The 65,379-nt window shown below is 35.2% G+C and overlaps 4 protein-coding genes and 1 pseudogene across 6 annotated transcripts; 4 read left to right on the top strand and 1 right to left on the bottom strand.

Annotated features, from left to right (window-relative positions):
• Positions 1 to 8,556: 8,556 nt before the first annotated feature.
• On the top strand, positions 8,557 to 10,720 carry LOC112710152 (small ribosomal subunit protein uS14z/uS14y/uS14x). The gene is made up of 4 exons (XM_025762269.3): positions 8,557 to 8,711; positions 9,222 to 9,325; positions 10,314 to 10,413; positions 10,510 to 10,720. The coding sequence occupies exons 2-4, from the start codon at positions 9,264 to 9,266 to the stop codon at positions 10,516 to 10,518; spliced, it is 171 nt and encodes a 56-aa protein (XP_025618054.1). The 5' UTR covers positions 8,557 to 8,711; positions 9,222 to 9,263; the 3' UTR covers positions 10,519 to 10,720.
• An 8,046-nt stretch (positions 10,721 to 18,766) lies between these two features.
• Positions 18,767 to 23,250, top strand: LOC112710151 (putative F-box/FBD/LRR-repeat protein At1g78840). 2 transcript variants are annotated; one of them, XM_025762267.3, is made up of 4 exons: positions 18,767 to 18,865; positions 19,511 to 20,770; positions 20,881 to 21,060; positions 22,414 to 23,250. In XM_025762267.3, exons 2-3 carry the CDS (start codon positions 19,613 to 19,615, stop codon positions 21,055 to 21,057), a joined length of 1,335 nt encoding a protein of 444 aa, XP_025618052.1. In that variant the 5' UTR covers positions 18,767 to 18,865; positions 19,511 to 19,612; the 3' UTR covers positions 21,058 to 21,060; positions 22,414 to 23,250. The 2 variants fall into 2 exon arrangements, with proteins under 2 accessions (XP_025618052.1, XP_025618053.1); XM_025762268.3 differs by having other exon boundaries at positions 18,853 to 19,249.
• Positions 23,251 to 34,320: 11,070 nt separating this feature from the next.
• On the top strand, positions 34,321 to 35,926 carry LOC112710150 (B3 domain-containing protein At5g42700). 2 transcript variants are annotated; one of them, XM_025762264.2, is made up of 5 exons: positions 34,321 to 34,550; positions 34,625 to 34,720; positions 34,799 to 35,017; positions 35,242 to 35,448; positions 35,686 to 35,926. In XM_025762264.2, exons 1-5 carry the CDS (start codon positions 34,401 to 34,403, stop codon positions 35,731 to 35,733), a joined length of 720 nt encoding a protein of 239 aa, XP_025618049.1. In that variant the 5' UTR covers positions 34,321 to 34,400; the 3' UTR covers positions 35,734 to 35,926. The 2 variants fall into 2 exon arrangements, with proteins under 2 accessions (XP_025618049.1, XP_025618050.1); XM_025762265.2 differs by having other exon boundaries at positions 35,637 to 35,926.
• An 8,949-nt stretch (positions 35,927 to 44,875) lies between these two features.
• LOC112710148 (uncharacterized protein At3g49140) lies at positions 44,876 to 49,815 on the top strand. Its single transcript, XM_025762263.3, has 11 exons — positions 44,876 to 45,071; positions 45,269 to 45,344; positions 46,110 to 46,332; positions 46,823 to 46,925; positions 47,011 to 47,078; positions 47,661 to 47,840; positions 47,952 to 48,080; positions 48,251 to 48,580; positions 48,673 to 48,825; positions 49,142 to 49,237; positions 49,535 to 49,815. Exons 1-11 carry the CDS (start codon positions 45,026 to 45,028, stop codon positions 49,637 to 49,639), a joined length of 1,509 nt encoding a protein of 502 aa, XP_025618048.1. The 5' UTR covers positions 44,876 to 45,025; the 3' UTR covers positions 49,640 to 49,815.
• A 331-nt stretch (positions 49,816 to 50,146) lies between these two features.
• Positions 50,147 to 51,362, bottom strand: LOC112710149 (protein SAR DEFICIENT 4-like; annotated as a pseudogene).
• Between the last annotated feature and the right edge of the window lie 14,017 nt (positions 51,363 to 65,379).

Here is a 65,379-nt window from a genome sequence, read left to right as displayed (position 1 = left end):
TCTATGCTAGCGTCCCACAACAAGATAACGGGTCAGTTAAATATACACCTAACAATATTCTTAATAGCACTTCACATGATAATGATTTCATGGTTGGAAGTAATATTCTATGTTTGTACATGTAGTTGTGATTGTGGTGTATTCGTAATCAAATTCATGCAGTTTTGGGGTTTGGATAAACCATTGCAGCATTGGGACCAGGTGAATTTGTTATAACAATTAGGTTGAAATCATTTGTGGTCAATTTCTTTCTTGTCTTTAAAATTATCCTCCAACACGTAATTGTTATGCAGGACGTTGTATAGGAGTTTAGGAAGGAGATCGTTCTAGACATAGTGATGGGTCCTCACAATTCAGAAATTGGCAAGGCGCTGCAGGTATTGGAAAGCAATCATGTGCGCCGAAACTAGCCTAAGAAAAAGTCTAAGGCTGTGAAATCACCTTTTACAGCACCGAGCACGAAGAGCATGCTGCAGCATGCCGGGTTACCCACAAGAAAGCCGAGAAAGGGGGGAGGACAACGGAAGTAGAATTTTTTACTAGGTAGGAAAACTTTACTATAGACACCTCTGTTACTACATCTATGTTTTGCTTATGGTAGAGTTATGTAGCTTAATATGGCATTTTTCGTCTTAACTTAGTTTCTTGTGAGCCTGATAATTCCTGTTTCGTCGCAGATTTATCATTTCATGGTGTTGATTTCTCAAGTTGATGGTGACAATGAATCGTAAACCTCTGGGTGGATGGTGCTTGAGCTAGGAATTAGGATGTTTCTTTTACTTTATAAATTGGATGGTTCTGGATTTGTTTTATGTTTTGTCATGTTTAAAGCATTTGAAATTGTTAGTACTTCGTTGATGAGTGAGTGGTTCATGTTTAGTTAGAAACTAGTCAGCAAATTTCATATATTAGTTATTTCAGGAGTCAGAGGCAATGTTTTTCCAAGTTAGAGATGTCACTAGTTCATTAAGCAAGTCATTGCATACTGATGATATTGAGTGAACTCTGATCGGTGTATAAAACCCTTTTGGTCATGTCTATGCTTAAGTGGCACTGCTGTCCATTGACTCTCGTGGTGTTCTTTATTTTTTTTATCATTTTTTATCTAATGCTGCAATTCTGAAGTTGCTAGAAATTAACGCATTGCACGGCCTTCGGTCGTGATCAGGCCACAGTAGGTGCGATCTTAGGTGGATGGTGTCTTTGGTAGGGACTCAGATGTTTCTTCTCATTGTAAATTGGATGGTTCTGGATTTGTTTTATGTTTTGTCATGTTTAAAGCATTTGAACTTGTTAGTATTTCGTTGATGAGTGAGTGGCTCATGTTTTGTTAGATACTCGTCAACAGGTTTCATATATCAGTTATTTTAGGATTGTCAAGCAATGTTTTTTCAAGTTAGTGATGTCACTAGTTCTTTAAGCAAGTCATTGCACATTGATAATGTTGAGTGAACTCTGATTGGTGTATATAACCCTTTTGGTCATGTCTATTGTGAAGTTGCTGGTAATTAACGCCTTGCACGGACTTCGGTCGTGATCAGGATACAATAGGTAGGATTTTAGGTGGATGGTGTCTTTGGTAGGGACTCGGATGTTTCTTCTGTTAACTAAATTGGATGGTTTTGTATAAGATTTCTTTATTACGTGTGTTACGCATTAGCGACGGCGTGCACTGCATTGAGATATCAATGCATTTTGTGCTTTTTTTTCTTGTTTTAAATTCTCTTGGTCCAATTTCACGGTAGATTTAAACCATTTATCAATCGTGATTTTTATTGTCTTCTATTTTGTTTCGTTGAAAAGATTACAATAAAACATGATAACCATTAGTGACAAAACAGAAAAGGGAATAGTTTATTAAGTTGTATGTATAGAATGACACCAAACTCGCACCAAGAAACCTATCTATATATGCCTAAAAGAGTTCAACAGGTGCATGAATCCTCCACCTTCCGATGAGTTCCACATAATAGAATCCTCAAATCTTTTACTAAGGGACCCATGATGATCATTATCTGATGGAAGGTCAACCTCATCCTACAAGATGCACAACACAAACAGAAAAACATACATTAATGAAGAACACCATTGCGTGATAAAAATTTAAAATATAAGCCGCTACTAACACATACCAGGTGTGATTTCCTATTCCTTTTTTGCATTGATTTCTTAATTGACTTGTCCAACTCTGCTCCAAGTCTCTTACCTTTAGGCCGTCCTTTGGTTTTGACTCTTGAGGGTCCTTGAATGTCATGTACAATCGCACCGCCTGTGCTCTGTGTGGGCACGGTATTCTGAGACGCAACAGCATTAGTGGAACGCATGCTACCACGGTAATCAATCAGCTTGGACTTTACATCCCAAAGGGCAGCTCGCAAGATGGCTGCTTCCTCATCACAAGCAACAAACTCTTGCACAACGTTATAGAACTCTGAACACAGATGCCTGATCAAGTTGTTGCTTTCATCACTCCGAGCCACGTCATGGCTACTTTTGACGTAAGTGTGCTTGCGGATGACATTCTTACTCCATCGAGGAAGAACATAGCAACCCGGTACTATGTCAACTCTGTAGTATGATCAGACCGCAATGGTGTGGCAACACAATATACCAGTGGATTCAAACTTGTTGCACTCGCACTGACCCTTTCGACTCAAAGGGTCAAAGTCGACCCTAAAAGTATGGTAGACCGGCTTTCCCCAAAATACCTTCTGCTCGTCCACTGTAATAGAAATTGTGTCTCCCTTTTGTTCAATTGATCGAACCACGCAATCAGTTTTTTTTTTACCTCCAGTTGAAGAATCCTGAACACACTACTGGTGTATTCCGGTTGAAACTGTCTCTCAATGCCGTGCTCCCTATACATGGGATGACACCTTTCGAGTATGCAGCATCATCTTCCAGCTCCTTTTGCTCCTTGGTTCCGATGAAATTATCGTATTCATGGACGAACTGAACCAACCCACTCTTGCAATGCAGGTATTCACCATAAAATGCGTGCATACTTTCACTACGCTGTGTACTCTTCATGCCTGCCCAAAATTCACTCTTGAAAAATATTGGAACCCACTTCCATTGATTCGCGTAAAGGTCTGCCCAAATAAAAAAATAAATGGTTACGAACATCCAAACACACTGATAGAAAAAACATCTCTTTATATACTGAAAGGAACATCCACTGTCGCTAGAGGTGGAAAACTCAGCTACATTTCTTATAAAAACAATAGGAACGGAATCAAGGTGGCACAAATCACATGATGTGAATAAATAGGCGACTAGAAACCAACAGAAGGGATTATTTTAACAATCACCTACCTGCTAACCATCTGTTTTGGCCAAACTTGAACTGTTTGATGAAACCAGCCCAATCAAACTTGAATGATTCAATCGAAGGAGAATTCTACACAATGTGATTCATCATTGCATGCAGTTCTCCGTACCTAGCGTATCCACCAAGCTTGAATTGTGATTTCTTTATTATGTGCCAGATGCACCATCGGTGGACAGTGTCAGGTAGGACATTCCTAATAGCTCCAGTCATCGCCTTATACTGGTCAGTGATAATCCCCCTTGGTGCAGATCCGATGCATCTCACCCGCTGCGTGAACACCCACTCAAAACTAGGAATTTCCTCGCTCCCAAGTAAAGCACAGCATAGAAGAGTAGACTTTCCATGGTGGTTTACACCTACAAAGGATGTAAATGGCAGACCATGCTTGTGAAAAGAGCAAAGACAACTGTGAGGCAACAATAGAAAATTAAGAAATAACTGCTCTTGCTATTTACAAATACATATACAGACCTGTTTCTTCTGTATGTGGTGTCAAACGACACCACATCTCCGTAATATTCTTACGAAGCCCTGCACCTTGCATCTATCCAAAGTGCGCTCCTAAACTTATTAGCATCGTCAACATCTATTGCATAGAAGAAGTTGGGATTGATCTCCTTCATTCGAACAAAATAATTCATCATCCCCTGGAAGTCCTCATTGTCATCGGAGCATCGGAGATTGCGTGTGATGTAATTTCTGACATCTTTTTCTGAAAAACCCAGGTTTGCGGACCCACCAACCTCGTTTGCCAGTGCTAGATATGTCTTGTTGGGTCTTATTCCAGCCTCGTCGTTATCCGTAATGACGCACTTAGCATGCATGGTCAGCTCCCGGTACTCATGATAGTGGACAGCTTTCTCAGCCGAACAAGGGTGAGAATGCCTCAGTTCTAATCTAGACATAACCCAACATTCATTCTCATTGTCCAGCACGACATACATCCTTGCTCTGCATCTCGTGGCTGTAATTTTATTTGCTCGAGTTGCTGCGTTCACCCTAGATTCTCGATAACCTTCGCGCGTGCAGTAAATAGATTGATTAACCGGTATCTTTAATTCCTTCCGCGTCTTGTCGAAATTTGTGTTCCTGATTTTAGTAACGAACCCAACTTTCTTTGCATAGTTTGCATAAAATTTCTGTGCGAGAGGCAACGAACCAAAACTCATTCCTACGACTGGAATTTCCTCTTCACCTATGCCACTATGATCCGACAACTGTAACGTCAATACACAAAATTAGATACGAATTAAACTAGCCCTAACACAGTAAGTGTTTAATAGAAATTCTTAGTATACTATAATAATATCTCAAGTAAATGAGGTTTTTGAAATTAAAAAAAACCATAAAAGAATTGATAGGTTTACAAATCACAAAATACCTTTATATAGTAACATGGGAATAATTTCAGTAAAATACTATCATGATAAATCTAGAAATGACATTTAAACTTTAGGGAAGTGTACAATTATCAATCTACTTTTTTTCTCTTATGTCATTATATGGTCTAATACTAGTTGAGGATTCATAAAGCACTCACTAATAGAGTTATACCATATTGAAGGCATGTGCCGAGTAGGTATATCCTACCCTAACGAAGTAAGTGAAGTGTGAAATCAAAGCATATTCTCATCTCATAAAAACCTTGCCAAGGCATAAATACCTCCAAAAAGAGCACATGTTCTTTCTTAATCAATAATACAAAATTAACATAGTGAAAAGTCCAATGTCGCTTAAGAAACATCTTATTAGCATGAACTAGAAACATCGAGATAGCACATTTAAACTTGGTGTCCGTCGTCCAGCTCATCCTTTCTAGTCACAACGAAATCGGTAATTTTGTCGAACTTCAATTAAAGAAACCGGAAAAAGGCATTGTCAAGTTAAGAGCATTCCTTAGTATATATTTAATGAGTCATATAAAATCCATCAAAGAAAATTGCATCACAAATCTGAGAGTCAAGCATACTTTAATGATGGCAATTCTAATGATTCACACATGATGAGTAAGTGTTTAGTAGCAATTTTGTGCTCAGCTCAATATATAACTGTGCCAGAATTCTCCATAACGATATAGTTTTTAAAGTAAAAAAAATTCAAATTAGCATGAATAAGAATGCTTCAAATACCACGTTGTTACGAAATTTAAAACAACCAATGAGAAGCTTATGAAACATACCTTGCACCCTACTTGTTCTTGAATGTCTAATTCATCCACATTGAATTGTTCATCGCCTTGTGTTGGATTGGTGAATGTAGTAATCGATCCTCTTTCAGTGGGTGAAAATGCCATGAAAGATGCTCTCTTCTGGAAGTAATCCAATCGTAGTTATCTTTGACTGTTTGACTTGATGAGGTTGGCGCCGTTGATGACACCCTCACGAAACCATGCACCGTAGCCGCCGCGATAGGAAGTTCTAATCGGCGCCGTCAATGATATCTAGAGTAACGATGAATTGCGCCACCAAATGAAAAAGAAAGTTGATTTGGGTTTGACCAAAGGGAAGCTGAATTTTGAAATGGGCTTGATGAGGTGTTCCGTGATCCCAGGAGTAATTTTTGGGTTTTTGAAACATATTAGTCAAGGAGTGATTTCATTGAACACGGCAATTAATAACAAAAATTGAAAATTAAATAAAATTAAATTAATTAAGATTAATGTGATTTTGTTTATTTTTTGACTGATCTCCTTTTGGTTTCACATACTTTTTCTTTTTAATAATGTGAGATTATATCTAATAATATAAAATTATTCACTTTTATTTTACTGATTAAATACTGGTCAAATTTCAATAAAAATACTAATTTTTTAGACTTTCTCTTTTAAAAATAATAACACTCAAATTAATCCCACCAATAAATTTTTATTATTTTAAATATAAGTCTTTGAGAACTACTTCTACTTTTAATCAAAATTTAATGTGTTAGACAAATAAGTCTTTAATAAATTTTATTATAAAACAATTAAATTTCAAAAAAATATTATAAGACATTTAGTCTCCCTTTTTAAATGACGAAGAAACTAATTTGTCTTACGGGATAATTTCTGAAAATTTTTAAGAAATAAAAATTTATATAAAGAATTAATTATCTAATTTAAAATTTTTTGGATGTTAACTTAGGTATTTATTCTTGAAGAAAATATATGGAGAAATTAAAACAACATATTTTTTACCTTTCATTTTAATTGATACAATACCATTAAAGACATATTTTGTCTATTTTTAGCAAATCGATGGTGGTTCGATATCTAATGGTCTGGGAGCGAAACCTACTCCTCTATGCGAGTATTAGTTTTCTAGAAGTGCATCAATGCGTCTCCGATTAGACAAATATTAAAAATAAAAGAAACAAAATAAATTTGTAAACTGATAAATGAGACTTAAAAATTAAAGTTTTGAAAATTAGATAAATGGCAATGAGAAAATTTTGCATGAAAATTAAAAGAGAACAATAAAAATACCTTGAAATAAATCAAAGAACTTTAACAGAAAGAACGAAATGCAGGAAGATAAATTAGGCAAATAAAGTGAATAATACTTGATAAATATAATTAATTGAAATGTTAAAATTACATCAAAGATAAATTAAGAAAATGAAGAAGATGGAAGGAACCCTACAGAAAAATGTAACTCGATTGCAAACTCAGGAATTCGGTGGGATGTGAGAGTGCCAGAGTATTTTTTCTGAGTAAAAGTTTTAATCCTTATTTCCTAACACTTCACAGTATTTATAGGCTATCTTACATAACGGTTAATTAAATTACAATTAATTACAATTAAATAAAAAATTATGAATTTGAAATACAATCACTCTTGGTAACTGTTCCCGCTACGTGATTGTAGATATTTCCTATGTTTTCCTTACGTGATGAAAGCCACTAACATTTCCGCTTCCACTTCTATTCGACCAGCTCTTCGAAGGCTTTACTCGATTTCCTAAATCGAATCTCTTATTCTAGCTTCATTCGATCAACAAAATGATCGAAACCCAAATCGACGCGAGCTACTCTCACTCATACTTATACACGTGTCTTTTCGAGAAACTGTACTTGATTTACATTGATCCGACAAATTTCTTTGATCGAAAATATTTTCGATCAACAAGACAAAAATTGAGAGAATAATTTTTTTTATATACCTTATCTTCTAATCTAATAAATCAAAAACTAATTTTCTGCACATCTAACCTCCATATTTCGGACAAAAATTGGGAGGATTTATTTTTATTGATCAAATCCAATAGAATAGGTTATCATATTTGAATATTTGACTGGCCCAGGTTTATTATTATTATTTTTTTTTTGTTTGAGGTTGTTCGATACTTAAACCCAACCCACCGTTCGGCCTACAGGTTTCCTTCTTTTTGGTGGGAGCATGGGCCAATAAGTTAAAATCACAAAAATAGTTAAAAACATAAAACTCAATTCCCCCATGACAATGATATATTCATGATGGACAAAAACAATACCAAGAAAAATGTAATGAATCATGTGTACAAAAATAATTGTTTATGTAACCAGAAAAAAATACATTTGTTTATTCATCGAAAATTGTCATAAAACATTTGTTGAAAAACATAAATATTTTCGAACTAGAGCAGTAACTTGAGTAGTAGTAAATTTTTAAATAAAATTCAGATTTATAGAGAATTAATCGTTAATTTAAAAGATACTATAAATAAAAAATATTTTTTAAATTAATTTTTAAGATGATTATCAATATAAAATAATTGTTAAAATAATTGAATTAATTAATTGATATAATTGATTTATTATAATTGATTAGATTTAAAATATTAAAAAAATAGTTAGAAAAACAATTTTTAAAAGAGAATGATTTTTTTAACTAAATTAATCTATATTTATCATATTCAGTTAGAATAAGTAATAAATAATTTATTTTATTGTGTATTGTATAAATTAATGAATCAAAATAATTGATATAATAAATGATTGATATAAGTTATAATAAATTATGTTATATTTAAATATATAATTAAATTAATTAGTTGATATAATTAATTCATTATAATAAATTATATTTAACAAGTGTAAATTTTTTTGTTTTTAAATTAAAAATAAGATTCGAATTCACAACTTTTAAATAAATATAAAAAAATTATATCATTTAAATTATACCCGTTAATAACATGTGCATAAACTTAATTTTTATATGATAGGATAAAAGAATATAGAGATAGAAGAGAGAGATTATTATGTAGTCAAATTAAATTAAATTAAATTAAATTAAATTAGATGTAGTTTTTCCTATGTTTTATGAGAGAATGAAAGTGTATATATGCATGTTAACTCACGGCGCCTAATACTAGGGTTTTCACTCACACGCTAAGGCAGGCGCTTCCATCGTCTTCTTCTGAGGTACCATTTTGATTCATCCTTATTTCTTCTCAACTATTCGCCGTTTAAAATCAAACTTCTCTTTTTTAACACTTTCTCTGCAATTTTTGTGTGTGAGTGAATGATATTGGAAGATTTATGATTTCTAATCTTTCGCACTACTTCTTGAATGGAATCATTACCATTAATCTTAATCTTAATTTCTCAATTCCCAATTTCAATAAACTTATTCTCTGAATTGAATTGAATGTATTGTATGTCATGCTTTGTATTTAGGTTCCTTTTATAACAGCTACATTATTCTCGTTGTGACCTTCGATTATATTATAACTTGAAGTTTCAACTCAATCGCTTAGCTGAACTATGAAGCTTCTGATTTGAAGCGTTAGGTTAATGAATGATTAGCTCATTAACAATTGTTTCGTCAATGCTTATGATATTGAGTATCTTCTGTCGTGCTCATATTGATGAAGTTTTTTCAATGGATATGTTTGTGTGATGCTTGTTTACTTTGTAAATTGGTATTTGCAGCTTGAGATTTTGTGCATTTGAATTTGGTCTAGCGGAAACATCATGGGACACACCAACATTTGGAACTCTCACCCAAAGAACTACGGGCCTGGTTCTCGCACTTGGTATATTACTGAGCCTTATCTCTGTTCCCATTAATTTTAAATTTTAACTATTTGTTTGGTGTGGTGCTAGTAAAGATTTTTCTTTCCTTATTAAGATTTTTTTCTTATGGGAGTGAAAAGTGGGAGGAGATTTTTTGTCAATCGGTCATGCCATTTTTTGTGATAAAAGAAGAAATATTATGAACAAGAAGAGAAAGATAAGACAGAGCATGGAGGACGAGAGATCCTCAATACTTAAGCTTGGAATAGCCAACAAAATTTCAGAAGTGTAAAGCTTTCATACACTTTATATATATAGAGAGACATCCCTCTGAGAAGATTCTCCTCCTTTGATGAATCATAAGATGGTTGGATCATTGCTACATGGTCAGCCTTCTCTATTTTCCACGCTTCGATGTGCCTTGTGTAATAACATTAGCGAATCACTCTCTAGTGCTTGTATTGTCTCCTACATGACTTTCACATCTCTAGAGAATATTGCTTGCATTTGGTTCAATTTAGATGCTAGCTTTGCTTTCTTTTCATTTGGTTGTCCTGTTCTGTGAATACTTGTAGCCTTGCCCTTGTAGGATCTGTATGTGACTTGGTGTTTTAGAGGGGAAGAGAGGGTAGGGAAGGTTCTGAATCATAAACCTTTACACTTCAGCCGTTCCCTTTCCTTCCCTCCCTTCTCGAAACTAAACTTGCTAGCACCCCATTATATAAAATCATTTGTGAACTATTATTTACGTTGTAGGCTGTCCATTCGTAATTGCTGTCCAGCCTAGTAGAGGGAACTTTTTAGCTTGTATGAGGCCTACCCCTTCTGGTGTAGTTTTAGTTTTTCTTTCAATATGGAATCAACACATGAATTCTAGACTATTATATTCTAGATATTCTCAAAATTGTCGCTGTTGAACTGAAGTTTTTATATAGTATTTTACTTATGCATTTTGTTTTTGCCAATAATGGCGGATAGTGATTTTTCATTCCTGTTCTCTCCTTGCAGTCGCGTGTGTGGAAACCCACATGGAATAATCAGGAAGTATGGCCTCATGTGCTGCAGGCAGTGCTTCCGAAGCAATGCCAAGGAAATCGGATTCATTAAGGTATGAAACATTTGAATATAGTTAATTAATCCAAAGTGAATTTTTCTCTATATCACTAGTTCATTAACTTTATGCTGATTGTCTCGGTTTTTGCAGTACCGCTGAAGAGCTTTGACGCTTAGCTGCAAAACCAGCTGTTTTAGATTATTGATTTATGTTGTTATGTTTGAAGAAACTTGATTTTTGTTTATGGCAACTAGTTAATCATCAGAACAAAGTTTTGGATTACTCAGAATATTTTCTATACATTGTTGATTGTTTTCAACGTCCAATCTGATCCTTTAATCATATACTTCAATTTTGTGTGTTTGCTGTGTCACGCACGTGCATTACCATCTATTCTTCCATTTGCTTATTTATGTTTATATAATAGGAAATATACTATTAGACAATCATTAAAATATACAGAAAACATAAGTTTGTTATATACAAATTATATATATAGTCATTTGTAATTAATCTTGACATCAATTTTGTTAGTGTTTTGACTGTTTGTAAAGTTTATTCTAGGTAGAATTAATCCTATCATAATTAGTTTTTGATAGAAAGGTGATTTTCATTGAATCAATTCTATGAACCAGAATCAATTTTACCCTCGAAGAACTAATTCTACGCAACTGAATGGATTCACCATAAGGAATATGTAAACAATATAGAGGGATGAGAAATAATATTTGTGCACCGAAATTGATATTATGCTTTTATGTACACGTCAATTGTCATTTATAAATATTAGTCAGATTGTAATTATAAAGTAATACATTGTATACAAATCCTTTATAATCATTTCTATGTGGGATAGTCCGTACCTCTTAAACTACGGCTTTTGGAGTTAAATCTATTTAATTTCTTATACAGTATTATAGAAAAAAATAAAAATATAAAAAAATATATTTTTTACTTATTCTCAGATCATACTCAAGTTTATATTAAACTATCAAAATTCATGCTCCAAGTTTTGAGTAGCCTTTATGATTATGAGGGAGGTACCTATTACTTTTTATGCTAATTTTTGAAGTTAAAGTTAGACTTATTTAATTGGTTAGAGTAATTTTTATCTGGTATATTTTTGTCTTTATACTTTCTAATCTTACTAGTAAGCAAATGTGTTAAACATGAAATTAAACAAAAATTAAGGAAATAGTTATGAAAGATACGTAACGTCAAAACCCTTGTAGTTGTAGGCCACACTTTTGCTCTCAACTACTTTTGAAGCCTTTCTTCTCCTTTATTATTTGTCCCTAACCTTTGATGTAATATTTCTTGTCTTGCTAGTCTGTTTAGGGGTTTTTGATGATATTGAAACAAATATGTTAATTAGTGAAATAACGGTAAATAAATAACAAAGGGGCGTCAGTGTGTCATATCACTCGTTTGTTTCTTTGTGCAATCTATGTGAGATGAGAGACTCTTTGTCCTTATGAAACCATGGCAAATTACGTGATCTTAAATTTTTGTCACTATTTCCTTTTGCTTTTCACAAAATTTATCATGAACCAATTTGTGAGGGGAAATTGCATTGCATTTCCCACTTACTGTCTTGCCGATTTAAGCATATGATGGAATTATTAACATCACATGAAGATAAATTACATATGATTCTTCACTAATAGTTAATCATCAGTGCACAATATAATAAATAAAATACAAGTATGTTTGAGAACTATTATCTTCGTTTTTTAGTCATAATTATTTTCATTTTGATTATTTTTTAAATAGAAAACAAATAAATATTTGTGAACTCCCAACATATCATTTTAAAGTGATCCATTCATAAAATTTAAATTTCAATTGACTCTGGTATTTTGAGTTTTATTCATAAAAATATAATCTCTTTGGATTCCCATGATGAATAAATTTCATTAGTAAGAGTTTATAAGATTTGGGAAAAGATTAATTGAGTTTGGTCAAATAGGTACAAATTATTACATGTATACTTTGTTTGGATGGAAGATGGAAAATGAAAGGAAAGAAAATGGGAGAAAAGAAAATGAAAAAAAAGAAAATAAGAGGAAAAGTTGATTTTTTTTATATTGTTTGAATAAAAAGAAAATGGGTGAAAAAAAGAATAGGAGGAAAATTATAACCAAATGAAATTACATCAATACCCTTCATTTTTCTTTTGCTTTTTTTAACACCATAAATAAATTAGTAATTTGACTTTCATTTTAGAATTGTCATCCATTTTTATCGCAAGTTTGAGAGGAAAATTTGGAGGTGGATCCCACGCTACTGTTTTTTCTTTCCTTCTAATTTCCATTGTCATCCAATCAATTGAAAATGAAGTTTTTCATCGATTTTATTTCCTTACATTTTCTTTCTTTTTAATTTCTCTTGATCCCAACAGTGCGGTACTGTGTATCTAGTAAGGATAAGATTTTTCTAGAATTTATAAGTGTGAGTTTAGGAATTTGCTTTTTTTAGATTCTATCTAATTCAATGTTATTGAATTACTTACTTACAAATATTCATGTTACAAATAATTATTCTTGTGCGAGAAAAAAATATTTTATAAGTCTCATATTAATTAAAGATAAAATTTCTACAAAATTTATAAATATGATACATTCTTTAACCTATAAATTAGTTTTTGGTAGGGTGTAGTATTTTTGGAGACCGCTGATATCTATATCCTTGATCTATTTACCAAAATTTTGGGGTTAAAAGTTAAATTATCTAAGTTTAAGACTTTCTACTCTGAGAATATTTTTCAAAGAAGAAAAAAGATATTGTTGGGAGTCTTTCAAATTCACTTTACTCAAAATTTGGGCAAGTATTTGGATATCAATATTGGCCATGAGAGAACGATAAAAAGGATAGCTCAGGAGGTATGAAAAGGTTTACGATAGGCTGGTTAATTGGAAATGACGTCTTCTAAGTAAGGCGGGTAGACTGTGTTTAGTTAAATCAGTTCTATCCTCTATACCAATTTATCAAATATAGATTTTTTATCTTCTAACCTATGCTTGTGAGAGAATTGATTCGATGATGAGACAGTTCTTTTAAAAGAGTTAGGCAGATAAGAGGGGCCTAGCTCTTGTGAAGTGGGAGAAGGTTGTAACTCTTAAAATATTTGGAGGCTTGTGATGCAAGCTTAATTCAGAATTTGCAGTTGGCTAGTTTTAGATGCGCTTTGAGAGACGAAAGAGGAAGATGGCTTCTTGGTTGTTTCGGCGCTATTCCACCTTGGCATATAAATCGTTGTGAGCGGTTGGCAGTATGGGAAGGTCTTATGCTAGCTTGGGAAGCTGGTTGCAAGTGGGTGATCTGCAAAACAGATTTCTTGAAGGCGTATTTGATTCTGAAGAATATTCATAATCATTTTACAGTTGGAAATAGGAATATTATTTTCAAGCTTCATGATCTTTTATCCAAGAATTGAGATGTGCGATTTGATTTTGTGAGAAGGGATGCGAACCATGATGCGGATTGGTTAGCGAAAGTTGGGACAAGAAGCAACGCTACTCATACAATTTAGCTTGAGTATGAGGACAACTTGAATCTTATTCAGCAAAATGATATAGTTGTTGCTAGTTTTTGTTCTTCTGCTCTGAACTTGTTCCTTTTTCTAGTTTGTTGGAAGTCACCAAAATCAGAAATGGGGAATGGTATTTATATGTAAGAGAAAAGGACAAATAGGTCTCTGACCTTTTACCTCGCGGATATTTTCATCCCTGACCATTGAAAAATACTTTTAAGTCCCTGACGTCCTTAAAAGTTGGACGAATTAGTCCCTCGGTCCAAAAGCCACCATCAGACCCAACGTAAAGTCTGACGTGGCTCTCCTTCTGCTTACCTGGCATGATGGCTGCCCACGTGGAATTGGAGCTTTTGAAAAGTGGACAAAGAAGTCACTGTCACTCAAAACGACGTTGTTTAGATCGCTGCCCTAATCCTCAAATTCGTTTAGGTTGTTCATTTAGGCTGGTGTTTGGTGGTGAGGAGAAGAGTTCTACGTATTTTAACAATGGCTACTAAAGGGGCATCATCAACCTCAAGAAGAAGCATAAGTGGAGTTAGACAAAAAAATTCTGCTTCAAGCTCAGTTCCATTTGCTGTTCATGTTGGAGATCGAAATGATGCTGTCGCCCCGAGGTGCTTCTGCGGAGTTTATACAATAATGTATATGTCGATGTTAGGAATAATACACCATTCCCCCTTGAGAAAATACCTTTGACAAAGAAATAAACTAGACACAATCACAACACAAAAATTTAACGTGGAAAATTCAATTATTGGAGAAAAAACCACGGCTGTTGCCAAATGACAACCAGAGAATATCACTATGTGAAAATTGTTACAACACATAGACTTCTTTCTCTCTAACACCGGCACCCTAGTACACCCACACTCTTAAAGCAAATATTTAACTACACCTCACAACACTCTCTAATCAAAAGGTATAGAGGAAAAGAAAAGTCAGATACAAGCTTTAAGTGTTTCCGACTGGTGCAAAAAATATGGAGAACTTAGCCTCATATTTATAGCCTAGGCCACCCACTCCATTTTCTATCCTAAACAATGTGGGACTAATTCAACCAAATCCTAACAATCTCCACCTTGATTGAAATAGTCACACATCTTCAGCTTCCATTGTCAACACCGACAATTCTTTGCTGCCATTGTCTATATCGACAATCATAGTTCAGAGAACTATCATACTCCACCATGAAAGTATACTCACTTGGAATTAGACCACTCCAAGCATTTCGCCTTGGTACAGATCGAAACCTTGCAGAAAATTCATGGTGCAATTTCTAAATTGGCTTTTCCTGAAAGTTCTTCAGCCATCAACATAACTCCGCCACACACCTTGCATCTCAACGCCAACCAATGCCCGTGTGCAATTGTGGACCCGATTGCCACAACTTATCCTTATCCATGGTAGTGCGGTAATACCATGAGGATACTTCTTATCTTCAACGCCTTGTGCAAACCTGATTGTATCAACACATCCTTGACTTGTATTTGCCACAAGCCAAAATTGATTCTTCCATCAAATTTCTCTATTTCAAGCTTTACAGCACTTGAATATCCTGACATTGTTACAACCGTATACTGGAATAGTATAACTCAACTGTAGACCGTGCACTAGAAAGGGTCCCCAGGAAAGAGAGGTGGGTCACAATGGACACACTTAAATACCAAATCTTTCCTTAGCCAGAACCTTTCCAAACTGCACTCTCACAGTGTCACACTGCCTTCCAGCAACAACAACAGCAACCAAAGATCAACCTCAAGTCACAGGACAAAATTCTTTTCTGATGTGGAAGGTCAGACTAGGTTGCAACCACAGAGCATACTAAGAATAAATCCCACCGAACCGAAACTCTGATACCACTTGTTGGGAATAATACACCATTCCCCCTTGAGAAAATAACTTTGACATAGAAATAAAATAGACACAATCACAACACAAGAATTTAACATGGAAACTCCAATTACTGGAGAAAAAACCACGACCGTTGCCAAATGACAACCAGAGAATATCACTATGTGAAAATTGTTACAACACATATACTTCTTTCTCTCTAACACCGGCACCCCAGTACACCCACACTCTCAAAGCAAATATTTAACTACACCTCACAACACTCTCTAATCAAAAGGTATAGAGGAAAAGAAAAGTTAGATACAAGCTTTAAGTGTTTCCGATTGGTGCAAAAAATATGGAGAACTTAGCCTCATATTTATAGCCTAAGCCACCCACTCCATTTGCAATCCTAAGTAATGTGGGACTAATTCAACCAAATCTTAACAGTCGAAGACTATTAGTAACCTTAACAGAATCTTCTTGAGTTGTCCATTCTATAAGGTAAGTTAAAAAAATTTGCTTTGGTTTGATGTGAGATGGTTGCAGACAATATCTGATTTTGGGGATTTTGACAGGAAAAGGAACCTCATTGCAAATTTTTTGTTTGGGTCGATGAGCATCTTGCCAAAATAGGAAGCAATTGTTGCATCTGTGACAGCAGAGATTTGGGTGAGAAACATGTTGAAATTGTAGAAGAGGAAGAGGAATTAGATCATAGAATGACTGTTTTGGAGGAGAAGATTGTTGCTTTGGAGAAGAAGAAAAACCCATTAGCTTGGTGTATTACTGTAATTATATGTGCTGTATTTGTTGCTTTTTATGTATCTGTTGCTTGAGAGATGAAGTATAGAAATCATGATAGAGAAAGGAATGTTTTAGGTTTTTCTTGTGTATTGAATCATACTATTTTGACAAGTTATGCGTTCTGTAATCTAAATGCAACTCTAATTATAATATCAGTATGTTCAAATTATGTTTTAAATATGTACATAAACATGGAAACGCTGAAGAATTAGGCTTAATAGTAGCATACATAAACAATGAAACTTGATGTTCGATAACATAAAGAGTTTCCTAAAGCTTCCCAAAATGAACAAGTCTCCTAAAGTGTAGAGTTTGATGAAGCTTAACATGACAAAAGTCAGCCTCAAACACAAAATTATAGATCCTAATTTGAGGATGTCCAGAAATAAATATTAGCCAAAATGCAAAACCAAGTTTACTAAAAGCTATTACAAGACATAGTGGAATGCCCAAAGTCACACACTTCTTCACTTCTTTGGCACGATGGAAGGTGGATTAAGGATGAATTTAAATACACTAGTTGCGGCCGTGCTTGCTGCTGCTAATGTCTCCTGGGTAGCTATTGCACTTGGTCCTGGGATGACTTGAGGTGGATGTGGGCCAGGTGGATTCGACTGACTTTGAGGTGGGAGTGGACTGGGGCATAGTGGAGCTGGTGGCCTGAATATCTTTTACTTGGGCCTCATCTTTGATGGAGTTGCTTGAGTTTTTTGATAGGTTGTAGATGGAACTTGGAGTGGATGCCTAAACGGTGTCCTTCTGATTACTGGACCTGACCTGACTTGAGATGCTACATCCACTCTTGAAAGGCCTACATCTAAACGACGTTGTTTTGAACGACAGGAACTTCTTTGTCCACTTTTCAAAAGCTCCAATTCCCTAACATGCCACGTGGACAGCCGTCATGCCAGGTAAGCAGAAGGGGAGCCACGTTAGACTTTTTCGTCGGGTCTGACGGTGACTTTTGGACGGAGAGACTGATTCATTCAACTTTTAAAGACGTTAAAGACTTAAAAATATTTTTTAATGATCAGGGATAAAAATGCTTGTGGAATAAAAAGTTAGGGACCTATTTGTCATTTTCTCTAGATGTAATTTTCAATTTTAAATGTATCTAAAAAGAAAAAAAAGGCTCTTCTATATATATATATATATATATATATATATATATATATTTGAATTTGAAAATCCCTAATTTCACTACCTAGGAGATAAGATAAATAACCATACATATATATAGAAGAACCACCAGCTCCTCCAAATATGTGACACACACTTATTAATCCCTGGAATTTCTTTGCAGGTCACTTTCCATGTTTCACACCATTAAATCGGAAACCGTAAAAATCATCAGCTTAGAGAACAACGAATTTCAATATTTCAGAGACTCACGAACGGTAATATATTACTCCTCTCATCCAAAGTGAAAGTAGTACAATTTTGCTCTTAATTCTTGAATGTATTCAAACTACAAACACATTTACTTTTTGAGTAAACTGATTTTGCTAATTCTATGTTTTCATTCCGCTAATTGATTAGTCTTTCCAATCCAATTTGAAAAAAGAAAAATGCTATAAACATTATTTTATATATATATATATATTATTCATTTTTGACAATAAAAATTTTATCTTTTATGCTATAAAAAAAAATATTCACATTTTCTCTTTAAAAAATGTTAAGAAAGTTAATAGTTAAAAACTTAAAATAGCAATGATGTCTTCTTCTACATTCAAATCCAAATTCTCTGTATTGTAGATTTCTATGAGTATCCATTCCAAGTATTATTGATAGGAATAATATTTTACTAATTTCTTAAATATCAAATCTGTGATTTTATCGAAAATAAAACATTATTGAGAGAGAGAAGAAGGAAAAAACGAAAAAGAGGGTCACGTTTGTCGCAGCCATTGCGTGCTACCAAACAGTGGCAATTAAACTATTCGAGTTGTGCAGTAAAAAACTCTCTCACTTCATTAAATTTCATTTTAAATCTTTTTTATTACATCTAATTTATACAGAATATTTTAAATTTAAATTCAGATATTTTAATTTAAATTTATATTTATGTTTTTAAATATATTTAATAAATAAAAAATTTCGATTAATAATCAGTTAATCACATCAATATTAACTAAGATAAAAGTAATATCATAAATTACAAATTTACAATAAAAAAATAAAGTTACAATAATATAATATAATATTATTTAAAATATAAAGCTCTCTCCCCAGAAGGAAAAAAAAATCCCAACCCCTGTCAACGCGCGTGCCCATCATCAACGTGATCATCATCATCTTCTCCTCCTTCTTCTTTCCCAGGACCTCACCCAGGTGCAAAAGTCACTTCCTTTTTCAACTGCCCCCATTGATTTTATTTGATTATTTATATTTTTAATTTTCCACTGTGTTGTTAGGTTGTGCTTTTCTGTGACTTTTTCAACTGTGGGAAATAGTAAAGTTTTGTTTTTGATGTTCGTTTCTATCTCAAAATTGGTTAGCTGAGTGGTTTTATACTTTGGTTTCTGATGGGGTTTTGCTTTAACATGAATTTGGGGTTTCTTTGTTTCAATTTTGTTGGGGTTCTGTTTGTTTGTGAGGAATTGATTTGGGGAGAAGGTTTCAAAAGGGGATAATTTCTCTTTATGAGAGGGAATTATGCTCTGTGTATTTATGCCCTGTGTTTTCATGTTTCAATTGTTAGAAGCCGTAGTGAAGGTAGGTTACTCTTGATTTTCACTTCAATTTCTTGATTATTCAATGGAATTTTGCTAGCTATATTTTTAGGTATAGATAAGATTTTTTATTTTTATGTTTTTCCTTCTCTTTCTCTTGTTGTCACAGATAGAGTAGTAGCATTACTGCTAAACCACTAAGCTAATCACTTTCACTGGATTGCTTCTTAGTATAGATAACATTTCTTGTATTAATATGCTGGATTTCATGTTAACACTTTTATTCTTTTTTCTTTCATGTCAGATTACAGATAAATTAGTACTATAGCTAAACTACGGTACTGCTAAAGCACTAAGCTAGTCACTTGGTTGTTCCAAATTTGGAGAGCAATAATTTGATGGGAATATGATTGAGGGCTTCGACCAGTGCAATTCGATGTTGTGCTGGGAAGACGAAGCTGAAATGCCAAAAGTTGAATTTCAGGAATCTGGTCCTGCTTTGAAGAAAGCCAAGAAAACCATTTTGGCTGCTGAAAATGTCGACAGCTATGAAGTGGCTGAAAGCCAGGACAGACTTGGTGACTTACCGGATTGCCTTATACATCATATATTGTCGTTTATGGAAACGAAGGATGCGATTCGAACATGTGTTTTATCTAAAAGGTGGAGGTATATTTGGGCTTCAGTTCCCTGCTTGAACTTCAGCAGCAAGTCATTCAATCGGTTGGTTGATTTCAAGAAATTTGTGTTGTGGGTTCTATCCCATCGGGATGATTCTCAGGTCAAGGTTCTTATTTACTATCGCTTCGGGGTGGATTACGCAACGGATCAGTATCTGTTGAATAAGGTTATTGAATATGCAACATATCATGGTGTTGAAGAAATCAGAATCAATCTTCGGGCTAAAACCTCTGGCAGCCCACCTGTTGAAATCCCTTTGCCTCTATTTACTTGTCAGTCTTTGAAACGGCTCGAGTTAAAAGATTGCAATCCTACAAATGTCTCGTCCCCCGTTGGCTGCAAGTCATTGGAAACGTTGCACCTGGAACATTTTTCAATGTATCCTGCTGCAGCTGACTTTATGAATCCATTTTCAAGTTTGGCGGAACTCTTTGGTTTTACAACATTGACGACTTTGCACCTTAACAGCTTCACTCTGTGTTATACAGGAATTGACTGTCTCAACCCATTTGCTACATGTGTCAATTTGAAGAATTTGCACTTAGGTGAAATGTCCTTTAAGTCCGATTTGAACCCTAAGGATTTTGTTATATCTGCTCCCAAACTCAAAAACTTGAGCCTAATGTGCAACCGCTTCAAATGTAAGATTGTAGTTGCTGCACCAACTCTTACCAATTTCAGCTACTTGTATTCTACATCTTGTGCCTTCTTTGAGTTCAGTCTTCCATCTTTGGATGGCTTGGTCATTGATATTCATGAACCGCGTGATCAATTGGAAAAATCAATCCGGAGGAAGAGAGAGGAGACTTTGCATGGTTTGATCAATATGATACGGGGACATTGTAAATCTGAAGCAGTTAAACTATCATTCTGTACAGTAGCGGTTAGTATGTCAGAGACATAGACGGTTTGGTTTTACTGTTTTGCATTTTCAAAAGAAATATCGTACAGTTTGCCTGATTTTTATTTATTTATTTTTGTGCTTTTTTCCAGGTTTCCTGTGGTACTGCAGTTTTTCTAAAGCCAGAGTTTTACTCCTGTAGTAAATTGAAATCATTGAACTTCGGGGTGGGTTCAACATACAAAATCTTCATTAGCAACCTTGACAATATAACGGCCTACTTCCGCGATTGCTCTCAACATGCAGATTTTGAAATCCTGACTATTTAGAAGGTATTCATAAATCCCCTTCATCTTGAATTAATTTGATCAACTTTTATTCTGCTAAACAATGCTTGTGGATATATTCGTTAGAGATTGCTTTCTTTGCTATGGCTGATCATATATAAATCTGAATTCATGGTTAAAGTTTGTATGTGGATAATATTCTACATTGACTATTTTAGCATCTAAGTTTGTACGATGTCTTGCATTTACTTTGCACACATGTTTTCCAATGTGAAATTATATTTTTAGACAAAGAAGCCCATGCATTTGTAACCTATAACAAATTTTCATACTAGTGTGAATTTACAAATTTTCACTTATTTGCATCATCTTTCTTTGTTTCTTCATAGGATATTTGATGTAATGCCAGTGTAAATGTTGCATTAAGGTGTAGCGTTTGATAATTGTTTAGATATTTATACTAGTTTTGCTATAGATGTAGATTATGGGGAATAGCGATCTATAAGAAGGATAATATAAGCTTATAGTACAATGTTAATGGGCTACAATCTGTTTCAGTTGTTTCCTTTGTTCATTTCTTGTTTATTTGATAATTACTATAATACCATACTTTTGTTTTGCTTCAAGCTTTCTTGAGTGAAATTCCTTTAGAATTATCTTAAAAAGATGGTATACAAATGACCACATGGTATCTTTTTTTCAATTAACGAAAAAGATTATCTTTCCTTTAGAATTATCTTATTTATAGTGTACTTAGAACTTTTACAGCTTATCAAGCTTTTAAAAGATTTAAATTGCTATAGTGATCAGTGACGTGGCTTCAATCTTTTAGTTATTAGGATGAACTGAGGTGTATCATATGTGTAATATGTATGGTTAAGAAGCTAGAAACCGTGAAGCGTTGATTTAGATTTTGATGTCTTGGCTATAGACGAGATATATGATAGGATGGAGTAGCATGGTTTGCCCATGGAGTAGACTCCACCAAATGGAAAGTGGCTAGTTTATTGTTGTATATGGTTATGAAGTATAGTGAAAGATAATATTCACTCTTCTTTTTTACCTTCTGTCATAACTATTTTTTTGTTACTTCCCTGGATCAATTTGTATATGGATACAATACAATTGTACCGAAATACCTTGACAAAGATGTTTCAAAAAGTGACAATGATGTATAAAAGAGATTTAAGTCTTCTGCATTGTTTTACATATCACTAAACCTTATGTGCATCTAATTTAAACCGTGCTTAGGGCTTATCAATATTAAATGTCTCTGTTGCTACTATCTATTCTTGTTCTAAATAAGCTATTGTCTCCTTATCTTTGTCATTGAGGCTGTTGATATTAACTCCTTAATATTCTTTTCATTCCTCTATTTTTTTTGTTTTGATTTCAAAGGATACATCGCGGAGCAGGCTTGGCTTATGCTGGGGTGGAGGTTAACCCAATACTTGGATCATTGTTGTATAAACAAGGATTAGTGCTCGGTAATAGTTTCACTGGGAAAGGATTGGGGTATACTCATATGTGGTCAATTTTAGAAGATAGGTCACAGTGAAATAGAAATTCAAACACTTTTTGTATCTTGATTCTCCTTTTGTAGTCATTTTCACCCCAAAAAAAGGGGAGAAAAGAAGCAGAATATAGACCCTTTTTTTCCTTAATATTTTCTAGTTTCTTTTATGGGGGTAAAAGGAAGGAAAAGGAAATAAAGATCCAAGTTATTTGCTTGCTTAGACAGTTTTAGTTTAAGTGGCTATAAATTGGGAGTTGATGTGAAATGAATTTGGATTCTTTAGAATGAGGAGGTTTGTAGAGTGATAAAGCGAGACGATGTTTCATCGTTAGATCATTTGACAGTTCTAGTTTTAGTGATCTAGGGGTGTTTATACCCTCGCTTAATTACTTAACAGATATCTTCATTTCAGAGGATTCAGATTCATACTAAAATAAGGCATTTTATGCTGATAATTTTTAGATAAAAAGTCAAAAGAATTGATGGCTGAAAATGTTGCAGCAATCTTTTTACTCCTATATTCACTGTTGACTGCTGAAACAGCCAAAAGAACAAGTGTTCATTTCAAGGTGAAAGACAAGGAATGCCTGAAACTATTCAATGGGAGAAATATTTGCATTTAGCTGCCTGGTGAATGGTGATCCAAGGTTATAGTTTCATTGTAATTCGGCATGTACTGATAATTTTAATATTTAGCAAGGATATATTTATTTTTGGTTTTTTTTTGAATTATTATTATTATTATTATTATTATTATTATTATTATTATTATTATTATTATTATTATCTCCGTTTTAAAATATCTATCATTTTAGAATTTTGGTACTTGAAAAGCTTAATGTATTTGATTATAGTTTATATTAAGATACATTAAATCTTTTTAACATAGCAAAATTCTAGAGTGATAGATAGTTTCTTGGTTCATAGGAAATATTTACCAGGGATATCAATTTGGTTTTTGGTAGTGGCGAGAATATCGTTTATTTTGGGGGAAATTCTTATTCTATGGAAGCAAAATAATTGTTTCTCCAAATGATGTATTTATTTAGGGTAAAGGACAAATAGGTTCCTGAGTTTTTAATTTGCGGACATTTAACTCCCTCAGGATTGAAAAATACAAAATGATCTTTGATCTCTTAAAACGTCGTACAAATTGGACTTTCCGTTCAATCTGCTTCGTAACACGTTACGGATTCAGATTACCTGGCGCTTATGTGGCGTAGCAATGGGTACGTGTCTCCAAGATGCTATGAACGGGGCTGACGTGTTTTACTGAAAAAAGTTATGGGACATTGTTGTACTTATGCACTAAGATGACATTGTTTCAGAAATAGTTGTGGAATGGTTCTTATGAGATATGCCCATGATGTCCATATCAATCACAGATAATTAAAGGAAGCCTAATACTTACGTTTTTCCTCCAAAAAATACAACGCTTCATCTTTGTGTTGTCGTTGTTGTTCAGTGAAGCAGTTCCATTGAAGCTTCCTGGTGCTACCTGTGTCCGCTGTGGAGAGTGGTAAGTACATTGTTATTCAAATTTGTTTTGCTTATACCCTTTATTTATTATCAATGTCGTAGGATGGGACTTATATGGACTGTGAGTGTAGTAGCTGATTAGTTGTGGGGTTAGTCATTTGTCGGGTATTATTTAGTGAGATTTTGGAGATTTTGATAATAAGGGTTGGTTTTATGTTGTGTTGTGTATTGAAAAAAGTTACAAATGGTTGATGTATTTGGTGTTCCCATGTTCCATCATGGGGGCTATTTTCAAGGTTACCTACCAGTGAATTAGTTTATCTGCATAGTCAAGTTGAGAGGTTTCCGCCGATGGACTTGAATTTTGTCAATTTCGGAAATCTGATCACGATGTTCAAAGGATTGGGGTATCAATCGTATAAGGAGGCTTACTGGTATGATCCAAAAAGCAAAGATATAGAGTCAGGGTTGCATGTACTGAGGAGGGATACATAGATCAACCAAATGCGACAGACTAAGTTGAGGAACAAAGACAGGAGTTTACATTTTTTTTTACCATCCTATTGATCAACCTGAGATCGCAAATGGTGATTGTGAGAAAAATGATGAGGTTGAGGAAGAAGTCGATCCAAATGACTTGGAGAAGTTGGATGACTCATCTACAGATGATGATAACGATGGCAGTGAGGAAGATGAACTGTATAAACTACCACCTGCTGGTTATGAAAGTGGGAGTGAGAGTGATGAAGATGATGAGGGCAGAAGGGTGAGAGCTGCCAAAAGGAAGAGGAAACAAGTGTCTCTATCGTCGAGGAAAGGGATCGAACCAAAGGAAAAGCAAAAAAAAAAAAAAAACAAGCAACACATGAGTCTAAAAGGCAGAGTGTAAATCCCGCTAAAATCGGTAAATAATTAGTTAATAAATTGAATTTTAATTAGGAAAATTAAAAATGCAAAAATAATATCAAAATAGGATAGAGCTCTTCAAAACGAGAATTTTGATACCAATTTCAAAAATTTTGGCCCAAAATTGGACCGAAAGGGTCGAACCAGTTGAACCGAAGCCCAAATTGGGCCCATGGGTCCAACCGGACCCATAACTTAAAAGAAGCAGCAACTCCTTCTTCCCCCCATTTCATACAACAACGACGCCAAACAGATTGGGGAGGAAGAGAACTCCATAACCCTCATCAAATCTTCCTTCCACCATAACTTCCCTATTTGAGTTCCGATCGCCGCACCGTTCGTGGCCACGTGTCCAGCATATTGAGCTCTACATTTCTATTGGATCAATTTCACCGGTAATCTTCATTTTTGTTTCAAAATCTCTACCCATTCCTTATTGTGAAATTGAACCCTTGTGATGAAATCTTGTCCAATTTGGTGTTTTAGGTTCGATTTAGCTTGTGGAGCTTATTGGGTTTGAGTTCCTACGCGTATGGGTGTGGTAAGAATCACCTAAACCCTAATCCAATTCTGATTCCATTATGTAAAATCTGAATTTGGAATATATATGTGTATTAGGTGTGAATTAAGTTTCTATATAAGCATTGGAATTGAAAAGTAAGCATTTGGAAACTTGGTGGTGATTGAAGCTAAGATTATGGTTGGTTCCTTTGAGCTTGAGGGGATGTGTTGTAGCTTGTGAGGCTTCCTTGGATTAAATACAGTGATCTGCCAAGGTATGGTTTAGGTTTCGCACGTTTAATTTATAAGGTTGTGTGAAAACTTAGGTTAGATCATTATAGGATAGGTTGAAATGGTTCAATGTGTTAAATGGTTAGTGTTTGTGTCGTTGACGAATCAATTGATGTGGTGCTTGTGTTGAGTAATTGATAATGCGAGTTAAAGTTATGTATGTATATATGCTAGTATGATGGTGATGAATAAAGGGTTTATGATTGTGGCAAAGTAATGGCATAGTTGACATAGTGAATGGTGTATATTTGGATTTGTAGATATTATTATGATGGATAATATTGTGTTAACGATTGAAGAATTTCATGTTAATGATGATATGTGTATATAGAGTAATATGTTGGTTTGTGGTTAAAGTTTGTGAAGTTGGGTGTATGTGGTGTTTTTGAGCTAAGTTGTAAGAATTGTGGTGTTATGATTAAAGGCTGGCTAGATTGATGATTGTGGTATGTTGAGTTGTATAGAAATGTGCTTTGAAGAGGAAGATGTGGCTTCGGAAAAAAAATGAGGTTTGGGTGTTATTTGGTAAAAAGGGAATTTTGATGAACTTTGGAAGTCCATAACTTGTTCCTCAAAATTTGGATGGAAATGCGAGTTATTTCAAATGAAAGATGATTTTACAAGCTTTTGAACGACATCAATTTTGTGAAAAATAGAATTTTGTAGAGAAAGTTATGGACGACGGAAGTTTGGTGCAAAAACTGTGTTATGCAGGTGGCAATTTTTCTGGTTTTGCAGCTCCTAGGCAATCTGTTAATTTTTGGATAAACGTACATCCACGCGTACGCGTGGCGTGATATTTCAAACTACACATGTGCGAGTAGCCATACGTGCGCGTGATGAGCTAACCTGCGTGACCACGTGTACGCATGGTAAGGCAATGCTCACGCGTGCTACTTTTCCACGTTACCAGGCGTACGCATGGCCCACGCGTACCCGTGGCCCTGGCTTGCTGCAGAAATAGATTTTTGGCATTTAAAACTAGATTTTCACCTCTAAACCTCCATTTTCTTCCTTTTAGACTAGTACTAAGTCCAGTAGCTAGTTGAAACTAGAAAAATAGAATAACTTGGGGGTGAAGTAAGAGGCAAAATGATGAGTTATATGAAGAAGATGAGAATGTTAAATGAAGTTTAATGCCATGGCTTGATAAATGATTATATATTGATTATCAAAATGAAATGGCTTATGAAAAATGATATCTGAGATACGAGTTTTTCTGGGTAAGAACCGTGGCTTGCCACTACGTGTTCCAGGTTGAAACTCGATACTCTGTTGACCCTACGTCGTAAGAGTGACCGGCACGTATAAATTCCCGAGTATGGATAGCCCCTATTGAGTGATTTGAATGATGAATGAATGTGAAATCTATGCATAGACTCATGGGGATACGCGACGGGGGGACAGTTTAAGATTTTCGGACTTGTCGGGTTGGCTGGATAACCGACAGATGAGCCTTATGATCCATAGGACAGGCATACATCATGTGCATTTGTATGTTTGATTGCTATGCATTTCCTGAGTTTGCCTAATTGAATATATATATCCTACTACCTGTTATACTTGCTACTTGCACTATCTGCTTATTACTTGTGCGTGAACTTGTTTGGTTGCTTGTCTCTGCTGAATTATGGATGATGGAGGGACGGAGGAAGGGTGAAATGGTTTGGTGTTATGTTAGGTTTAAAATTTGAGTGAGTTAGGAAGGTCTAGATTACCTACCCCTATTTATAGCTTTTGTTTAGAAATTAAGTTTTACAATTGTATGACGGAGTTCTAGGATTGCCACTGGCATTCCCAGGACCTTATTTATTATATGCGTGGCACCTTTACCATGCTGAGAACCTCCGATTCTCATCCCATACTGTGTTGTCTTCAGATGCAGGTCGAGAGGCTCCTCGCTAGACGTCTGGATCTTAAAGCGAAGTAATCCCTGGGTTATTTTGGGTTTTATGATTGTATATATATGTACCTATGTACTTAGCTTGCTCTCCAAGAAACTTGTTTATTTTGTTCCTTATAGAGGTTGAGGGAGAGCTAGGGTCTTATTTTGTACTTTGAGTATTCTGGTATATATATATATATATATATATATATATATATATATATATATATATATATATATATATATCATCCGGCCAGCCTTAACTTCGCAGGCTAAGTCAGGAGCTAGTTATGTTGTATTCTTGGCTTTCCTTTACTCTCTTGCTTATTCCTATCCTTAACTCTTAGGTTTCTTAGCACGCAAGTAATCCTATTTCTTGAGATTTGTGCTTTTTATTTTGCGATTTTGTTTTACCCATTTTCAAGACTTCTAGTATATCGACTCTTCTCACTATTATATGTATATTTTAACTGTTTAGAGGTCCGTAACACCACACTACCCTTGTTCTACGACTTAAGCGTAAAACTTTGTGTAGTAAGGTGTTACACAGAGATTTAAAGCAAGAAGGGTGAGCTCATTTGAAAAAAAGTTCCTCAAGGTTCACTGGGCCTACTAAACAGCCCAACACAAGTGGGTCAAGAAGACAGCCCAATAGAACTAGGCCTGCTAGGGAGCCCAGTATGAGGCCAGCCATTGCAGAAAACGTCAGTGATATAGACACAGAGGATGAGGACATTATGTTCGAGTATGAATCTGAGGAGCTGCATACCCCTGCCTCATCAGAGGAGGAAGGGAACAAATCACACTAGCCTGAGTTTGATGAACAACATGGCTTCGAAGAAGACAGATTTGGGCTTGGAACAAGATTTGCTACAATAGAAAGGTTCAAGGAGGATGTGAAGGATTCATTTATTACTGAGGGGAGGGAGTTAGTCTGGATTAAAAATGATAGAAAAAGGGTTAGAGTTGGCTGCAAGGGTGAGGATTGTCCTTGGATTGCCCATCTCTCATACAATAAACAACTGCAGTATTTTCAAGTGAAAACATATAAGAGTGAACATACGTGTGCAAGAGATTTAGGAAGCAATGCAGCTGACCAACACTGGATCAGCAAGAAAGTGGAGAAAAGGATGACCACACATCCCCACAATGTGCGAGGAAGTGTGCTACTATTTCATGGAAAGTTTGCACTAGTTCAAGAGAAAAGGTTGAAGCGGCTTGTCAAGCCAAGTAACAAGTGGACTGCGGAGTGGATTGGTGATAATGAGCGCAAGCGTTTTGAGATCACCTACAAGGGATCTAAATTGGATGTGGACTTTATCAAACATACATGCACATGTAATAGATGGCAACTAACCGGTCAGTGTGGAATTATATTTACTTTAGTGAAAATTGCATTTCTCTACTTGCTGCTGGTATTATTTTTACTTGAAATTGTATTTGTATACTCTTTTTGGATGTCTTTGCCTTGCTGCTCGTATTATGATTGCTTGAGTTTGTATTTTGCTGTTATCCTTACTTGCATTGCTGTTACCAATTTATTGTATTTTCTAGAAAAGGAATGTCGTGCACTCATGTTATAGCTGCAATCAGAAAAAGACATGATAACATGGAAGATTACATGCATCCATGGTTATGCATGGAATCTCTGAAGAAGACTTACGGGCACTTCATCCAGCCTGTTACTAGTGAAGAGTTTTCGACACGGACTGATCAGACTAGGCCTGTTGCATCTGTAATTAAGAGGCCGATCAGTCGTCCAAAGGTCCATAATAGGCAAAAAGACCCAGCAAAAATGGTTATTGAAGGTAAAAAATTGAAGAAGAGTTTCTATGTGACCTGGAGCAAGTGTGGTCAGACAGGACACAACTGTCAGACAGGACACAACTATAAGACTTGCAAGGGTGCGCCATCGAACCCAAATTGAAAACCTAATACCAGGAAACCAAAGAAGAAGATCGATAACAACATTTCACTTGTGGTTCTATCACTGTCACAATCAGTCCCTCGGGCAGAGGTACTTGACTGGACAAAGGATCTTTATGTCCACCTGATAAAAAGTTGTAGGATTTAGTTGTCCATTTTAAAGTGTTAAAGGACCTACTTGTATCTTTTAAATTTTCTTGATGACTTTAGTGTCTTTCTTCATTCATGACATGAACATAACATGGTGTTTCAAGGTCAAGAGAAAAATTCAGCTGAGGCAACTAACTAGAACCATTCTGCAGCTAACATAACTCCAGATGTGGTCCAATAAGAAGCTGCTCCAGAAGCTTCATCTGTGCCTGTTTCTGCAGTCCCTGCAAGGCAAGGCCAAATTTCATTCAAACCTCCAGCCAGAGTTCTAGCAATGTCATCCAACAGAACCTTGAGACCAAAACAACCAATTTGAAGGAAGGATGTTGGCAAACAACATGTTCAACCATCACAGCAACCAAGTGCAGAAGCAAGTGGGGGACCATCTGATGAGACTTTAGCTACAGCTAGCACTGGAACTAAAAGAATGTTTCGGTTCATCCCCACCCCAAGAGTCAACAATTCTAAGAAATGATGTTGCTATTTTAGGAAGTCAGTCATAGCTGATGTAAAAATTTGACAAACTTATTTTGGTGTGTTATACATTCTAATATCTTTTTGGCAAAATTATGGTGTTCAGGTGGTTCAATGTTTTGTTAGGATTGTAATCCTTCAAACTTATCTTATTTGGTGTGAGACTGCTTATCATATTTTGTTAGGATTGTAGTCCTTCAAACTTATCTCATGGTTCAATATTTAATGATCCAAATTATTTAATGAATTTTACATACCTGGACCATCAACATGATATTAGATATAGCCATTTAAACACATGATGTTATCGCAACAAAATATTATCATTCATCAAAGGATAAACATAACTACATTATATCAATTGTTCCTCACAACAACAATGCACAATATCTAATAACACCTAATAACAGCAACAACAGCACAAATTACTACCAAACATACAACAATAATCTACATATTAGATTTTTTCTTCCCTCTTTAGACAGGCAAGCTTCTTCTCCAACTTAACCAGCCTCTGTTCTACTTTATTCTTGTACAAGTACTGCTCCAAGTTGTTAACATTGTTGTCACAAATTGACTTCTCTCTACCTCTAATTTTTGCAACATGATCATCAAGCCAGACAAAGAATTTGCAGTGGGATGGATTTTTCAACTGCAACATCAACAATAAAATCAAAATTCAGCTAAACACATGAACAGTTTCAAGCTTCACAGAACCATGTTACCTTGAAGAAGGGACACCCAAGAAACAACTGGTTAGGATTAGTTGGCGTCTTGGACTTGTACAGTATAGCATACACATCACACTTGCACATCAGAGCAATGTCGTCCTTCTCTTCTCCAGCCTCCACGCAACGAATGTGAGACGGCAATCGGACTTGTTGGATGCTCGAGGAACTTCTTTCACTGGCCATAGACGCCCTAGACGCAACAACTCCCTAACTATACAAGTGCGATGGCGTCTAGGACCAATTTGGAGAATTAGAGCACCTCCCAAAACGTCATTATTTTGGGAGCAAAACAGAAGAACCTTCTTGTCCTCCGAATGAATGTTAACATCTCGTCCTATATCATAACGGATACATCACTCTGTTATCGCCACATAGACGCCACATCAATCTTATCCATTTCACATTAGAGTGCAAATTGAACGAAAGGACCAATCTGTACGGCATTTTAAGAGGTTAAGAATTGTTTTATATTTTCCAGTTTCGAAGGAGTTAAATGTTCATAAATCAAAATTCAAGAACTTATTTATCTTTTATCCATTTATATATTATTTTTATTTCTATATTTTATTCTTTCTCTTGTTTTGTGTTGCTTACTTATTTTCCCTTGTATCTTTGCCTTCTATTAGTCTTAGATAGATTTGTTCAAGGCGAAGGTCTAAATATACCTTTGGACTTGTTAAACACTCAGAACAGAACATTAGTGTTGGTTCAGTCTCAACAAATTAAGAATAGAGTAATTATCCAAATCAATTTGTAAAATTTTTAATATGGGATAATTCTTTAGGTTTTAAAATACAATTTTTAATATTTATTTTTATTAGGCAATATATATATATTTTTTAATTTGATTAGGTTAATAGATGTCGCTGTGGATTTTTTAAGATTTTTTAAGAATTATTTTAAAATTTTTTAAATTTTTTTAGAATTATTTTGTATTTTACTCTTTAAATTAAATTAAAAGGAGACTTTATTGTTTAATAAAGATAAATATTGAGAGTTATTTTATATATTTTAAAATTTAAAAAGTTATAGTGTTTGATTTTAAAAATTTTAAAAACTAATTTGAGTAAGGGTGAGTAATTACTCTTAATAATAATAAATAAATAGAGTACTTCAATTGTCTTTTTTTTTTCAATTGAATTTTATAATCATCTTACGAGTGACAAACTGATATTATACGATAACAGATAAATTCTTAATTTATTTAGGTATTATATTTTGAATTTAATCTTTAAAAATTAGGTATGCAACAAATTTTATAGTCAAGTTTTATTCAACGAAAAATAAACTAATAAAATTAAGAATTAGTTGATAATTTCTGCTCAATTGAGAATTTATACATAATGAAAAAATATTGTATCAATTCTATTCCGGAAAAAAAAAATCTTAGGCTTAGTTTGTATCTTAGGAACAACATTTTTAATTTTTTTGAATAAAAGTTATTAAAGTTTTTGGAAAATGAAAATGTTGTTAGGTATAATATTAATTTTTAGAATTAACATTATCTAAACTCATGAATTGAAGTATTTTCATAAAGAATACTGAATACTACCTCAAATAGGTTCCCACGAAATTTATTATCCAACAGTTTTGTCTTCCACAAAATTTAACTAAGATTTCGATTCTGAGATTTTCAGATATCCACCATATACGTTTCCAAAATCGTTTGATCCGGTTAAAGTAGTGACGTGTCAGGTTAACTGCGACATGTCACCTCCAGGACATTTTGGTCTCCATCCATGCTGGACAAAACGACGTCGTATTGAAACCAGGGGCAAAACGACGTCGTTTCGGGGAGGACAAATTCGTCCCCACTTAGACAGAGAATGCAAACGGCGCCATTTTCATGTGGGGACCTATTTGGCTTATAATAGAATCTTAGGGGACCTATTTGACCTATAATTCATGATGTTAAAAGAAGCTATATTTACTTGAACGCAAACCTTAAAAACACATTAATATTGGTCTGTTCATTTATCAAAATGGTAATATAAACTTGAGAACCCAAACATGTTAACTAAACAAATATTTGGCCTCAATAGCAACACAAACCAAATCAAATCAAAAGAAGGTTTATTTTCTTCAACATAAACTAAACGAAACCATTCTAAACAACATAAAGTCTTCTTCCTCCAACATAACAAAAGGTGGTAATATAACTAAGACAACAACTTTCACACTAATTCTTAGAAGCATCATTTCTTGAAAGACTGGTTCAACCTTGGTGTTGGAATGAATTTGAACAACTTAGATACTATGCCACTGGTTGCAGCTGATATTGTCTCAGCACTAACACTCCCCGAATTCTTGACCCTAATTACTGTTTCCTTTGGACGTCTAAAAGAAAGTTGAGCTTGGAATAATCAACAGTATTTTTATCACCATATTTCACACAGAGTTCAACTACTTACATTAAGCCCCTTACAAGGGGCATACATTTGGATTGTAAGTGGTTTAATGTAAGCAGTTGAACTTTGTGTGAAACATGGTGATAACAATACTGCTTATTCTAATCTCAGCTTTCTTTTAGACGTTCAAAGGAGACAGTAATTAGGGCCAAGAATCAAGGGAGTGTTAGTGCTGAGACAATATCAGCTGCAACCAGTGGCACAGTATCTAAGTTGTTCAAATTCATTCCAACACCAGGGTTGAACCAGTCTTTCAAGAAATGACGCTTCTAAGAATTAGTGTAAAAGTTGTTGTCTTAGTTATGTTACCACCTTTTGTTATATTGGAGGAAGAAGACTTTATGTTGTTTAGAATGATTTCGTTTAGTTTATGTTAAAAAAAATAAACCTTCTTTTGACTTGATTTGGTTTGTGTTACTATTGAAGCTAAATATTTGTGTGGTTAACATGTTTGGGTTCTCAGGTATGTTACCATTTGATAAATGAACAGACTAATGTCAAAGTGTTTTTAAGGTTTGTGTTGAAGACTTGAAGTAAATATAGCTTCTTTTAACATTATAAATTATAGGTCAAATAGGTCCCATAAAATACTATTATAAGACAAATAGGTCCCCCCACTTGAAAATGGCGCCGTTTGCATTTTCTGTCTAAGTGGAGACGAATTTGTCCTCCCCGAAACGACGTCGTTTTGCCCCTGGTTCCAATACGACATCGTTTTGTCCAGCGTGGATGGGAACCAAAATGTCTTGGAGGTGACATGTCACAGTTAACCTGACATGTCACCACTTTAACCGGATCAAACGGTTTTGGGGACGTATCTGGTAGATATCTAAGAATCTCAGAGTCGAAATCTCAATTAAATTTTGTGAGAAACAAAACTGTCGGATGTTAAATGTCGTTTTTCTTTCCTGTGATTCCTAGTAGAGAAAAAGAAAAAAAATAAATAAATATTGTCATTTTTAATTTATATGTTATTTTAAAATTATTTTAATAATAAAATTTCTCTCTTTTTAAATGGCATCGCTTGTGTGGGAAAACAACGGTCGTCTCCACACTGCCCTAGACTCTGGTCCTCATTTTGAATCTCGCCGTTGTAAGAAACGTGAAAGAAGAAGAAGATGACGGCAAAGGCCAGTGAATACGAGGAGATTCGCCGGAAGAGGTTGGAGGAGAACAAGAAGAGGATGGAGGCCCTCAATCTCCCCAACCTCTCTCAGGCCCTCCACTCCTCTCCCCTTTCCAAATCCAAATCACACTCTCCCTCTCCGGTATCTCTTCTCTTCTCTTCTCTTCTCTTCTCTTCTCCAACCATCATTTCCCTCACTCTCCTCTTTGCCTGCAGCTGAAGCGCGTCAAGTCACGCACCATTGAGAAGCAGGTGGTTGTGGTGAGGAGGTCCAGCCGCGTCGCCAACATGCCAGCTCCTGTTTACAAAGAAGTCTCTCTCTTTCTCTCTTCTTCTAACTTTTCCCCTTTTCCCTTCTTCACTTAATTTCTATTCAATCTCGCATGGCAGGTGGTAATTGATCGTGTAGTCACACCTAGAAGCCGCAGATATGGCGGCTCCTACGATCGCTACAGGGATTATTCAAAGCGGGTGTATGCTTCCGATGAAGCTAGACAGGAAGCCCTAGACAAGGCCGATAAGATACAATCCGATTTGCAGTCTAAGTCTCATCATCCATCCTTCGTTAAAACCATGCTCCAGTCTCACGTCACCGGCGGATTCTGGCTGGTCTGTAATCTTAATTCTCTCTCTCTCTCTTTTTTGTTATTTTTGTGGAATTGTTCTAATCAAAAGAATTAGGAGCTCAGCAAGGTTTACAGCTTTTGAAGTTTCGTTAGGAATAGAATGTTGCAAGTTTATTTATCTTTAGAAAGGATTAGTAAAATGCAATGTTTGATGTTTATCCGCAATGATTATAATCGGTTTATCATTGCGGCCATCTTTGACAATAGGGTCTTTCAGTCCAGTTCTGTAAGACGCATCTTCCAAATCGTGACGAAAGAATTACTTTGATTGATGAGGATGGGGATGAGTATGAAACACTATATTTGGCTCGAAAAACAGGACTTAGTGCAGGTTGGAGAGGCTTTTCAATTGCTCATAACCTAGTTGATGGGGATGCTTTGGTTTTTGAACTAATTAGCCGCACTACATTCAAGGTGACTAAACATTCATCATTTTCGGTTTTTAGTACATTCATCTTGTATAATTAAGAGAATGGTATGTGTGAATGTGATTATTAACACTGCTATGGCATGTCATGACTACTGTTACACAGTTTTCTTATCCCCTTTTGTGCTATCTCATTTCTGCAATGTCTAATCCTTGCATTATCCCCATTCTGCAGGAGTGCAGGTTTTAATAACGTTATTGTGGTTTCTATTATTTTCTTTCAGGTTTACATTGTTAGAGTGAATAGTCCTGGAGAGGGTGAAGAGCAATGAATTTCAATAGAAATTTGGAGTCAGTAAACTAATGTGTAGGTATTATTGTTAGTAACTAATTAAAGTTTGTAGTTAGCTCCACTCCTGGAGTCTTTCAAATACTGCTATAAAATTGTAATGATATTTAAGTTATTAGTCCTGAGACCCTTAAAATTTTAGTGCTATGGAATTTTGATGATCTTTGCTGGATAAAGCTATATAGAGAGAAAACAATGTGTCTTAAGAACCATAAAAGTGACAAAAGCTTTGGAGTCCAAAATTACTCATATTTATAAGAAATAGATCAGCATTGTATTGCTATTGAATATTAATTGAAAAAACTACAATCGGTTAAAAATACATATAAATTTTACTAAGAAAATACTGAATTAATAAATAAAGGTCAAGTGATGTTACTGAATTACAATGGAAAAGTATGGAGTATTAGAGATATAACCATTAGTATTACCTTTTTTCATTAGCTACCAGCTCTTTAAAGAAAACTCTCTTTTTGTTATAAAACTTTCTGTTCAATTTATTTAATTAAACTACCTTTATATCCGTTAACACCAAGTATATTTGTTTTGCATTATAACTCACAGTGTAACATATAGCGAGAGCTGTTTCATAAATCTATTTTATCTTTTGATTTTTTAATTTATGTATAGCAGTATTCATATATGAATGACAAAGTTTTCAATGACATATTCATGTACTTATCCAACCAAAACTATGTGTTTCAAAAAGTTACTTCAACGAAGATTTTATGATTGTCGTCATGTGAAAATACTTTATTTTGATTATTAGATGATAAGTCGTAGGGTTTGATTTTTATTTAAAGTAAAAGTGTTACTTTTATTTAAAATATTGCTAAACAAATAAGTCACACTTTTTAAACAAAGATCATCATAAAAAGATGTTTTTAGCATCTTCATTGAAATAGTTGACTAAAAAAAAAGTCAAAAAAACATTTAGTCCTGTATGCCCACACTTGGCAGATTTGCTTTGATTGTCTTCTCTTCAATCAATTTAATGATCAGCTTGCACATCACCTCTTCTGCTAATCCATAAGTCTTAGAGAACAATTGGCAACTACCACCAAAAAAAAAAAACTTACACAATAATCTGTAATAATCAAAGAGACATTTAAGTAAATTTGATTAAAAATATTATCATAATTTAATTAACAAATTATGAGATAATTCTTTTGAATTTTCAAAATCTTGTGTGACGGCTTTGGATAAATTTCAATGCTACCGTATTTACACCAAGACTTCAATACTAACCTCAAGAGTTAAGATTAAATTAGTCTAATTCTCAATATTTAACAAGAAAACTAAGAACACAAGAAAAATAAAGCTTTTGTTAAAAGAGCACTTTATTACTCAAGTACATACCCAAATTTTAACTCTCACCTCTATTTCCACCTCTTCAATAGATGGTTATGATTAAATCTAACTAACGGTCCAAAATGATCATCTAGACCTTCACTACAAATATCTATCCTACTACATTTTTCTAAATACTTTTAAATTATTTCATACTACTTTTCATACTTCTATATACATCTACACTTTTCTAAAATATTCTATGATCTTCCAGAATCTTTTAGAACCTTCTAAAATATTCTGGGACCTTTTAAAGTATTCTAAAATGTTCCAAAACTATCTAAAACATTTTCAAACACTTTAGAATATTATACAAACACCTTAAATCTAACATTCTAAAACCGTGACACTTGGTTCCTGATATCACTCGGAACTCCCTGATTGCAAGCTTTCCATTGAGTGTATAACTCAGATTTCTTCAGAGGTGCCTCAGAGTAGCTAACAGGAGATGACAAGCTTAAAACACTAACTTCTTACTATTTTTGAGAGTTTATGTAATACCCTAAAAAACTTTGGTTTGCATTTTCACAAAGATAGAGCTTTATCAACCAAAAATTAAAGAAGTTACAAGTTATCATATAATAAAGCTTCCACTGCAAAATTATAATCTAATATGTACAATCTACATAGAGATAATTAGCATATATCTCGTCCAGATATTCTAGCTCTATTTCAGTGGCTGTCTTAGGTGCCCCTCCTATACTAAATACATATGATGATTCACCACAATGTGGACACTTTAAAGCAGCTCACGTTCTCTACAATTCCCAAAATCTGCAAGAACGGTTGAAGATGTCATATGAAATGAGAGAAAACATAGTATGCATTCAGGGTTTCAGATAATATGTCAACACCATATATGCGGGTAAGGAATCTATATATCAATGCTAGCCTTTTGGAGTTCATTCAACAGTTAACACTGAAATTGTATTACGAAACAAATACAAAAAGAGCAATGCTAAGGGCCAGCAATTTTTGTGATTGTTAGCCATCAACTAGCTATCAATGATAATTTGATGGTGTGAGATTTGTGTGAAATTTTATCCAATAGCTCACATTTTTCTGCTGGTTACATGCTGGCCAAAATTTATTAAAATTGGTGGTCCTAGACTTTTCCATACAAAAACACACATAAAATCAAAACATATAAGCACAAAATGAATTTGCTTCAAGTACACGTTTGATATAAGATATGCTTCTCATCCTTAATTAAAATAATTCACAGAAATAAGCCATTAAGATTCACAAAAGCAAGACACGTGCTTTCATAACTAAAAACTAATTCCAACCTAATGTAATATAGTGATTCAACATAGTTAGAAATTATGCAAATAATCAAATAGTGGTTTAACATAAACTAAGTGGAACATTGAGATATATTATCATAGGATAATCTCTATTAAGAAATATATACAATTGGAACATTGGAACGTGTAGCAAATTAACTCCTCTATATTAGTAAATAGATAAATAAGAAAAAAAAATTAAGGAACACCAAGTGACTATCGTACCGGAACACTGTCATAGAATAAAGACATAATTAAGAAAAGAGGGAATAACATACCTCTAACTTTTGGATAAGAAATTGGTTTATCGGAGAGAAAGACTGGATTTCTTGATCAAGCTTTTGTAGTGCTTCTTTAGCCTTATCTGGATTTACCTCATATTTCTATGAATCTTCCTGCATGAACTATGCAAGTTGCAACCATTAGATGGGTTTAATATTAGCCTCTTATCCTTCAATAATAAGCCATTATTATGATCACTGTGCACTAAGTTTCCACATAATGGTGGCTGCTTATAGAAGTAGAGAATCTGCACAAGAAAGATGAAGAAGCTCAAGTATTTTTCTTTTTCTTTTGCTTTTTTCACTCAATCCAATTAAAACATCATCTATGGATACAAATTTGTATCCCATTTTGTATAATATTATTACATACCTAAATATGACTGCATGGGTGAGAGTATAATTGTTCTTGTTTTTTTTTTCATAATTCAATAATATCAAGAGAGTGTAATCATCCTGATTGACCCCTTTTCTTCCTATTTGGTTATGTGTGTGAATTATTTTTCTCAGGTACCAGTTGTTACAATTGGTATTAGAGCAACGATCTTGGAAGGTCAATGAATGGTGTTTACGTGAGCTGCGCGAGCTGCAACTATCGAGGCATGCACGAAGCATCTAGAACAACATATGGAGGAGCATGCTCGTACCATGGAGGAGTAGGGTTGCACATGAAAATGGTCCTGAAGAGGTTGGTTTGAAGTGCAAGTCCATTGTGGACCCAAACATTACTTCCACTTTTTTTTTGTCAAGTGGATTGGACAACTCCCAATCCTAAGCATTACACCCATGTATTACACACTCACACACTACATGGGTATTACTAACATGGGTTCTATATTCCTCACTGAGAATTCGAACCCGGGTGCAGCTCCTAGCGAGGCAGATGATGCTGCCATTGATCCAAGGCCTCGGCTGCAACATTACTTCCACTTCAATGAATACTGTCGGGAAAAATAGTAGTGACTCAAATGGGCCAAAACAATAAGGAGTGAGGAGATTGTCTCAAAGAAAAATGGGTTGATAGCTATCATAAAAAAAAAAGGGTTGATAGGCAAAGGAAGGGATAATGTTTTAAGTGTGGAGAGAAATGGGGGAAGACCATAAAATATTTTCAAATTATTTTGATAGGCTAAGAAGAAGAAGAACTTGAAGATGAAGCCTTGGGCTTTGTGGAATAGGAAATTGAGGCCGAAACATTAGAACTCCAATTTTCATCCTGCATTTTTTGGGTCTAACTATACATAAGATCTTTAAGGTGCAAGATGGGATGATGGGTGATGTAAGGGTTACCGTCTTAAATTTTCACATAAAAATAATCTCGTCAAATTATAGATTTAAATCAATAAACAATCTTCAATCAAAGTTTAATTTTGGTTGTTACAAGTTTAGCCTAATAAAAATATCATTTTCCTTAGAAATTACAATCGAGTGCTCAATTATTGGTTATAAATTTCACGGAGTGGGTTGATGCTAAAAAGACAAGAAATTAAATGACAAGAAATTTAAAGAAAACAAGAAGTAAATCAAGCAACTAAAGATAACAATAACTAAAGAGACATTCATGGCAAGAATTGAGAATCAAGGTTTTCTATCTTAGTTATTAATTATAACACAATAATTATCAAGAGTTAAGCCTATTACATTATTTTCACATCGGAAGAAAGTCAAATATGCTTAGTAACCCCAATTCATAAGTAATGTTAATGAAAACAATATTAACTAACAACTCTAGATCACTAATATAAATTGGGTATCAATGACTCAACATTGTCTAATTTCTCTTTTCAAACCAAGAATGCTAAAAAATCTACTCTAAAACTAAGACAAACTTTTTATCAAACACTTGGTGTGCATAAAAAGAAAAGCATCATAAATTGCAAGAATAATAAAATCTACTACTATCAAATGCAAGAAAATAACAACAACTCAAACAGAAAACATAAAATATCAAATTACATTAAAGGAGATGAAAATCAACAAGAATTCATAAATATAAAAGTGTCATAAAAAGGGAAATTAACAAGAAGTCTTAAGAAAATAAAGATGTAGAAACAAGAAATTGCAAAAAAAATTAATTGAAAACAAGAATTAAAACCTAAATCTAAGAGACAATTAAACTAAAAACCCTAATTTCTAAAGAGAAGGGTGAGCTTTTCTCTCTAGAACTAACCTAAAGCATGATTCCTATACTACCCTAAGTGCTCCCCCTTATTCCATCTTGAATTCTGCCTCAAATACTTTAGAATTGAGTTGGATTTGAGCTTCCATTAGCTCAGAAATCTCCCCAGCATATTCCTTTAATGAGATCACGTGACAAGTGTCATGCGTATGCGGGATGTCACGCGTACGCGTGGCCTGGTGAATTCCTTCCTCACACATACGCGTGGGGCACGCGTACGCATAGCCTTGCATTAATCAAATCCTTATTTTTCATGAATTCTTCATCTTGCATATTTTTTTTTTCATTTTTTTTATCCAATCCTTGTCCCCCTAAGCATGAAATCACTAAACAAATATATCAATGTATCGAATGGAATCAAAGTGAATTAAATATAGCAATTTAAAAATCTAAAAATTATGTTTTAACTCTTAAGTGCAATTTAAGAAAAATTCACAAAATCATACTATTTCATTGAATAAATGTGAGATAAATTGATAAAATTAACCAAATTCAACATAAGATAAATTTTAAAATTGAGGTTTATAAATGGGTCAGAGAGTTATAGTTTTAATTAATCATGGGGCTTCTACCAATTTCATTGCTGCTAAGGTGGTAAAAAGATATGGATGAGGCTTGTCCCAATGGCAAATACATTTGCCTCCTAAGAGTACCACATGGATTCAAATCTCTCTTGATAAAAAAAGTATCAATAGGTGTGTGAGTAAGATGGGTGTGTGTTCTGTGTTGTATTGACAAAAAAGTGGTAAAAAATTGATCTAAATTCAGGATAAAAATAAAAAATAGAGCATTTGAAAATGGAAATGAGGATGTAATTAAAGTGGAATTGAAGATTCAAGGAATCACCATTCATCAATCTTACTTCTTAATGGAGCTGGACAGCACTGAAATGATGCTAGGCACCGGATGGGTGGCTTGTTTAGGACAATTTTAGGGGGACTACAATGCCATAGTTTTTTGCTAGGAAGAGCGAGGTCAGAAACAACAAATTTCAAATAACATTATCACACCTCTACTGGCAGATTTCGAAGGGGGCAGCAAAGATAGACATTAACCCGCCATTTAAAGAGTTGCTACAACAATTCAAAGACCTCTTCATGGTTTTAGTGGGACTCCCCCCTAGCATGAACAAAGATCATGCGATTATACGCAAAGAAGGTGCTGAAATTCTCAAAATCAGATCCTATAGGTACCCTCATTATCAGAAGATTGAAATTAAAAAAATAGTAAAGAGAAGATGTTGCAATCAAGAGTAATCAGACCTAGCACTATCCCTTTCTCTAGTCTTGTGATTTTAATAAGAAAATAATAAGAAATTTTGACGTTTTTGTGTTGATTACACTACAGGGCTCTCAACAGAATAACAATAGCTAATAAATTCTCAATTTATATTATAGATGAATTATTGGATGAGCTAGGGGATACTTGAGTATTTTTAAAATTGGGTTTAAAATCAGAATTGAGAGTACCAACAACAAAGAGTGAGGAGATTGTCTCGAGAAGAATGGGCTGATAGGTAAAGGAAGGGATTATGTTTTAAGTATGGAGAGAAATGGGGCAAGACCATGTTTGCCAAATAAAAATTTTCAAATTATTTTGATGGGTCAGGAAGAGGAGGAAGAACTTAAAGATGAAGCTTTGGGCCTTGTGAAACAGAAAATTGAGGCCGAATCATTAGAACTTCAGCTTTTATCTTACACATTTTAAGGCCTAACTACACATAAGATCTTTAAGGTGCAAGATGAGATGATGATTTTGAGAGTTATAGTGTTTAATTGAACCATGGGTTTCTACCAATTTTATTGCTACTAATGTAGTGAAAAGATGTGGCTGAGACTTGTCCCAATGGTAAATACATTTGGCTTCTAAGAGTGCTACATGGGTTCAAATATCTATTGATAAAAAAAAAAAAAGTATCAATGGGTGTGTGAGTAGGGTAAGTGTGTGTGTTTTGTATTGTATTGACAAAAAAAAAAGATGGTAAAAAGATTGGCCTTAGTGGTGCTAGAGCTCAAAAAATTCAGGATAGAAGTAAAAAATAGTGCATTTGAAAGTAAAAATGAAGGTGTAATTTGAGTGAAATTAAAGATTCAAAGGATCAACATTCGTCAATCTTACTTCTTGATGAAGCTGGGCAACACTGAAGTGGTGCTAGACATTGAATGGGTGGCTAGTTTAGGATGATTTTGGAGGGGACTACAATGCCATGATTCTTTGCTAGAAAGAGGGAGATCAGAAACAACAAATTTCAAATAACGTTATCACACCTCTACTAGCAGATTTAATGGAGGCAACAAAGATAGATATTAGTCCGCCATTTAAGGAGTTGCTATAGCAATTTGAAGATCTCTTCATGGTTTCAATAAAACTCCCCCTATCATGAACAAAGAGCAAGCAATTATACTCAAAGAAGGTGCTAAAATTTTCAAAATCAGATCATATAGGTACCCTCATTACCAGAAGGTTGAAATTAAAAAATAGTAGAGGAGATGTTGCAATCGGGAATAATGAGACCCACCACCAGCCCTTTCTCTAGTCCTATGATTTTAGTCAAAAAGAAAGATTTGAATTTGACATTTTTGTGTTGACTACACTACAGAGCTCTCAACAGAATAACAATAGCTAATAAATTTTCAATTTCTATTATAGATGAATTATTGGATGAGCTAGGAGATGCTCGAATATTTTAAAACTGGGTTTAAAATCAGAGTACCAACAACAAAGAGTGAAAAAATTGTCTCAAGAAGAATGGGCTCATAGGCAAAGAAATGGATTATATTTTAAGTGTAGGGAGAAATGGAGACATGACTATATTTCTCAAATGAAAAATTTTCAAATTATTTTAATGAGACAGGAAGAGGAGGAAGAACTTGAAAATGAAGCTTTAGGCTTTATGGAGCAGGGAATTGAACCCGAATCATTAGAAGTCCAGCTTTCATCCTACACTTTTTGCAGCCTAACTACACATAAGACCGTTAAAGTGCAAGATGAGATGATGGGTCAAAGAGTTATAGTTTTAATTAATCCAAACACTTCTACTAATTTTATTGCTACTAAGGTAGTGAAAAGATGTAGCTAGACTTGTCCCAATAGAAAAAATACATTTGTATCCTAAGAGTGTCACATGAGTTCGAATCTCTCTTAATGAAAAGAAAGTATCAATAGGTGTATGAGTTAGGTATGTAGGTGTTCTGTGTTGTATTGACAAAAAAAATAGTGAAAAATTGTTCTTAGCAGTACTAGGCCTCAGAAAATTCAGGGTGAAAATGAAAAAACAATACATTTGAAAATGAGAATGAAGAAAGTTCAAAGTGATTTCTGAAATTGCACTCGAATTTTAAAGTGATCTTTGAAATTAATTACTCAATTTTATCCCCAAACTTATACTCTGAAACTCATACTAGTCCCTAAGACATTTTCCGTTCATCAAAACACTAAACACGATATTATTTTGTATTTATTAAAAAAAAAAAACCCCACCCCCTTCTCCAGTTTTCTTTTTTCTTTTTTTTTTCTTCCACACTTCCTTTTCCTTTCTTCAATCCTTTTCTAGTTTTCTTTTTTCTTTTACCTTTTACCTTTTAGGTGAATTTAAAAAAAATTAAATTATTATTTTTTAAAATATTTATAAAAAAATAAAATTAATTTTATGTTTAAATATTTTATAAAAATTTTTTTATTTATTAATTAATATTTAGATAAAATTATATAAAAATATTATTTATTTATTTATTTTATAAAAAATATTTTTTATTTTTTTAATATTTATATTTTTATTATTAAAAAATTATTAAATACACTAAAAAATAAAAAATTTATTTTATTAATTTTTTTTATTTAATAGCGCCAAACATATACTAAGTTATAGCAGTAAACCAGTCAGAACCTGTTACTGAGTGTACTCTGCTGGTCTGCTGGTACGAAACGACATCGTTTTACTTAACCAGGATTCAATAGGCAGCCAATGAGAGTACGCGAGATGTGCCGGTGTACAGAAATAACTATGTAGGTGCCGTAGCTGATCAAAATACAAAATACCGAAGCAAGAAGGAAGAAGCCAATCACAAAAAAGAGAACCTCATCTTCAAAATGATGATGATGATGTTGTTGTTCTTTTTCCATAGGTAGGTAGTACTTTTCTTCTATCAGAGAGCAAAACTTGAAACTGCACTAACGACGATGTTTCTTGAGACCACCGTGGCCGCCTGCTTCCCCGCCATCCTCGGTACTTTCTAAACCACCCTCTTACTGTTTGTTGAAATTCCTCAAGGAGATTTTTATATACTTTTCTTCTCTTGTTTTCAATGTTAAGAAGAAAAACAGCATTTGTGTGGTTTGCCGTTTGCCACAAACAGAAACAATAATGGTTCACTGAAAATGTTGGTTGAATAATAGAAGACTAATGGTGCATTGCTGTTGCAGATAAGAGGGTTGTCCATATTGCAGCTTCATGCAAGCTCCATCCTTACAACTCCAACTGTGCTCATCATATGCTCTGGTATATTAATCATACATTCTGACTTGTGAATTGTGAATTATCATTCTTCTCACTTTTTTCTTGAAATGAGAGATTGAGAGTGTCAATGTTTGTTGGAAGAGAATGAATACAGCATTTTGTTTTTTTTGTTATTATGCTATTCTCTCTCTATCATACATTCATACCATGGCAATAGTGAGGAACATTAGGGTTCATAACTCATAATACTATGCTCCAATGCCTAATTCAATGCAAATCCATGAGTCTTATGTAGCATATTTATTGGTTTCTTTGGTTTAACGTAGCAGAGGCATAAGGCCCTATGACAAACAAGTGGTATGGACTTAAATGCATGAATTGGGAAATAAAATCATGCACAGATTTTCAAATGGATTAGATGGTGCCCTATGGTATTTTTTAGGGTCTATTGTAAAGCTGCCATCAAACGGCTTGATCCATTTTAGGAGAGTTGACCATGGAAATGGTATCAAAGCCTACCCTAAATGTGACTAACTAGTTAGGATTTTGATTCTTGCCACAGCCAATAGAGCTGAATGAAAGAGAGACCTGTGAGATTTGAGAATTAAACTCTAGATTTGTACACTTCTTAAAAGCGGCATAATTTCAAAACCCTCTTTTTTCTCCCTAACCTGAAATACGTTTCTAGAATGTGTATTTTTAATCTGTAATCATTCATTGAAATTTCTTGATGGAGCTTAGCTTGCCTAAATGACTGTAGTAGATGCTAAATTAGGAAATATATAATAGATGAAAATAAATGCACAGGGAAAAATGTCAGAAGTGCAGTGGCATTCGCTTCACAAGAAGGAACAAACTTGTACCTGTAAAGAATAGTATTCGTGCATCAACGGAGTATCTAGGCTCAGCTCCAGATCCTATAAAGAAAAACGTGAAGTCATCATACCATCCATTTGAGGAATTTGCACAGCCAGAGAATAGTGGAGATGCTAGGCCTACATCAGCAGAAACAAGTAGAACAATTATTGAGGTATTAATTTCATAAAAGAAAACTATTAATTAGTATTCATGTTGCCGATCAATGAAATAACCCCTTTCCACATAAGAAGAAAGAAAAATACAAAATAAGATATTTTTTTTAAAGGGAATTTAGTGATATAGACAAATGGTACATCGATCAAAATACCATGTAAAGTTCACGAAGTTTCTTTAATAAATTCATTGAAGTTAGATGACTAACTTCATTATCTTCTCATTCAATCAGCAGATACTCCGTCTAATTAATATTCATCTTTGAAAAAAGTCGATCATCTGTACTCGGAAGCAAACCTTAATAAACTATGTACCTTAGATCTTGTATCTTAATGTAGTATAATATAATCAATCCTAAGCTCAACTCATGTACTTAAATGCTGAAATTGTGGCAAGACCTTTATCAAGCAGCTACTCAGTAGTTTTTCATTCTCATCCTGTTAACCACCAATGCATCACCAATGATGAATGTGGTATATCTTTTTCAGGTCAACAGCAAAGCAACACTTGTGTTCTCGGTTCTGATCAATGGTGAAGACCATGAAAATGTTGTTTGGCCAGATGTGCCATATTTGACTGATGAACGTGGAAGTGAGTGAAAATATTTATCAAATGAATAAATTTTCTTGTGTGTACGAAGTTTCATCTATCAAATTAAGTTTCATGTGCATTGCAGATATATACTTTCAAATGAAAACTGGTGAAGATATTTTGAAATCCCTTACTTCAGAAGAAAACTATGTGGTATGGCCATATCTATAACATTCTATAATCATATATTGTCCTAACATTTCTTTTTGCATATACTCATGCCGGTTGGCCTTCTTCATAATAGTTAGTGTTATGTATGTGCACTCTTCATATCTTGTCATGTCATCTAATAGGAAGTGGGAACATTCAGATTTGCTATTGGATATTTGGCTTGAGCAATCATTTTATGTTGTCACTATTTTGTTTGTACTGTTGTCAATGTACTCTAGAGGCACAGAACACCAAGCCTTGTCTATAATATGCTTTTTTGGGACAGTTCAGCTTTCTATTTCATAATTTATTCAGAATGTCTATACTCTTCTTGCCATTAGACATCAATAGTTCTCATGTCTTTTGTAGATTTGGAAACTGGATTCATAGTTTATCTTCAATCATCTCTTTCTAATCTCATGATTCCAGTTGTTCTATGCAAAGCTTGCATCTCTTCTATGTAATGACTTCAATCATCTTTTTTCTTTCTAATCTCATGTTTCCAGTGGTGGTTTGCAAATCTTGCATCTCGTCCAATGTAATAACAGTCAGTTTTGGCTTGTCTGTCTGTACACTGTATTGTAGCAAGTCATTGTTGGTGTGGATACCATGGAAATGATATCTGAGATGGACTTATCAAATCCTTCAGAAATTAACTTTGGGATTGAAGAAATAGGTGATGAAGATGTTGATGACTATGATGAAGAGGATGAAGATGAGGATGAGGATGAAGACGAAGATGAAGACGATGATGATTATGATGCGGTATAATTCATTTGTTTCTTTTCAATATAATCTGAGGACTGTATTCATTTCTGAGCTGTAAACTTTACAGACGGAAACATTATGCATTATATTCTATTATCATGTTTACAGGGATGGGTATCTGTTCATTCAGATGATGATGAACAGGATGATTCTGATGAGGAGACGCTTGCAGACTGGGCAAAACTGGAAACTATGCGTTTTTCACATCCAATGCATTTTGCCAAAACGTTGGCCGAGGTAAATATTAATGTTAGGATATGTTAATGGAGTTTATTGATGATATCTTTAAGACAACAAAGTGAAACAAGTGTGATGTGGCTTCTAGGCAATTATATGCAGAATCTTTTGAATTGCAAATATACCTAGGGTTGTTGGCACTAATTAAATCATTTATGTTTTGGGATTAGATTGCTTCAGATGATCCAATTGATTGGATGGAGCAACCTCCAGCTTGCCTAGCTATCCAAGGACTTATAAGACCCGCCTTTATTGAAGAACATTCTATGATACAGAAGCATCTATCTGCCACTCAGACCAGTAATACTGACATGAGCGAACGGATCAAAAGTAAAGGAGAAAACGATGTGGTCAGTGACCATGTGCACAATTTAGAACCACCTAAACAGGATGCAGCACAGATGGAGAAGAATGACAATGAAGATATTCCAATTAACGAGACTGCGTTTTACAAACTGGAGATGACTAAGATCCAACTATTTACAGCACACGGGGTTCCAGTAAGTTTTAACACTTTCAACCTGTGTACTAGTTTTTTACTTAGAAATGTTTGTTTAAGCACTAACGGAAGATTTGCTCATAATTGTGGCAGACTGTTCTTGAAGTAGAAGATTACATGAAAGCTCAACCTGATGCCATAGCACACGCAGCTTCCAAAATCATATCGCGTCTGCAAGCTTGCGGAGAAAAGACTGAACAAGCCCTCAAATCTCTGTGTTGGAGATGCAAGGCTATTCAAGTGGAGGTATTACATGAACTGTTGGAAAAATTACTTAGAGTTATTTCTATGCATAGATAACTGGTTGTTATACATTTTAGAGAAATTAGTTGGGTGAGTCATGATATTTGCAGTTCTCTCATTACATTAAACCAAAAAATTGAGTTGATATAATCCAAAACTCTATTAAAACTACTAAATATATATTGTTAATGTGGTTTAAGTGAAATTCTCCATTAGTAGAATCTTCTGTTCCAGCACAACATATGTAATAGGTATAGTATGTATAGTGTTAATAGGTTATTTCTATTAATTAATCACATTTGCTTGCAACTTATAACAGGAGGCACAACTTATCTGTGTAGACTCACTTGGGTTTGACGTAAGGGTTTGTTCAGGCACGCAAGTTCAAACGTTGAGATTTGCATTTAAGAAAAGGGTACATCAATTTTTATTTTTATCTTTTTTTTTTTCGAAACAAATTTCAATTTCTTTAATATGTCGTTATAAATGGATATTAATCATGCTTCATGCCAACCACTGTACATCTAAACATCAATAACGCTAAGCAAGAAAATCATCTAAAGATTGCTTGATCCAGTGCACCCTTGGTTAAGTAATTTGGAAACTGTTATGGTTTAAGTGATTAGTTAGCTTTATTGCACGCTATTAAATTGATTAAAATGAAGGCTACATATCTGTATTCCCCTTCATAGTTATTAAATTTTTTGTGCAGGCTACTTCAGAGTACAGTGCTGAGAGACAACTCAATGATATACTATTTCCAGGAAGTTACCAGAAGCCACAAAAATTGACTCAGACACATCAAAATGAATGCTAAAACTAAAACCTTCAAAATATCACATTCCTTTTAATTTTGTATCACTAGTGTTGTATGCCATTCGCCAATGATAGTTCATAGAGGTAAAAGAAAAAGGAAAAGTAGGCATGTATGTGCCCACCAGCTTTTGTTGCATTAAATTATAATTGAAAGTAATTGCTTTCCTGTGCTGATTCTTTTCTGATCTCAATTTTTTCATTTTCGCTCACATTTATTTGTAATCAGTCTGTATTGCCCACAAATACAAGTATAAAAGAAGCATTAGACATGAGCAGGTGATAATAATAACTTAATTAAATTATATTATAACTTTAGATTAACTTGTTCTGTTGCAATCCTCATTTTGTCTAACTATTGAACCATCTCAGACTCATGATACATTTTTCTTATTAATTATCTAGAAAACATTCATAATCTAATCATATAAATTGATTACATGCATGATGTCTATGTATAATCATGCCAAGACTTAGAGTTCAAATCAAAAGTACCAACATACAGACTAGATTTTTGAAACTTGAACTTGTTGAGATATGAAACTATTATCAGTCGGTGCGAGAATAAAAGTTTAGTAAGCACATAAATCTCTTGTACATATCTTATTGAATTATTTGGCTTTAACTACACTCAATATTATACCTAGCCCCTGATATAAGTCTCATACACCAATTGTGCTGCAAGCATATCTACAACAGCAGAACCAACAGACTTAAACACAGTAATATGCTCCAAACTGGTTCTCCCAATTTTATCTCCTCTAATAAGTTGCAACAAATCCCCTCCAACCTCATCTTTTCCAATCACTCCTCTCTCAAAAGCACCTACAAGCTCCCCTGCTTCTACCAAAGCAGCTTCATTATCCACAAACACAGTCCCCCTCCTAATTGCCTCATCATCACATTCCATCATTGAAGGCTTGAATGAACCCACCAAATCCAAATGAGCACCAAGCTTCAACTTTTCACCCTTCACAAGGGGTGCCTCGGAATTAGTGGCACAGCTCACAATATCGCCAAATCCAACAACCTCGTCCAAATCCTCACAACCCTCAATTCTCAACCCTTCAAATTCCCCACTTTCTCTCAATTTCTGTGCCAAAGTTCTTGCCTTTTCAACTGTCCTATTCCAAATCAAGACTCTCCTCAAACTGGGCCTGGCTGAAAGATGAGCCCTGATCAAATTGGGGTGCCATGGCACCAGCACCAACCATGACAAGAACCTCACTGTCATCTCTAGCCAAATACTTGGAAGCCAAGCCAGAGACACAAGAGGTTCTGTAAAGGGTGAGTTCAGTAGAGTCCATGGAAGCTAGGGTTTGGCCATTGGTGGAACTGAAGAGGACATAGCTTCCCTGAACACCAGGCAAGTTGAGTGCAGAGTTTTGAGGGAAGTGTGTAACAAGCTTGACACCAATGTAAGGGAGATAAGAAGGAGAAGAGGACCAAGATGGCATCAAGAGGAGAGAGGAAGAAGGGGAAACAGAATAGTGGTGGCGGATTGGAGTTTGGAGAAAGGTTGAAGCTTTGGGGAGATTTGATTGGAAATGATCTATGAGGGTTTTGTGGGTGAGGATGGAGCATAAGGTCTCGGTGGATATGAAGAATGGAGAAGAAGAAGAAGAAGAAGAAGAAGACATGGTTTTGAGGTTAGGAGCAGGCACAGGTGTTATTGACTTGTTCTTCAATACAAAAGAATTTGGCTAACCAATGCTACTTAACAAAAACAATAACAGCAATAATGACTGAGATTATATATTTAAATTATTTTTTAATTAACAAAATAAAAGAGAATTCATGTGAGTAGTTAAAATCCTCAAATGAATAATGACTGAGATTTGCCAATCAGTTCAATAATATATGTACCATGCGTCTACACAAAATATTAACATAAATCTAAATACTTTAAAATATTATTACGTATTTTTTTCAAATTACATTATTATATTTATTCATATTTTAATTATAAGTATAATTTAATTTGATTATATTATTTATGAAAATTGATTATAAATGTGAATCAAGTTGAATTATATTATTTTCCAACGAATATGTGACTATCCTATATTTCTATAAAGATATAGTTAATTGGTATCTCAGTGTTCATATAAAATAATGATTGTTTCTGTCAAAAAAATAATTGTTAATCTAAAATAAAAGAAATACTAAACAAATATAAATATAGTTAAACAAATTAGTTGTTCCATCTACTAATTTCATCTACTAATTTGGCAATTCTAATAGTAATCTCAAGAAGTTAAAAATACTACAATATATTTTATTTTAAATACTAAGTAGTAATTTAAAAATAAAATAAATTAATCCACATAGATATACTACTTTTGTTAAACATATTTACAAATCTATTTCCAATTTAAATTTAAATATTACTCTAATTATAAATACTAACTTAAATATATATATAAACTTTACTTAAATAAAAATATTGACCCTAAAATAAATACTAAACTAATTAGCATCTAACCTATTATTTTTAAGTGTTAACCTTATTTTAAATCAATAATTCAATATAATTATAATTTTTTGGTGACTTTTTTTTTGACTCAATAAAATTATAATTTATAAATGAATAAATATATTTCTTTTTTTTTTAATAACTAATGGATTTACGTTCCCAAGGCATGGTTAAAGGCAGAGAAAAATTTAATTTTGATGTAGGTTTAATTACTCTGTAAGTTCTTATAGTTTTACCAAATTTTTAATTAGGTCCCTATACTTTTTTTTTTAATTGGGTTCCTGTACCTTATTTTTTTTTCAATTAAGTCCCTGTTAACATTTGACGTTAAAAAAATGTTAGTGAACTGTGAAATGACTTATTTACCCCTGTCTTCTCCCTATAAACACTCTTGTTGCAGTTTTGAGGTTTCTCTTCTTCTCCCTTTTCTATTTTCAGTTTTCATATTCTCTAAATTTATGGCTCATAGTCAAGGAACCTCATTCATTCTCTCTTCGGGAAGCTGTGTTTCTAGGAGGTCGTACTCGAAGGAAAGAAGACACCTGCGTTTCTGTGGAGAGGTAGTAACCGTCCATCATTCCTCAGCCGTTTCTAACCATGATAGGAGATATGTTACTTGTGAAAAGATACCAAAATGCAACTTTTTTGAGTGGATTGATGATTTTGATTGGATTGAGGTTGATGACGGTGCAAAGAAAGGATGGCCAAAGGAAAAGAAAAGGCGGGTTCACTGTTTTTGTGGTGACACTCTGAGTCTTCAAATTTCAGGAACAACAAAGAATCCTAATAGAAGATTTATTTCTTGCCCTAACAAAAGATGCAAATTTTTTGAGTGGGTTGATGAAGTTGGTGCAAGAAGTAACGTGTCTGCTGCTGCTGCTGTTGGAGTTGTTGGAACACAAAATTCTGCTAAGTTGGAAGCTGAAATGTTGAAATTGGATGCACAAGAAAGAAAGATAGAGAGGCTAAACGTGGAGATAGAGAGATTAATAGTTGAAGCCAAAGAAATAGATGCTTGTGTGGGTAGATTATGTGATGAGTTGAATATTCTCGAAGAACAAGTTGGGAGGTTGGATGACAATATGAAAATTCAATGTAAAATGCAATATATACTATTTATGTTTTTGCTAGTCTTAATAATTGGAATGTGGTTTGCAAGAGTTTAGAGTTATTTGTGCTATGAAGTTTTAATATAAGAGATTGTATGGCTTCAATCCAATTAAAGTTAATTATGTTTAGTTTGAATGAATTTTGCACTTTGATGTATTTTTTGTGTATAACAAATGATAGTTGGGAAGCAACTTTATCAATGTGAATATTTAAATTTTCACAAGTGACAACAACTTGCAGCAAGAAGTGGCCAGAAAATATGCTACATATATTTTCATTAAGTGTTCCTGAAACCATACTTACACAAAATATCATAACATAAGTGGTCATATAATATGCCACATAGAGTTAATCCAAAATAAAGATCCAAGAAGTGGAACAATTAAAAGTGGTCCAATTGGATTACAAAATATCAAAATAGTGGTCCTATCCACATAATAAATAGTGGCCACATAGACACAATTCATCACAAAATATACTATTTAACAGCAACTCCAACAACCCTAACTATAAATATAAAGAGACTTCAGTCATCACTTAGGTCTATATGTAGACTAGGTGCCCCTTTTTGCTTCATCACTCCTAACTTCAGCCGCCCACTTCTCCTCACACCAAACACCTTTGTCTTTGGTAAAGGTTGAGAAGATGCTCTAGGTACTTGGTGAGATTTTGCACTTGCCACAGCTAGGAGAGTGGTGCACGAAATTGTGATCAATACTTTTCACAAATCAAATAATCCCCGGTGATGAAACCAAGAACTTGGTGTTCAATACCATGGCATAAACACAACTTCGCACAACTAACCAGCAAGTGTACTGGGTCGTCCAAGTAATAAACCTTACGCGAGTAAGGGTCGATCCCACAGAGATTGTTGGTATGAAGCAAGCTATGGTCACCTTGTAAATCTTAGTCAGGCAAACTCAAATGGGTATGGTGATAAACGCATAAAACATAAAGATAAAGATAGAGATACTTATGTAATTCATTGGTAGGAATTTCAGATAAGCGTATGAAGATGCCTTCCCTTCCGTCTCTCTGCTTTCCTACTGTCTTCATCCAATCCTTCTTCCTCCTTTCCATGGCAAGCTTATGCAAGGGTTTCACCGTTGTCAGTGGCTACCTCCCATCCTCTCAGTGGAAATGTTCAACGCACCCTGTCACGGCACGGCTATCCATCTGTCGGTTCTCGATCAGGCCGGAATAGAATCCAGTGATTCTTTTGCGTCTGTCACTAACGCCCCGCCCTCAGGAGTTTGAAGCACGTCACAGTCATTCAATCATTGAATCCTACTCAGAATACCACAGACAAGGTTAGACCTTCCGGATTCTCTTGAATGCCGCCATCAGTTCTAGCCTATACCACGAAGACTCTGATCTCACGGAATGGCTGGCTCGGTTGTCAGGCGAGCACTCGGTTGTCAGGCGATCAACCATGCATCGTGTATCAGGAATCCAAGAGATATTCACCCAATCGAAGGTAGAACGGAGGTGGTTGTCAGTCACACGTTCATAGGTGAGAATGATGATGAGTGTCACGGATCATCACATTCATCAAGTTGAAGAACAAGTGATATCTTAGAACAAGAACAAGCGGAATTGAATAGAAGAACAATAGTAATTGCATTAATACTCGAGGTACAGCAGAGCTCCACACCTTAATCTATGGTGTGTAGAAACTCCACCGTTGAAAATACATAAGAACAAGGTCTAGGCATGGCCGTGAGGCCAGCCTCCCAATGATCTAAGAACTAGATGTCCGAAGATCCCAAGATGATCAAAGGATCTAAAAATAATCCAAAGATGATCATACAATAGTAAAAGGTCCTATATATAGAAAACTAGTAATCTAAGGTGTACAGAAATGAGTAAATGACATAAAAATCCACTTCCGGGCCCACTTGGTGTGTGCTTGGGCTGAGCATTGAAGCATTTTCGTGTAGAGACTCTTCTTGGAGTTAAACGCCAGCTTTGGTGCCAGTTTGGGCGTTTAACTCCCATTTTGGTGCCAATTCCGGCGTTTAACGCTGGGAATTCTGAGGGTGACTTTGAGCGCCGGTTTGGGCCATCAAATCTTGGGCAAAGTATGGACTATCATATATTGCTGAAAAGCCCAGGATGTCTACTTTCCAACGTCATTGAGAGCGCGCCAATTGGGCTTCTGTAGCTCCAGAAAATCCACTTCGAGTGCAGGGAGGTCAGAATCCAACAGCATCTGCAGTCCTTTTTAGTCTCTGAATCAGATTTTTGCTCAGGTCCCTCAATTTCAGCCAGAAAATACATGAAATCACAGAAAAACACACAAACTCATAGTAAAGTCCAGAAAAGTAAATTTTAACTAAAAACTAATAAAAATATACTAAAAACTAACTAGATCATACTAAAAATAATGCCAAAAAGCGTACAAATTATCCGCTCATCACAACACCAAACTTAAATTGTTGCTTGTCCTCAAGCAACTGAAAATCAATTAAGATAAAAAGAAGAGAATATGCAATGAATTCCAAAAACATCTATGAAGATCAGTATTAATTAGATGAGCGGGGCTTTTAGCTTTTTGCCTCTGAACAGTTTTGGCATCTCACTCTATCCTTTGAAATTCAGAATGGTTGGCTTCTTTAGGAACTCAGAATCCAGATAGTGTTATTGATTCTCCTAGTTAAGTATGATGATTCTTAAACACAGCTACTTATTGAGTCTTGGCTGTGACCCAAAGCACTCTGTCTTCCAGTATTACCACCGGATACATACATGCCACAGACACATAATTGGGTGAACCTTTTCAGATTTTGACTCAGCTTTGCTAAAGTCCCCAATTAGAGGTGTTCAGGGTTCTTAAGCACACTCTTTTTGCCTTGGATCACAACTTTATTTCTTTCTTTTTCTTTCTCTTTTTCTTTTCTTTTCTTCTCTTTTTTTTCGAATTTTTTTTTTGAATCACTACTTTTTCTTGCTTCAAGAATCATTTTATTGATTTTTCAGATCCTCAGTAACATGTCTCCTTTTTCATCATTCTTTCAAGAGCCAACATTCATGAACCACAAATTCAAAAGACATATGCACTGTTTAAGCATACATTCAGAGAACAAAAATATTGCCACCACATCAAAATAATTAAACTGTTATAAAATTCAAAATTCATGCAATTCCTCTCTTTTTCAATTAAGAACATTTTTATTTAAGAGAGGTGATGGATTCATAGGACATTCATAACTTTAAGGCATAGACACTAAGACACTAATGATCACAAGACACAAACATATACATCATAAGCATAATTTTCGAAAAACAGAAAATAAAGAACAAGGAGATTAAAGAACGGGTCCACCTTAGTGATGGCGGCTTGTTCTTCCTCTTGAAGATCCTATGGAGTGTTTGAGCTCCTCAATGTCTCTTCCTTGTCTTTGTTGCTCCTCTCTCATGATTCTTTGATCTTCTCTAATTTCATGGAGGATGATGGAGTGTTCTTGATGCTCCACCCTTAGTTGTCCCATGTTGGAACTCAATTCTCCTAGGGAGGTGTTTAGTTGCTCCCAATAGTTTTGTGGAGGAAAGTGCATCCCTTGAGGTATCTCAGGGATCTCATGATGAGTGGGGTCTCTTGTGTGCTCCATCCTCTTCTTAGTGATGGGCTTGTCCTCATCAATAGGGGTGTCTCCCTCTATGTCAACTCCAACTGAATAACAGAGGTGACAAATGAGATGAGGGAAGGCTAACCTTGCCAAGGTGGAGGACTTGTCCGCCACCTTATAAAGCTCTTGAGCTATAACCTCATGAACTTCTATTCCTTCTCCAATCATGATGCTATGAATCATGATAGCCCGGTCTATGGTAACTTCGGACCAGTTGCTAGTGGGAATGATTGAGCGTTGAATAAACTCCAACCATCCTCTAGCCACGGGCTTGAGGTCATGCCTTCTCAATTGAACCGGCTTCCTTCTTGAATCTCTCTTCCATTGGGCGCCCTCTTCACATATGACTGTGAGGACTTGGTCCAACCTTTGATCAAAGTTGACCCTTCTAGTGTAAGGATGTTCATCTCCTTGCATCATGGGCAAATTGAATGCCAACCTTACACTTTCCGGACTAAAATCCAAGTATTTCCCCCGAACCATAGTAAGATAATTCTTTGGATCCGGGTTCATACTTTGGTCATGGTTCTTGGTGATCCATGCATTGGCATAGAACTCTTGAACCATCAAGATTCCGACTTGTTGAATGGGGTTGGTAAGGACTTCCCAACCTCTTCTTCGGATCTCATGTCGGATCTCCGGATATTCACCCTTTTTGAGTGAAAAAGGGACCTCGGGGATCACCTTCTTCAAGGCCACAACTTCATAGAAGTGGTCTTGATGCACCCTTGAGATGAATCTCTCCATCTCCCATGACTCGGAGGTAGAAGCTTTTGCCTTCCCTTTCCTCTTTCTAGAGGTTTCTCCGGCCTTGGATGCCATAAATGGTTATGGAAAAACAAAAAGCAATGCTTTTACCACACCAAACTTAAAATGTTTGCTCGTCCTCGAGCAAAAGAAGAAAGAAGAGAGTAGAAGAAGAAGAAATGAGGAAGAAGGGAATGGCTTTGTGTTCGGCCAAAAGGGGGAGAAGTGGTGTTTGTGTGAAAATGAAGGAGTGAAGGAGGGTTTATATAGGAGTGGGGGAAGGGTGATGTTCGGCTATGTATGGGTGGGTTTGGGTGGGAAAGTGGTTTGAATTTGAATGGTGAGGTTGGTGGGGTTTTATGAAGGATGGATGTGAGTGGTGAAGAGAAAGAAGGGATTTGATAGGTGGAGGGTTTTTGGGGAAGAGGTGTTGAGGTGATTGGTGAAGAAGAGAGAGGGTGGTGGGGTAGGTGGGGATCCTGTGGGGTCCACAGATCCTGAGGTGTCAAGGAAAAGTCATCCCTGCACCAAATGGCAAGCAAAATCTCGTTTTATGCCAATTCTGGCGTTAAACGCCGGGCTGGTGCCCATTTCTGGCGTTTAACGCCAGCTTCTTGCCCTTTTCTGGCGTTTAACGCCAGTCTGGTGCCCCTTTCTGGCGTTAAACTCCCAGAATGGTGCCAGACTGGGCGTTAAACGCCCAACAGCTAGCCTCACTGGCGTTTAAACGCCAGTGGGTTCTTCCTCCAGGGTGTGCTATTTTTCTTTCTGTTTTTCATTCTGTTTTTGCTTTTTTCATTGATTTTGTGACTTCTCATGATCATCAACCTACAAAAAACATAAAATAACAAAGAAAAATAGTCAAAATATAATATTGGGTTGCCTCCCAACAAGCGCTTCTTTAATGTCAGTAGCTTGACAGTGGGCTCTCATGGAGCCTCAGAAATGCTCAGAGCCATGTTGGAACCTCCCAACACCAAACTTAGAGTTTGAATGTGGGGGTTCAACACCAAACTTAGAGTTTGGTTGTGGCCTCCCAACACCAAACTTAGAGTTTGACTGTGGGGGCTCTGTTTGGCTCTGTTTTGAGAGAAGCTCTTCATGCTTCCTCTCCATGGTGACAGAGGGATATCCTTGAGCCTCAAACACAAAGGATTCTTCATTCACTTGAATGATCAATTCTCCTCTATCAACATCAATCACAGCCCTTGCTGTGGCTAGGAAGGGTCTGCCAAGGATGATGGATTCATCCATGCACTTCCCAGTCTCTAGGACTATGAAATCAGTAGGGATGTAATGGTCTTCAACTTTTACCAGAACATCCTCTACAAGTCCATAAGCTTGTTTTCTTGAGTTGTCTGCCATCTCTAGTGAGATTTTTGCAGCTTGCACCTCAAAGATCCCTAACTTCTCCATTACAGAGAGTGGCATGAGGTTTACACTTGACCCTAAGTCACACAAGGCCTTCTTAAAGGTCATGGTGCCTATGGTACAAGGTAATGAAAACTTCCCAGGATCCTGTCTCTTTTGAGGCAGTTTCTGCCTAGACAAGTCATCTAATTCTTTGGTGAGCAAAGGAGGTTCATCCTCCCAAGTCTCATTTCCAAATAACTTGTCATTTAGCTTCATGATTGCTCCAAGGTATTTAGCAACTTGCTCTTCAGTGACATATGACGATTGGATTTTTGACGGTATAGAATTTCACTATTGAAGTCTCGTTGCAAGTATAGTTTCTAAACCAATCAAAAATCCTCTCATACAAAAGATTGTTTGTCACAAGTAACAAACCCCTAAAATTAATAACCAAAGTATTCAAACCTCGGGTCGTTCTCCCTAGGCATTACAATAAAGTGTCTTGTTATTGGTTGTGATGTGTTTTGGGATTTTGGATAAGAAGCATGAAAGATAAATGGCAATGAAAGTAAACTAAGGCCTAAAAAGGGTCTTGGAAAGGGTTGGTAGTCAAGGATCTCTATCCTAATCACTAACCACAATATGAGAATTGGCAAGGATTAATCTCATTAAATCATCCTCTAACTAGTAGTAAAGGAAAGTCAAATGAGCTATATCAATCCTAGGCCATAAGTCCTAACTCTCCACTAATTTAATTAGTGAGAACTAGAGTCAATGGCTCCCAATCATCAATTACTTGGACATTAGTAACTCAAGAGTTCCTAAGTTACCTTTCCAAGCCAAGAACATAAAATTCTACTCTAAAATCCAACCAAGCATTTCATCAAACACTTGGAAGGCATAAAAGGGAAACATAGTAAATCAACAACAAGAACAAAATCTAACAACAATTATTGAAAGGAATTAACAACACAAATCAAAAGAAACACAATTATTATGAATTACCTTGAATTGAATTGAAAGAGAAAGGAAGGAACAAAAGTGGATCTACAATCAAAGTATAAGAACAACATAAAGGAAATTACAATAAAAGAATAGAAGAAGAATGATTCTAACAACAAGGAATTGAGATGTAGAAGTAAAAGAAAGCAAAGATTAAAACCTAGATCTAAGAACTAATCCTAATCCTAATCCTAATTCTAGAGAGAAGTGAGAGCTTCTCTCTCTAGAAACTACTTCTAACTAATCCTAATGAGTGAAAAATGAACTAATGAGTGATCTCCCCTTTGCTCTTCAATCATTGGCTTTAAATAGCATCTTTGGCGCCAAAGTTGGTTGCAATTGGGCCCCACAACCCTTCAGAATTCGTTGGCCACGTTTTCATTAAAAAATCATAAAACAGCACCGACGCGTATGCGCACAGCATGCGTACGCGTCCATGGGGTGATTCGCAGGTGCGCGCGAGCGCCAAGTGCGCGCACGCGTCCATGGGCGAGTTCAACTTCTTTGACTTTTCATGATTTCTCCACTTTGCATGCTTTCCCTCTTCACTCCTTCGATCCATTCCTAGCCTTTTCAATCTGAAATCACTAACAAACATATCAAGGCATCTAGTGGAATCAAAGAGAATTAGATTTAGCTATTTTAAGTCCTAAAAAGCATGTTTTCACATCTAAGCACAAATAAGGAGACAATCACAAAACCATGCTATTTCATTGAATAAATGTGGGTAAAAGGTGATAAAAGCTCTTAAAACCAATACAAGATAAACCCTACAAATGGGGTTTGTCAACCTCCCCACACTTAAACCAAGCATGTCCTCATGCTTAAACCAAGAATGAAGTAAGGGTATGGCATTTATTCAATGGAAACTAACTAAATGCAATCTACCTATATGCACTATCTACATGAATGCAATTGCTTGGTCAAAGTAAATCAATTCCCAAGAAGCATATATGCACAAGGGCTAAGGACTAGCAAGTCTAATCCACAATTGAATTAAGTTATTAAATATTTTTTTTTTTTACAAACTTGCATGAGAAGAGATGATCATAGGTGGAAACATGTAATTGAGCATCAAATCCTCACCGGTAGTATTTGCACTCTATTCGCTCAAGTGTTTAGGGGTTGATTCACTCAATTCTCTCCTAATCATACTTTCTAAGATTTGTTTTTCTTCTAACAATCAACAAATATTTCATGCATGCATACATATATCATGAGGTCTTTTCATAGGTTGTAATGGGGTTAGGGTTAAGGTTGGATGCATATTTGGTTAAGTGAGCTTGGAATTTGAATCTTTGATAAGCTTAAACTTCCCACCTAGCCTGCAACATCCTATACAATTAAGTTCTAACCTAACTACCCATTCCTCACTTTTTCACATACTCATGTATTCCTTTTCATTTCACAACACTTATGCATTGATTTTATTGAGCTACACTTTGCTTTGGGGCATTTTGTCCCCTTTTTATTTCTTTCTTTTTCTTCTTTTTCTTTCTTTTTCTATTTTTTTTCTTTTCCATATTATTTTTCTTTTCTTTTTCTTTTGTTTTTCTCAATTTTTTTCTTTCTATATACAAGAACCTCAATGCATAAGGTTTTACATTTGATCAATACATGAGTATGTACCCAATTCCCAATATTTCCAATAATAATACAAAACTACCCTTTTATTCACCCAATGTCCCAAGGTTCCCACACTTGAATGGTACTCACACCCACTAGCCTAAGCTAATCAAAGATCCAAATAAGGACATTTATTGTTTTTCGCTTTAAGGCTTGTAATGTGCTAAAATAAGAACAAAGTGGGTTAATCGTAGGCTCAAATTGGCTAACAAAGGAATATAAAAGGTTGGCTATTTGGATAAGTGAGCTAATGAAATGATGGCCTCAATCATATAAATGCATGAATACATAAAATAATGGACATAAAGAATCAAACAAATCAAAGATTACATTCATAGAAAGAGAATAATGCACACAAGAAGGAAAAATAAGTGGTTATAAGATGTAACCACACCATTAGGCTCAAATCTCACTTGCTTGTGTTCTTAGCTCAAAAATCATGTTCCACAACATATATATTTCAAGCAAGTTTTATGAAAAGTTTTCACTCAAATCAATTGGTGTGCCCTATAGATAGAAATCCTTGAAAAATTTCATTATTTTGACTAAGCTTATTGTGTATATATATGCAAAAATAAGAAAATGCAAGTAAAAATCCTAAAATCTTAAAATAAAATGCAAAAGTGTTGGAATTAGAAACTTGTCACCTAAAATCGCCGACCGGTCGGACGACCTCCCCACACTTAAAAGTTTGTACCGTCCTCGGTGCACTCAAAGATGAGCAAGGGGGTACGGCGACTCTCCGGATTGCTACGTGTTCTTAGTCTTGCTTCCGTTATTGCTTGTGGTGCATCAATCATGAAAAACAAAAATATAACACCATAAGAGGAGAAGATATAAAAGCAAGGAAGCATACATTGTTGGAATGAGGTAAATCACTAGAAATGAGTGAGTGAATTAGTGTGACAGTGATGACAAGTAGGTGGGTGAATTCTAAATTGCGCGGTTTAGAACACACATTAGCCTAAAAGGTATGTCACAAAAGAAGCATGCACTTCACTTATCCTAGTGTGCTTGAGATGCTTTAAGTAAACTTGTAAGGTAAAACAAGCATTAAAGAAGCATAGAAGCATTCAAGTCAAACACATATGGATGCATATGATCATGAAATACCATGCATTAAGGTAAATGCACATCATCATCCATCATCAAGAGGTTGCCTAATCACAAAATAAGGCTCAAATCACATGGTGGCCAAATCATGTAATTCAAGAAGAGTTACAAGCTCGAAGGCAATTCTCATCACTTGGTATTTTTCAAAAGATAAGCATGAAAAACTCAAGACCAAGTAGCAAAATATAACCTCAATCATAGAATCCAACAAAGAATATTTACAATAATTATGCTAAGATAGCATTTCGGCAATAAGGAGGCAATAATGTGTAATAAACAAAGTCAATAATCCAACACTTGTAATGAAAAGAGAAAGAATAAAATGAAAACTAAACTAAAACTAGCTAATTAACTAACCAACTAACTAATTAACTAACTAAAATAAATGGTTATCGATGGTATTTGGGAGCGTTGGATGAGGGGTAGGAGAAGGGAGGAAGAAAGGAGAATGAAAGAAATGGAAAGAGGAGAAGAAAAGAAGTGGATGGAAGAAAGGGCATCCACGCGTATGCACGCATGGCGCGTGCGCGTCGATGGCTTATTTCGAGAGTGGCGCGTACGCGTCATGTGCGCGGGCGCGCAAATAGGTTTGTGCCTCAGGCCCAATTTCCGCACAGTGCAGGCCTAACTCTCGGGTCAAGGTATGGAAGGTGGAACTTCTCAATCCACGCGCACGCGTGCATTGCGCGCTCACGTGCATTGCGCGCTCGCGTGGATGGTCCAAAATGCTTGATGCACGCGTACGCACGCAGTGCGCGTACGCGTGGATGGTGCTCTGTTTTTTTCAAAAAAAATTTGCTATGTTTTTGCACTAATCCAAGCATTCCAAACCTCCAAACAGCTACCAAAATACCATAAAACCTTATTTAACATACTAAACTATCAAATGCACTTAACAAACTACCAAAACATGAAATTAAACTAATTCTACCCATATATTCAAAAGAGAAAATGAAAAGATTTTACCATGGTGGGGTGTCTCCCACCTAGCACTTTTATTTATTGTCCTTAAGTTGGACTTATGGGGAGCTCCTCTCAAGGTGGCTTGTGCTTGTACTCATCTTGGAACTTCCACCAATGCTTGGACTTCCATAAGTTCCATCATTCAAGATTAATATCTCCAAGCTTTGATGGAGTTCTTCACAAACCATGGGCTCCCAATGTTGATCCTCATGTGTTCCCGGATCCCATATTTTGTCTTCACACCCATCTTCAAGTTGATTATCATTAATCCATGTGGGTGGTGAGTAAGGTGAATTCTCAACAAAGTGACCAAACATCATTCTAGACCCATGTACTCTAGTTATACACCAACCTTTGCTATCAAGCTTTGAACATGTGACCATAGTGAACCTAGGATGATGCTTCCAACCACTAACCATCTCCTTTTTACTCTTAAAGCCACAAATATATCTAAGTTGATCATCCGTTTCAAGCAAACCATATTCAAGGGGAATAATAAAGCTTGAGTATAAGGAATTTACCCACTTGAATGAGAGAGTGGATGGTGGTGGCTTTGGGAGAGGTATTTCCAATGTGCTAGTAAGCTCCACTCCCTTGTTTTCATCTTTGATTTCCTCCACCTCCTTAACGCTTTCAAATCCAACCGGAGAAGGTTCTTCATGCTCAAAGGTTTCTTCACCACTAAGACTTGATGCTTGATCTTCATCACCAAGGGCACTCAATTCTTTCTCTATCCCATCCAAGTCTTCATATGGAATATGCCTTGAAAGGTGTGCACTTTCCTCCCTAGCATCAATTTCAATCATCTTGGAGGGGTTCTCTTCAACTCTATGTTCCCATGGAGGCTCCGCATCTCCTAAGTCTTCTACCACTTCTTCCTTGTCTTCAACAATTAAAGCTTCCTCCAATTGTTCCAATACAAAGCAACTTCCTTCATTTCCCACCAAAATTTCCAATCTCTCCTTCATGCTATGTTCTTCATTTGATTCTCCACATGTAGCCATGGGAGTTCCTTGAGTGTTCAAGCATTGGGAGGCTAATTGATTTGTTACCGCATCCAAGGCGGCCATGAAATTTTGCACATCCCTTATCATCTCTTCTTGCCCTTGAACAAGAACACCAAGGGTTTCATCCATTAGAGATTGGGGTGGGTGGAAGGATTCATCATTTTGGGGGAAGGGTTCATAGTAGGAAGGTGGTTCTTCTTGGTAGAGTTGTGGTGGTTCAATGTTCTCCACTCTTTCCACTTGTTGCACAACACACTCCATGGTTGCTTGAAATTGATCCAATGCTTCCTTGAGATGATCCCTTGACTCTTGTTCCTCTTGGATATCATGATAGGGATCATATGACTCTTGGATTGAAGGACATAAGTATTCTTCCATGGGAGGTTGTGGTGGAAAGTAGTATTCATCTTGTGGTTGGAAATTTTCATTTATTGGAGGTGGTTCATCTTGGTAATAATATGGAGGGGGTGGCTCTTGAAAGGGTTGATATTGTGGTGGTTCCATATATGGCTCATATGGCTCAAAAGTTGGTTGGTGTGATGGATATGGATTAGGGTCATATGAAGGTGGTTGGTAAGAAGGGGCTTGTGAGTATGGTTGAGAATTATGTTGAGGGTATGGATCATAGGCATATGGTGGTGGTTTTTGAAAGTCACAAGGTGATTCACCATAGCCATTGGATTGATATGCATCATAGAGTGGCTCTTCTTCACAGTGC

Source organism: Arachis hypogaea, chromosome 9 (genome assembly GCF_003086295.3).
Source record: "Arachis hypogaea cultivar Tifrunner chromosome 9, arahy.Tifrunner.gnm2.J5K5, whole genome shotgun sequence".
Lineage (NCBI taxonomy): Eukaryota > Viridiplantae > Streptophyta > Magnoliopsida > Fabales > Fabaceae > Arachis > Arachis hypogaea.
This window is presented reverse-complemented; position numbering and strand designations above follow the sequence as displayed.

Excerpts from the sequence above, each read along its gene's own strand:
- LOC112710151 (XM_025762267.3), top strand. The coding sequence starts at position 19,613 with ATGATTGAGGGCTTCGACCAGTGCAATTCGATGTTGTGCTGGGAAGAC. Across the intron at positions 20,771-20,880 it reads TATCATTCTGTACAGTAGCG|GTTTCCTGTGGTACTGCAGT; the intron begins GTTAGTATGTCA and ends GCTTTTTTCCAG.
- LOC112710150 (XM_025762264.2), top strand. The coding sequence starts at position 34,401 with ATGACGGCAAAGGCCAGTGAATACGAGGAGATTCGCCGGAAGAGGTTG. Across the intron at positions 34,721-34,798 it reads CAGCTCCTGTTTACAAAGAA|GTGGTAATTGATCGTGTAGT; the intron begins GTCTCTCTCTTT and ends CTCGCATGGCAG. Across the intron at positions 35,449-35,685 it reads TTAGCCGCACTACATTCAAG|GTTTACATTGTTAGAGTGAA; the intron begins GTGACTAAACAT and ends ATTTTCTTTCAG.
- LOC112710148 (XM_025762263.3), top strand. The coding sequence starts at position 45,026 with ATGTTTCTTGAGACCACCGTGGCCGCCTGCTTCCCCGCCATCCTCG. Across the intron at positions 48,581-48,672 it reads TTACAGCACACGGGGTTCCA|ACTGTTCTTGAAGTAGAAGA; the intron begins GTAAGTTTTAAC and ends TAATTGTGGCAG. Across the intron at positions 49,238-49,534 it reads GATTTGCATTTAAGAAAAGG|GCTACTTCAGAGTACAGTGC; the intron begins GTACATCAATTT and ends TTTTTTGTGCAG.
- LOC112710152 (XM_025762269.3), top strand. The coding sequence starts at position 9,264 with ATGGGACACACCAACATTTGGAACTCTCACCCAAAGAACTACGGGCCT. Across the intron at positions 9,326-10,313 it reads GGGCCTGGTTCTCGCACTTG|TCGCGTGTGTGGAAACCCAC; the intron begins GTATATTACTGA and ends CTCTCCTTGCAG.